This window comes from Arachis stenosperma, chromosome 3 (assembly GCF_014773155.1).
Source record: "Arachis stenosperma cultivar V10309 chromosome 3, arast.V10309.gnm1.PFL2, whole genome shotgun sequence".
Lineage (NCBI taxonomy): Eukaryota > Viridiplantae > Streptophyta > Magnoliopsida > Fabales > Fabaceae > Arachis > Arachis stenosperma.
The window spans coordinates 161872811-161944899 of NC_080379.1; the positions used below are offsets into that span (position 1 = coordinate 161872811).

At 33.2% G+C, this 72089-nt stretch overlaps 6 protein-coding genes across 11 annotated transcripts; 3 read left to right on the plus strand and 3 right to left on the minus strand.

Moving 5' to 3' along the window:
* The first annotated feature begins 2145 nt into the window (after positions 1 to 2145).
* LOC130967132 (uncharacterized) lies at positions 2146 to 4635 on the plus strand. The gene has a single exon (XM_057891954.1). It carries the CDS (start codon positions 2146 to 2148, stop codon positions 4633 to 4635), a length of 2490 nt encoding a protein of 829 aa, XP_057747937.1.
* Positions 4636 to 11448: 6813 nt separating this feature from the next.
* On the plus strand, positions 11449 to 14368 carry LOC130969874 (uncharacterized). Of its 3 annotated transcripts, none has more exons than XM_057895777.1 (7): positions 11449 to 11746; positions 11863 to 11943; positions 12090 to 12266; positions 12539 to 12709; positions 12913 to 13125; positions 13211 to 13299; positions 13479 to 14368. In XM_057895777.1, exons 1-7 carry the CDS (start codon positions 11647 to 11649, stop codon positions 14157 to 14159), a joined length of 1512 nt encoding a protein of 503 aa, XP_057751760.1. In that variant the 5' UTR covers positions 11449 to 11646; the 3' UTR covers positions 14160 to 14368. The 3 variants fall into 3 exon arrangements, with proteins under 3 accessions (XP_057751760.1, XP_057751759.1, XP_057751761.1); XM_057895776.1 differs by having other exon boundaries at positions 11450 to 11746; positions 13473 to 14368; XM_057895778.1 differs by having other exon boundaries at positions 11450 to 11746; positions 12931 to 13125; positions 13473 to 14368.
* A 3912-nt stretch (positions 14369 to 18280) lies between these two features.
* On the minus strand, positions 18281 to 21151 carry LOC130970040 (uncharacterized). 4 transcript variants are annotated; one of them, XM_057895991.1, is made up of 6 exons: positions 21064 to 21151; positions 20789 to 20962; positions 20486 to 20650; positions 19746 to 19943; positions 18956 to 19037; positions 18281 to 18839 (listed from the first exon to the last, which is right to left on the minus strand). In XM_057895991.1, the coding sequence occupies exons 1-6, from the start codon at positions 21119 to 21121 to the stop codon at positions 18362 to 18364; spliced, it is 1155 nt and encodes a 384-aa protein (XP_057751974.1). In that variant the 5' UTR covers positions 21122 to 21151; the 3' UTR covers positions 18281 to 18361. The 4 variants fall into 4 exon arrangements, with proteins under 4 accessions (XP_057751974.1, XP_057751973.1, XP_057751975.1 ...); XM_057895990.1 differs by having other exon boundaries at positions 18281 to 18835; positions 18940 to 19037; XM_057895992.1 differs by having other exon boundaries at positions 18582 to 18839; positions 18940 to 19037.
* A 4587-nt stretch (positions 21152 to 25738) lies between these two features.
* LOC130967133 (uncharacterized) lies at positions 25739 to 28366 on the minus strand. The gene has a single exon (XM_057891955.1). It carries the CDS (start codon positions 28364 to 28366, stop codon positions 25739 to 25741), a length of 2628 nt encoding a protein of 875 aa, XP_057747938.1.
* Positions 28367 to 30663: 2297 nt separating this feature from the next.
* LOC130968706 (AP-1 complex subunit gamma-2-like) lies at positions 30664 to 43104 on the plus strand. The gene is made up of 18 exons (XM_057894116.1): positions 30664 to 30947; positions 32032 to 32334; positions 32455 to 32596; positions 34760 to 34933; positions 35269 to 35448; positions 37227 to 37381; positions 38090 to 38180; positions 38277 to 38440; positions 38817 to 38871; positions 39528 to 39650; positions 39742 to 39837; positions 40103 to 40230; positions 40522 to 40626; positions 40728 to 40981; positions 41333 to 41599; positions 41686 to 41861; positions 42468 to 42572; positions 42683 to 43104. The coding sequence occupies exons 1-18, from the start codon at positions 30904 to 30906 to the stop codon at positions 42776 to 42778; spliced, it is 2658 nt and encodes an 885-aa protein (XP_057750099.1). The 5' UTR covers positions 30664 to 30903; the 3' UTR covers positions 42779 to 43104.
* Positions 43105 to 51346: 8242 nt separating this feature from the next.
* Positions 51347 to 53602, minus strand: LOC130967624 (RING-H2 finger protein ATL47-like). Its single transcript, XM_057892569.1, has 2 exons — positions 53472 to 53602; positions 51347 to 53338 (listed from the first exon to the last, which is right to left on the minus strand). The coding sequence occupies exon 2, from the start codon at positions 53066 to 53068 to the stop codon at positions 52100 to 52102; it is 969 nt and encodes a 322-aa protein (XP_057748552.1). The 5' UTR covers positions 53069 to 53338; positions 53472 to 53602; the 3' UTR covers positions 51347 to 52099.
* Positions 53603 to 72089: the final 18487 nt, after the last annotated feature.

The following is a 72089-nucleotide window of genomic DNA, read 5'->3' on the forward strand; positions in this document are numbered from 1 at the left end:
TTTATGTTAAAAGAAATTATTAAAATTTATTTGATGAATAAATAAGTTGATAATGAAGCCAATAATATATTGACACTTACAATAGATGGATTGAAAATATTTGCTTAACGGTTACCTATTTTTAACCGTTAAAGCGAATATAACCCTTTCATTTCAAACTCAAGAATTTGGAATGAACCAAATCTCACTAAGTAGAATTCGAACCTACAACCAATCAGTTAACAATTGACCGTCAATTTCAACGTGTTGGGCGATATTGTTATTGTCGAACCCAATGCTTACATTGTATTTAGAGGTAAAAGAGTAATTGAACAAACGTTAAATACGATAATACCCAAAAATTCACAAGAAACTAAATACTTATTTTAAAAAGACTTATTTGATTCAATCGTACTAAACTAATTAAGTTAGCGCTTACTCTCTTTATTTATAGTTACTAATTAATAGTGAGACAATATTAAATTTATGATAAATCAAATTTAGTTGATTTGATTTAGTACTAATATAGATTATTGATATTTTTTAATTTTAAGTTAAACTTTAAAATATAAATGTCAATAAAAAATATCTTTTATTTGGATTCAAATAAATTATAAAAAATTAAAATAAATAAAAATAAAAATCTAACTTTTGTGTTTTAGTTCAAATTTTGAAAAGCATACATTTTTATAAACTCATGAATGTAAGATGGAACATTAAACAATTTTTTAAAATTTATTAAAAATCATCATTAGAATTTATTGCTTTGATGCTGTTACTTTTAATTTCGATTTTTCAGAGCATAAAATCATCAAAAATATAAGTTTTATATAATTTTATAAATTAAATGATAATTTAATTGATATAGTATTTTAATTTTTTCAATTGACATATTGTATAAATATAGTTAGTCATTATATATTGTATAATTATCTATTATTTTTAACTTTGAAAAAATTTAAGTTTTAACTCTTATATGCCACTTTGGAAAGCATATTTTATATTAATTTTTTAGCATCAAAAGTCTCAGTAATAATTTATAGATGCTAATGAATCAAATGATAATTTTTAATAAATTTTTAGAAATCGTTTAATGTTCCATTTTACATTCATAAGTTTATAAAAATATAGATTTTATAAATTTAAACTAAAACACAAAAGTTAGATTTCTATTCTTATTAGTTTTAATTTTTTTTTATATTTTATTTGAATTCAAATGAGATGTATTTTTTTATTTATATTTATATTTTAAAGTTATATAGAATTAACTTAAAAGTAAAAAATGTCAATAATTTATATCAGTATTAAATCGAATAAACTAAATTCGATTTACATTAAAAAAAGCGTAAATCAAATTTAATTGATTCGATTTACATAAAAATAAAATCGGGCATGCATGTAAGTTATAAGCTATTTCATTTTAGGACATTTGTATAATATTAATTTCATTTGATTTATTTGTGTGATTTATCCATTAAAATTTATTTAATTTTTTAATTAAAATATAATATTTTAAATGTAATGAATAAAATTAAGACTTGATATAAACATAAAAATTAAAACAATATTTTAAGTAGATTGTTATATTTTTTATGTGAAATTATACGAGAAAATGTTATGATTATTATATTATAGTATGGGCAATTTACGTAAATAAATAAAAAGAGGAGTTTCTTTACGTAAATGTGCAAATCTGTTTGTTGTTACGATTTTGTGCAAAACGGAATTATATGTAAACCGTGGCAACCCACCACGGTTTCTAAACATGCATAAACTGTGGGAGGTCACCACGGATTAGGAGCAAATTTTTGTAGAAGAAAACCGTGGTAGGTCACCACGGTTTATGAAGGAAATTTGACATGCATAAACCGTGGGGAGTCACCACAGTTTATGAGGAAAAGATATAAGCACATAAAACCCGGTGGGTTACCACGGTTTATGTAGAGTAATGGGCAAAAAACGTGGTGGGTTGCCACGGTTTACTATGACGGAAAATCTATATATATGTGGGTGATTCAATCCCCAGAAGAGATCATTCTCACAATGGCTAGTGAGGAAGAGAGCTTTCTTGCTCTGGTGTATTGCTCTGAAAAAATTAAAAAAAGCAAAAGCCAAGGTGTGAAGTTCACCGACAGAGAACCACTAAGTATTTTTATCAGTTCGTCTATGAGTTTGTCGGACTTGAAGAATAGCATCTTGGAGAAGCTTGGCGTGTTGGGTTGCAAGTGGGTGAAGAAACTATTCTACAAGATTCCCATGGCGGTTGTCTCAACCGGTGTTCAGTATGAAACCTTTGCGGTTAAGTCTGATGAAGATATTAGGGTTCTGTTCTACTGTGTAAGGAGCTTTTCGGAGATCAGAATCCATGAGTTGTTCGCGAAGTTGGAGGTTGGTGTCGATAGTTCTGGGGCATCCGCTCCAGTTCCTTGCGTCGCTTCCGCGGGTGGTGCATCTAGTTCGATGCCTGCGGTCAGACCGTATCTTCCGCCGGTTCAATCACCTTCTTTTGCGGCTGACTTAGAACAAATGGAGGTTGTTGGTTCTGTCCCTTTGGACCATGCAGCAGTCATGGAGCCTCCCAACGTTGTGGGCACCGGTGGTGGCCTCGTGCCTTACCTCGAAGACTTTGGTGGACCTGATCAAGTAGAGAATGCAATGCGTGACGATGAGTCTGACCAGGAGCCTGTTGATATCGATGGTGACAGCGACGAAAACACAGGCGGCGATCCACATGCGCAGCATCGGCCTTCAAGTTCTGCTTCTCATCAATACCCTCCACACTTCTCCACACTAAACTTAGAAGCTCTTGGTCAACAGGAAGACAGTGGTAACAGAGTGGGTAGATCTTCTACAGAATTTGAGATTGGGCAATCGTTCCAGAGTAAAGATGAAGCTGTGCTCAGTGTGAAGGACTATAGCATCCGGCGAGGTGTTGAGTACAGAGTCATCGAATCGGATCATTTGAAGTATCATGGAAAGTGCAAGGAATTCGGCAAGGGTTGCACTTGGTTGATTCGTGTAGCGCTTCGTGCACGAAAGGGAACTTGGGAGGTTAGGAGGTACAACGGGCCACACACGTGCCTCGCAACTTCTATTTCAAGTGATCACCGTCAGCTGGATTATAACGTTATATGTGCGAGGATTCTTCCTATGGTTAGGGCGGATGCTGCGGTTACGGTAAAGGTACTTCAACAAGCGACAGAAGCTGATTACGGTTTCAGGCCTAGTTACAGGAAGGTCTGGTTGGCTAAGCAGAAGGCAGTGGCACAAATATATGGAGATTGGGAAGAGTCTTACGCGGAGTTGCCCCGTTGGATGCTAGGGATCCAGGCAACAATGCCGGGAACAATCACGGTGCTGAAGACGTCTCCGGTTCAGATTGGTGGTGCGGTTGATGAGTCGACGGTGTACTTTCACCGACTTTTCTGGACATTTCCACCCTGTATCGAGGCATTCCGGCATTGCAAGCCACTCGTCAGTATTGATGGTACCCACTTGTATGGGAAGTATGGAGGGACGCTCCTGTTGGCGATAGCTCAGGACGGAAACTCGAACATCCTACCGATAGCATTCGCCCTTGTAGAGGGGGAAAATGCAGAGTCGTGGTCATTCTTCTTGTCCAACCTCCGAGAGCATGTGACTCCTCAGGAGGGTATCCTAGTTATCTCAAACAGGCATAATGGGATCAAGGCGGCCCTTGAGGCACCTGAGACTGGATGGCTGCCTCCTCGTGCTTTCCGGGCCTGCTGTATAAGGCATGTGGCAGCGAATTTCGCCCTAACGTTCAAAGGTAAGGACTCAAAGAGGTTACTGGTCAATGCTGCCTACGCCAAGACTGAGGGTGAGTTTTACTACTGGTTCGACATCATGCGGACTGAGAATCCAGCAATGTGTGACTGGGCCAACCGTATGGAGTATGACAAATGGACCCAACATGAGGATGCTGGTCGACGGTTCGGGCACATGACCACAAACATCAGTGAATGTGTGAACTCCGTGCTAAAGGGTACTCGCAACCTCCCGGTCACATCATTGGTTAAGTCAACCTACGGGAGGCTTGCTCAGCTATTTGTGGTCCGGGGACAGACAGCAGAGGCACAACTCGGATCCGGCCATGAATTCTGTCAGGCATTGGTCAAGGCTATTGATCGGAACCTTAGAGACTCCAGGTGCTTTACTGTGACATTATACGACAGGCATCAGTCCGAGTACACCGTGGCTGAGACAACACCAACGGGGACGTTCTCTCTTGGTAGCTATAGAGTTTCCCTTAAAGATCACCGTTGCGACTGTGGGCACTTCCAGGCGCTGCATTATCCATGTTGCCACGCCATTGCCTGTTGCGCCTACTCCCGGCTAAACTGGGCGTCATATGTTCACGAAGTGTATCGTATGACTGAGGTGTTCAACGTTTACAAGCAGGGGTTTCTCCCACCTATTCCTGAAGGCCTGTGGCCTCCATATGATGGCCCAACCATTATTCCTGACCCTAATCTGCGGCGTGCAAAGGAAGGTCGTCCAAAGGCAACCAGGATCCGTGGAAGCATGGATCAGTCTCAAGAGAATCAGCCGAAGCGTTGTGGGTTATGCCGTCAGCCTGGGCATACGCGAAGGAACTGTCACCAGCGATCACAAAGTGGTGGAGGGGATGCGTAGATCTCATGTTGTGTAACCCTCTTCCATGCTGTCTTATTTGTTTCTTGCTCTAAATAGTGTTAGTAATGCGTCGTTGGTTAAGTATGTCACTTTCATCGTGTTTCATCAACAACGAAATCTCAGTATAATAAACTCGTTTTATTTTATCAGTTTCATTAAACCACTTTAGATATCTTTACTAATGTGCATTATAATATAAACCATACATGAACACATGAAATATTCTGAAGCAGGCACTCACTACATAGTCAAAAGATAAATAATATTTAACAATAAGTCTGAAATCCATAAACACTAACAAGCATGCACATTACATAAACTAATTAGCATGCTCAATACATAACGTAACTACCATGATCAATACATAAATAAACAAACAAAGTACTGGACAGGAACATATAACATAACTAATCAGAATCCTCAATGGTGTCACTGTCATCATCATCGAACTGGCCAAGCAAGTGCCCTCCGGTGCCACACAAAGGAGGACGTCTAACCCGCCTAGGTCTCTGATCTGGCGCTGGTGCTGTGAGGTGTGCGGGAGCCGCGCTGAAAGCGGAGGCAGGTGTCCCTCCTAAAGCAAACCATGGGTCGGACGGCGAAACTGCTGGCTCGTTCAGGTCAACTGCCAACTGAGCCTGAACATCGTCACTGCCTGGCTGCTGAGCACCAAACTGGGCATGCTCCTCAGGCATCTGTGGCCTATAATGGGTCTAATCATCATCCCTAAGCATGTCAACTATGTCTCTGTAAAACTCGGACTCAGTAACAGGATCAGCAATGTCCACCCCAACAGCCGCGGTCGTAAACTCGGCAAAACCATATGGGCTCATGTTCCCAAACAGCTGTGAGCTAGAACCCACGTCGAACGTCGGCTGATCCATGGCTGATGCTGATCCAACTACATCCTCAGCGGCGACGTGACCAGTGCCGCCCCCCTGCTCGGATGGTCCTCCATCAGGCCCACCTCGACGGTCAGGCCGCGCAGGTGGCCGTCTGCCTCTACGTCGAGGAACACGGTAGTCCACTGGATCCCCAGCCTCAGCTCCAGGAACGTCCTGCTCCAATCGGTCGGCAAACTCCCTCCACTCGCGATCAGTGGTCCGGGTCCCAATACGGCGACGCCTATCAACTCGTCTGTTATCTGGTCTGTCATAAACATGAACTCTAGGAGGTGCCTGGGACGACCCTCTGTGACGCGCCTCCTCAGTCAACACAATCGGCCTCGGATCCTGAAATGCTACATCTGGGGATAGGAACCTGTGCGCCACACGGCACCACCACTCTAGGTAATCTGATGATGGACCAGGGTCGAGGACACGATCGACCCATATGACCGACTGATGCCGGTTCTCCCAAAACTGGTGCCACTCCCGATAATATGAAGGAAACCACCGGTCCCCACCCCTACCATCCTTCGCATGTAGCCAATCTATGTTCAGAGATACATCTGGGAGAGGCTGAACACCGCCGAACTGGGGTAGAACCCTATCCACCTGATGCCACTCGATCGCAGCAAAATATATCAGGCTAGTGACGGTCGTCCATAGCCGTCGGTGCTCATCAACTAGTATCTCCGGATGAATAACAGCAGCAACATCAGCAGAAGAATAAGGCTCCCACACAAACTGCATAGAAACAGTAAGACGTTCCTGAGGCAGTGCCATGTAAGAAAAACTAGTTCGACCATCAGTAATAAATAAATCACTCACATCGTGGACACGCAAACGATCAAGTGCAAGGCGTGCGGAAACTAATCTCTGTGCCCCTGCATCGTTCCTCGGAACAAACTCCGCCCACCTACAATTTAAATTGAAATGATGTCAAAACAAACCATAACACTAGCAATTTTTACAATTTATGAACGCTTATTTTTAAACCATACCTAGAAGCAAGCGGAAAACCAAACCGGTCAAAACCAGTGGGCCTCAGAGTGGGAAACCTCCAGAAAATCCAGGACTGTAGTAGGTGTAGCGGCCCAGCCAAGTTAACGACATTTCTATTTGTACCACGACAAAGACACCTATACAACTAGGCTAGTGCAGCGGAGCCCCAGCTATATCTGCCCAAGTCATCCAATGATGCCAAATAAGGCAACCAGCGAAGGTGTACCCTGTTTGCATTCTTGTCCGCAAACAGCTGAGACGACAACAGCATCGGGATATAAGCGCGTGCGTATACACGCACGGTCTCATCAGTAGCATCTGCAGGGAGAACACGGAACCTCTCGTGGAACCAGGTGTAGCACACTGTCATCTGCTTCACTTTACTCTGTGGAGGTAACTCCCCGAACAACTCCCGGAACCACACCCATGCTGGTCTACCGTGTTCCATCAGATTCTCAAACTCAGTCAAGCACCCACTAACGGGTGCACCATCAATCGGCAAACCCAGCTGATACGCAACATCCTGTAAAGTAATGGTGCACTCACCAAACGGCATATGGAACGTGTGGGTCTCCGGACGCCACCGCTCAATAAATGCGCTAAGCAGAGACTCATCAACCCAGAACCACTGACTGTTTAGCCTAGCAAGATGATACAAGCCCGCAGTCTCCAGATACGGTATAATCCGGTCATGTAAGGGCATATTCTGCTGCCGCCTAACGGCTGTAATAACCCTACTAGGCTGCAAAACGTTGGTAATAAAATCCCTTAACATACAACCATTACAAACAACAACATACATAATACTGGTGCTAAGAGAACTGTGCACATTAAATTCATGGATTCTGTTATCCTGTATTAAATACTGAAGCTAAGAAAACTGTGCACTCACTACAACAAATTAACAATTTAAATACATGAAAAAAATCTTTGAATAAAATTAAATATTGGTAACAAAATATTCTGCAAAATTACTAATAACCACACTAAGAAGATAAATAAGCATAATAAAATATGCATTACTAACAATACCGATAATCATTAATATTTACGTAAATAATATTAATCAGAATCACAAAACAAATAAACGTAATAAAATTAAAATATTTACTAGCAATATTCCTACTAACATATCAATTGCTATATTAGAATTAAATTTAATTACAATAATAATAACAATAACAGTAACTAACCTCTTCATCGATATATCCGGCCACGTGAGCGATGCCATTTAGTCGGTACAATCGATCCTCATCCTCCATTGGCCCCACCACCCACTTCTCCTTCCCTGCCTCCAAACCTTTTCCCAAATTCTCTCTACAACAATCAATCCACTTTCTTCCTTATGTTGTAAATGAATCCGTCCCTGCCTTCAGCGGATTACATATATATATAGATACACGTAAACCGCGGTGGGTTACCGGGTTTTACGTTCAACATTGTTTCCTCATAAACCGTGGTGACTCCCCACGGTTTATGCACGCCGATTTGCCTTCGTAAACCGTGGTGACCTACCACGGTTTACATGTAAAACCATTTGCTCCTAATCCGTGGTGACCTCCCACGGTTTATGCATGTTTAGAAACCGTGGTGGGTTGCCACGGTTTACATATAAATCCGTTTTGCACAAAATCGTAACAACAAACAGATTTGCACATTTACGTTAAGAACTTCCTCTTTTTATTTATTTAAGTAAATTGCCCTTACAGTATTATACCTATAATATAATAATAAATTAAAGATATTATTAGTTTTGTTTTTGTTTTTTATTTTTTATTTTTAGTATTAGTATGTTTTGTTTTTAAAATTTTGTAAAAAATAAAACAAATATTTAAAACTTTTAAAAATATTATTGAAAATTTGAGATACATATTATAATACAGAAGGAATAATGAGTAATAATTAGGGTCTGTTTGGATAGGTTTATAAGTTTTTTTTTTTTTTTACTTATAAAAATGTATAGTATTAATGTTTGGTACAATTTTTAAAACTAAATTGTACCTCTTTAAAAAATTATTTTAGTATTTATGAAAAAGTTAAAAAAAATTATTTTCTCATAATAAAAAATTTATTATTATTTTTTCTTAAAATAAATACTTTTAGAACATAAAAAATCAAACACAAAATAATTTATTTATAAGTTACTTTTAATATAAGTATTTATTGTTTAAACTATTTTTTAAAAAAAAATTAACTAAACTATTTACCTAAACTAAACAGACTTCTATGTGAAATTTAATCTTTTTAAAATAAAAAAATTAATAAAATAATAAAATAAAAATTAATTATTATTAATTTTGTAACTTCTAACAAATATGTATTTCAATATTTTAGTTTAAAAGTAATTAACTTCTCAATTTATCATTTTATTAATTTTTTCACAATAGAAAATTTTGATACTTCTGTGTGTTCTCCGTTTAACATTATCATGAATAAGTATCTTAATATAACAAGAGTTAAGGCAATGATAATTAATTTTCTAATAATAACTGAATTAAATTTAATTTAAACAATAAATATAACACAAAACACAAAGATAAATAAGTATATCAATTCTATTTAATATATTAATGAATACTAAGTAAATTAATTTTTTAATAAATTTTATTTTTAATTTCTTAACCTAATTATTTTTTGAATTGAAGTACATAATTAAAAGGACAATTTACGAAAATAAAATATTTGGATTCTAAAATTATCCAAATATAACTTTTGTAATTTGAATACAAAAATGTAACTTTCTACAAAATTATATAAACATCAAAATACACATAAACTGCTAGTGGGACTCGCAATTTACGTTGATGCTGAATTTGACCAAAAATCGTGGTAGGAATTCCACATTTTTTTTTGTTAACGAGAAATAAGTATAAACCGTGGAGGGTTCCAGCGGTTTATACTTGCACCAAGTTCCACTACATGAGGCAGTGAAGCATTATGAATAATGCATTGACATGTTTCGCTTTTTGCTACTCAAAATCTGATCTATAAGCACACTAAATGATCTACACGACTGCATTTGTTTACAGAGACAGAACACTAAGACAGGAACACTGAGACACAAAATTGTGTTTGGCAGAGGAGATATGGACAGAGACAATGTGTCCAGAGACACTGAATTATTGTATTTTGTGTCCATCATGACAGGAAAGACACGGAGACACTAACAAGGGACACAACTTATTTTTTATTTTTTCTTTCATTATTTTTGTTAATTTTTCATAATTATATTTTTTATTGTTATATTTTTCATCTCAAATTTTTTGAATGAAAAAAAATGAGAATAAATTGAATTTTCATAATTTGTTCTAGTTTATCACCAAACAGAATACAAGAACACAAAATTTTGTGTCTCTGTCCATTAGTGTCTTGTTCTTAGTGTCTTGTTCTGTCATGTTCTTAAAAACAAATGCAGCCTACAATACTATTAATAAGCTTTTGTTATCGCACAAACTATTATACAAACAATATATGATGTAGGTGATTTTGAATTAGTTTTACATGACTTTGTTGCCTGCTTTAAGGCTTTTCTGACATCGTTGAACGATAGGATGCTTTATCATGAGTAACATCAAACTTTAAAAATTGTGTAGATGGTTGTGGTGATCTTTTAACACTTTTGAGGAAGCTTTATGATCTTTGGAAGGATTCCATGATATCATGAGGTGGCATAGAATTTGATGATCTGTTTGGACCATTAAATTGTAGTTAAAATTTAATAAAAATTATTTAGCAATTATTAAAAAACTTAAAAAAACTCATTTTGTTATTGGACCATTTAATGGTTCAAACGTTCTCGGATCATCAAATTCTATGCCAGCTCATGATATCATGGAGCCCTTCCAAAGATCATAAAGCCTCCTCAAAAGCTTTAAAAGATCACCACAATCATCTATACAATTTGTAAAGTTTGATGTTATTTCTGGTAAAGCATCTTACCGTTCAAAAAAAGCCTTAAAACAGGCAGCAAAGTCCTGTAAAATTAATTCAAAATCACCTACATAATATATTGTTTGCATAATAGTTTGTGTGACAACAGTAGCTTATTAATAGTATTGTATAGATCATTTAGTGTGCTTATGGGTAAGATTTTAAGTAGCAAAAGGAAAAGCATGTCAATGCATTATTCATAATACTTCAATGCCTCATGTAGTGAAACTTGTGCAAGCATAAACTGCTGGATCCCTTCTATGATTTATGCTTATATTCCATTAACAAAAAAACCGTGGAACCCCAACACAGTTTCTGGCAAAATTCAGCATTAATGTAAACCGCGGGATCCATCAATGGTTTATGTATATTTTGAGACTGTAAGACTCTCCTGTGATTTATATAATTTTGTAAAAAATTGTATTTTTGTATTTAAATTATAAAAGTTGTATTTCGGTAATTTTGGAACCCAAATATTTTATTTTTGTAAATTATCCTAATTAAAAGTTGACATTATTTTGAATATTATAATTTTGATTTACTGATAACATAAAATATTTTATACAATTATTTAATTCTATTATTTTTTTATGATTATTCATATCATTAATGTAAAAAATAAATTTTTTAATATAATATTATATAATTAAATATACATATAAAATTATTTTATATTAATAATATATCAAAATTAAATTCTATTTAAAGTTGAAAAGAGTATTGTATTGAACAAAAGATAATAAAAATAATATGCAATGTACTCTATTAAATTAATAATAACTAATACACGAAATTACATCAAACGAAAATAAAAAAAGAAGTATTTATTTATTTATTTATTTTTATTTTTGGGCACAAGAAAAAAAAAAAAAAAACACAGAAAGAAAACAATCCAACGTGGTTAACGATGTTTTCATTTTCAAACACTTTTCAACGCTCTTTCTCTCTTTCCCTTTTCCACACTCAAAAACCCACTGTCTTTGGCTTTGCCTCCTCTTTCTGCTAAGAACCCAAAACCCCCATTATACAAAACCAAACAAGAGATTAAAAAAGATTGCTTTTTTATTCTTATTACCCCCTTCAGTTTCATTTATGCTTTTCAAATTAAAACCATCACCACCACCGATGAGCTAGGGTTGCAGCTTCACCACCATTGCTAAAACAAACATTATTACTCACTTCAGTTTTGATTACAATGGGTAAGAATCTCTTGATTCTTCTTGGTCTCACTCTCTTGCTTCTCTTATTTGGAACCTTCTCAGTCTCAGCTGCACCATCCACTACTTCCCCTGCTAGTAAGTTTAGTTCACCAGTTTTTGGTGCCATGCAATTTTCACTTTTCAGCTCCCATTTTGATCAAAGTTGTGTTCTTTAGCTCACTTTTCCTCATGCCCTTCTTCTCATTCCTCAGAAATTGTTACTGGTTTTCTCTCCAATGCTGTGCCAGCTTTCACCAAGTGGGTGTGGTCCCTCAAGGCAACAACAAAAACGGGTAAGTTTGGATCTGTGTTTAGCAATCGCCCACGTTGTGTTTTTTGGTGTTCTTGTGGTGGTTGATTTGTTAGACTTTGAATATGTTTGTGTGCTTGTGTGCTTTTTCTTATTGAATGTATGTTTTGTTTTGTTTGCTTGCTGCAGCGGTTTCCAGCAGGTCGATGATGAAGTTTGAGAGTGGTTACAATGTGGAGACAGTGTTTGATGGAAGCAAGCTTGGAATTGAGCCTTATTCTGTTGAGTTGTTGCCCAATGGGGAGCTTCTCATTCTGGATTCTTCCAACAGCAACCTTTACAGGATCTCATCTTCACTTTCTTTGTGTAAGTGTTGCCAAATGTTGGTTTGCTTCTGCTGTAAAGTGTTTGTAATTGCAATGGAGATAAGCAATTGAACCAATGTGCATCTGAATATCGCATTTGTAAGATTATGAGCTTAACGAATATGTATCATGAGATTGTACTGCATTTTCAGGTGTAACAGTAACCTGAGGGACTTATCTTTTTTCCATATAATATCCTGTGTGACAGTTAGACTCCTTGGATGTGTATATTTCATTAATTTGAGAATGATCATGTTCATGGCAATTCTGCAGATAGCAGACCGAAGCTGGTTGCGGGCTCTGCGGAAGGTTATACTGGACATGTTGATGGAAAACACAGGGAGGCTAGGATGAACCATCCGAAGGGGATAACGGTTGATGACCGAGGGAATATCTATGTTGCAGATACTACTAACATGGCAATTAGGAAAATTAGTGATTCAGGTAGAATAAGCATTCATCTTCTAAACTCCCTCTTGGGTCAATGTTTTAATGTCTTCATATTGGCTAAATGAGAAATATAAACTTTGGTTGTCTGGATATTCTAGAAATTTGTGAATCTTTTGTGTGTTTGCACCCTTATAAAACTGTTACAAGATATTGGAATCGGAGCCGGGAATTTTTATTGGATTAACATTTCTATTCAGGGGTTACTACAATTGCAGGAGGAAAATGGATTCGTGGAGGGGGCCATGTTGATGGACCAAGTGAAGAAGCTAAGTTTTCTGATGACTTTGACGTGGTTTATGTTGGTAGTAGTTGTTCCTTACTCGTCATAGACAGAGGAAACCGAGCGATCAGGGAAATTCAACTTCACTTTGATGACTGTGCCTATCAATATGGTAGCGGATTCCCACTTGGTAAAGTATATCCTTTAAGTTCTACTGTAGAAAATTCTGTTAGCTGTTAACTACAAATATAGACTGATTGCAGTCATTGTTGCAGGGATTGCAATGCTTGTTGGGGCCGGCTTCTTTGGTTATATGCTGGCACTGTTGCAGCGAAGACTCGGTACAATTGTTGGTTCACAGGATGTGAGCACTTAGTCTTGTCTTCTCCCTTGTGCACTATTCTATATGTGAATGATATGGGAAACTTGATTAGCCATTAATGGATATAGATCTCCGTCGATAGTAACATCAATGGATTAACATGTGGCAGATATTTAAAATTGTTGTTCTTAAAGTTAAACCAATGTTTTTTGTAGGATCAGGTTCAAGTGATGTCTTCCGTTTCACCTAGTCCTTTTCAACAGCCCATGAAATCTGTGAGGCCTCCCTTGATTCCATCCGAATTCGAACCTGAAAAGCAAGAGGAAGGCTTCTTTGGGTCCCTTGGAAAGCTACTTGCCAATGCCTCTGCATCAATGGTGGAGATAATGGGAGGAATATTTCCTGTTTTCAGAAGAAAACCACAAAGCTACAAGTTTCAAAGACAACCTCTGGTCCCACTGCAACATCAAAAGCAAGCTTGGCCGGCGCAGGAAAGTTTCGTGATTCCTGATGGAGATGAGCCTCCTTCTATTGACATGAGAACCCCAACCCCTCGAAAAACATACCCTTTCATGTCTAAAGACGCCGAGAAAATGCAGCAATTAAGGCAAAGTAGAGCATTTTACAATGGATGGGACGGTGATCTTCAGCAGCAGCAACTGCAGCAGCAGCAACAACCACAAAGACATCATCATTGTCATCAGTATCAGTCATCGACCCCTCACACTTACTTCGAGCAAAGCCGCGAGACAACCAATGAGATAGTGTTCGGGGCGGTGCAGGAACAAGATGGTAAGGAGGAGTCTGTGGTAATCAAGCCTGTGAACTATGGTGACTCGCTATATGAACATCACAATATCCGGTCTAGAGTGAATTCCATGGGTTATACCCACAGGTATTGAGTGTATACAGTTTAGGAATTTTAGAAGTAACAAAGCCTCAATCCATCTTTTGATTGGAGAGGGAAAATGAAGAAATCAAGTAGTTAGTATAATGATTTCTTTCAGATGTATCTTAGCAAGGAGAAGCTGGTCATTATGATGTGAATTGTTTTATTCAGTTTTGCCAAATTTAGGTTGCTGTATTATTTTAGATCAATAGATTCTGCATTTTACTTCTTATGATCTTATCACAAAATGATCAATAGTTCTTTGGGAAGAAAAAAAAAAACTATTTTCTTTTCTGTTCTGAACCTTTTTCATTTGAACTTGAGCTTGCTCTTCCTAGATTACCAAATTTCAACAAGTTGTCTAAAATTCTAACCAGACAAAATCAAGAATTCAAGACTAGTTCAGCTTTTGGTTATGTTTCTCATCTCATTTGCAATGGCATGCATGACTGGATTGAAATCTCTTGAGAATGATAAGAGTTTCTTCACATTATGCTTTGAATTTGAATAAAGGGACAGATACTTATTACTTTCATTGGTGATCCACATCCACCAAGAAATTATTAGTAATAATAGAGGATAGAAGATTCTGTTAGGAACCGAAAAGTGGTATTTTTTATTCCAAACTTAGATTTCTAAACACCAACCAAAGGATTAATAAGGTGGGTGAGAAGTATTTTCCAAAATTAATTTATTGCTATTATGATCATGATGTGACGTGTATGGAGCTACCATAACACAAATTAAGTTATGATGACTTACATTATTTATTGAATTTAGGGTTTAGGGTCATACATTGTTAGTCATGATGAACTAATATAGAGAAATGATTTTCTTCCAAACAAGAAATTGAAACTTTATAAGCAGTAATAATGACTTTTTCTAGGTCTACATCTTATGATATCTTCTAGGGTTATCACTTTTCTACACCTAATAATTGAGAATTTGAGATGGATTGAGTTTTCGTTACTATATGGACACCATATCTAGATACCAATTTTTGTTATTTCTAGTTTTCTGCTCTTCATTCATTTTTTTAATTGAAAATCAAAGTTAGAAACTTAAACAAAAATAAAATATTAAAAAAATTAGGTAGTGTCAAATATAAGATTCATATAGCAATAATCTTACTTTATAACCTAAAGTTAAAAGTAATATTTTGCTATTTTCTATTGCTATTACCTTATAACATAATAAAATTATCTTTGGAATTTTTTAAATTTAGAGCAATATTCTTCGACAACCAATATAAAAACATAGTCGAACCCCATGACATGAATCAAAGACATTATTGCGCTAAAGCTAGGTCGTTGTCCAGAAGCAACGCGCTGTATGGCTCGAGTGCGGTGTCAAATGAGTAAGAGCTGCTGCATCGGTGCCCAGATGGAGTGTTAAATGAGCAAGGGTTCCCGCGTTTTCGTGAACGGACGAGGGTAAATAAGCTAGTTTACAAAGTAAAAGGTAAATGTTGGAGCGACAGAAGGTTGAGATTTGGGACATGGAATATAGGCACTCTAACAGGAAAGTCCATGGAGGTGGTGGACACCATGACAAGGAGAAAGATTAACATTATGTGCCTACAAGAAACAAAATGGGTTGGTGCGAATGCTAGGGAGTTGGATACTTCTGGTTTCAAATTTTGGTATACAGGAAAGGTGAAGAATAGGAATGGGGTTGGTATTATTGTGGATAAGCAGTGGAAGAAGGACGTAGTAGATATCAAGAGGGTGGGAGATCGGATTATCTCTATCAAACTTGTGGTAGAGGGAGGTGCTTTTCATTTGATTAGCGCCTATGCACCGCAAATGGGTTCAGACGAACAACACAAGATAAGGTTTTGGGAGGATCTAGAGAGTTTGGTCCAAGACATACCTTTGTCAGATAAGATTTTCTTAGGAGGAGATTTAAATGGCCACGTTGGAAGAGAAGTGATTGGGTATGGAAGTATTCACAGAGGCCATGGTTTCGGGGTGATCAATGCCGATGGTGAAACTATTTTAGACTTTTCCTCAACCTTTGACCTTCTCATCGCAAATACATGTTTTAAAAAGAGAGACGAACATCTTATAACCTATAAGAGTGGCATGACAAGCTCTCAAATTGACTTCTTCTTGTTGAGGAGAGTCGACCATAAATTTTGCATTAATTGTAAAATTATCCCAGGAAGAGTTTGACAACACAACATAAGGTGCTCGTCATGGATTTTCGCGTTGAGTAAAAGTTGAGGAAAAGATATTATACGAAGAACCCAAAGACGAGGTGGTGGTGGATGAAAGGTGAGGAACAAAGAAACTTCTTAAGACGGGTAAGAGAAGAGGAAAGTGGGATGGGAAAGGAAGCGCAGAAGAGATGTGGAGGAAGATATCAGAAGTTATTAGAAGAACAGCAAAAGAAAGCTTTGGTGAATCTAAATGAATAGGACCAAGAGACAAGGAGTCCTGGTGGTGGAATGCGAATATACAAGAAAAGATAAAGATAAAAAGGGAGTGCTTTAAAGAGTGGTCTTTATGCCGCAATGCAGATAATGGGAAAAAATATAAGGCGGCTAAGAAAGAGACAAAAGTGGCTGTAAGTGAAGCAAGAACAAGAGCATATGAGAGTCTCTACCAGTCTTTGAGCACGAAAGAAGGGGAAAAATGTATATATAGAATCGCAAAGAACGGTGAAAGAAGAACGAGAGATTTGGATCAAGTTAAGTGCATAAAGGATAAGGATGGAGAGGTGCTGGCTTAAGAGGAGAAGATTAATGAAAGGTGGAAGAGCTACTTCTACGAGTTATTTAATGAAGGACAGAAGACTCTTCCAAGCCCTGGTCGATTATGCACAAGGGAAGAAGATAAAAACTTTGACTACTATAGAAGGATTTGAGACATGTTAAGAAGGATGATGGAGAGGTATCGTAGTAATAAAAGGGATCTACATATGGTGTTTATTTATTTGGAAAAAGCGTACGATAGAGTGCCAATGGAAGTCTTATAAAAGGTTTTAGAAAAGAGGAGAATAAGGATCAGATATATTCGTGCAATTAAAGACATGTATGATGAAGCCACAACTAGTGTGAAGACTTAAGATGGTGTGACAGAGAAATTTTCTATTGGTATAAGATTACATCAGGGATCATCCCTAAGTCCATATCTTTTCACAGTAGTTTTGGAAGTACTCACAGAGCACATCCAAGAGTCTGTGTCATGGTGCATGCTTTTTGCCGATGATATCGTCCTTATGGGAGAGTTAAGGGAAGACCTAAATAAGAAATTAGACTTATGGAGAGAAGCTCTAGAAGTGTATGGTTTGCACATAAGTCGTAGCAAGACGGAGTATATAGAATGTAAGTTTAGTCTGAGAAGGAAAAACCCTAATATAGAGGTGAAGATGGGAGAAAACATCCTACAAAAAATTAAAGGTTTTAATTATCTTGGGTGCATCATACAGGATAATGGAGAGATTGAACAGGATGTAAATCATGGGATCCAAGCAGGTTGGTTAAAATGGCTGAGTGCATCTAGTTTTATATGCGACAAGAAAGTGCCTTTAAAACTTAAAGGTAAATTCTATCGCACTACTATAAGACCGGCTATGCTTTATGATACGGAGTGTTGGGCGGCCAAAGGAGAGTACGAACATAAGCTAAGTGTGGTAGAGATGAAGATGTTGAGATGAATGAGTAGTCATACGCGATTGGATAAAATAAGGAACGAAAATATAAGGGAAAGAGTTGGAGTAGCACCCATTGTGGAAAAGATGGTTGAATCGCGGCTCAGGTGATTTGGACATGTGAGAAGAAGACCGACAAAACACCCAATCAAGAAGGTGGATGAGATAGAAGATAGACAAGGAGTGAAAGACAGAGGAAGACCTAAGAAGACCATCAATGAGGTGGTCAAACGAGATCTACGTGTAAACGGTTTCTCTATAGACATAATATATGACAAAGTACAATGACGTCGTTTGATTCATGTAGCCGACCCCATCTAGTGGGATAAGGCTTTGTTGTTGTAGAGCAATATTCTTTTTCAAAAATTATATTTTTTAAAACTAAGTTGTAGCCTGGATGTACAAATCAAATTTGACAGTGTAACCATGAATTGCTAATTGGTTGACAATATGACATTTATGTATATAAGGAAAGGGAAGAAAAAAAATGATGTTGATCAAAATATATGCACACTAGTTTACAGAACATTGATAACAAAGTACATACAACAAAGTATTCTCTTACAAACCACCATGTCTACGCTTAAGAACACCACCTTGATGAAGAATGCTACCTGTAGGAACCATGTTAGCCTGTATTATGACATCATCATCTCCATGGTACTCAAGAATCCCAACACTCTTTCCCCTAGTATTATTGAAGGTTCTTTTGCTGGTTGAGCCAATAAGTTCTTCATCAAAGCTTATCAATTCTTTCAACTGATCATGATACTTACTTGACTTTGTTACCTCACCACTGTTGCATGCATCTAAATCCATCAATGACACAGATTCTAGACATGGCCTTCGAGAAGCTAAGATGAATCTAAACAGAAGAAGATAAGAGACAATAAATTTCCCCAGTTGGATCAGGAACGAGCAGATATTGCTAGCAGCTGCGCTTTTGTTGCCGGAGTAGAGTATCTGAACTAGATTCCCCAGAGGTGTTAGGCAATGCTTCCATGTCGTGGCAAAATGGCAAGGGTTCAAACCTTCCTGTCTACACATCTCAGTTTGACAGGGTATAAGTTGACACTTTCACTTGTAAAATCATCAAAATAAGGTTTTTTCTTTTGTTTTTTTTTTGGGGGGTAACTTACATTAGGGATGAGATACCTGCCAACTGCGATCCCAATCACCAAGCCTAGTAAACATGATAGTCCTAATCCTAAAGTCCAAATCATAGCTGCACCTAGCCCTGGACAAAAGAGAGTTTATTCATTATATTTGAATCATAGTTTCTAGTTTCTCTTTTCTAGGTAGATAAAAGGTTATAGTTTAGCATTATGTTATTTGGATTGACATATAATACAAAAGTGATCTACAAATAATTCTAAGGTTTAGAAGGGTCATGAATGTCAAGCAGAAATCTTCATTTTGTTTAACTCAGTTCAAGAAGTAACTAACAGAGTAATGGATTGCATTTTTATATTAGCATGTCAAAGGAAAGTTTAATATGCTAAACATAAGTAACTGGCACTATTGCCTTAAGTTGAACCTACTTGCCTTTGCTATCTTCATGAATCATGACATATTTTGACAAATATCACAAAATGATTAAACAAAACAGTGTCATAGCCTTGATTTCATAATCTATTCTTATATCCTTCTCTTTCAAAAGCTAAAGAAGGATGTTGTAGTAGAAATCATAATCAAGACAAATGTCTGTGCATTAACTTAATCTACCACAACCACACTATACTACTATGATTCAGATTGCAATCAACTACTACACTCTAGTGCAATATTTACACACTTACGGACCAGACTAAAGATTATTTAAATCAGTTTAACCTTTGAATGAAAAGTAATTTTAATGGTATCAATGAAGTCCAAAATGATGTTGAGGATGGAGAGAAACTTTATTACTGGGATGCTAATTCCAACAAGTGGATTAAAATCTCACCAGAGTTAGATCCAAAGGTACAATCCTCCTCCTTCAAATTAATCTGATGGATCAATTGATGCATATGATCTGAGACCAGTAAAGCACACAGGCCAGGAATAAACGCTAGCTCAAAATCATTTGAAAGTGATACATTTTGTGAAAGTCCATTTTTTCTGCTTGACTTTTCTGAGAAATCTCCAACAATTGTAGTCACACCTAGGAAAGACAAAAACAGACAAAAGAAATATCAATTATTTCTTGACGACAAACTACACCCAAAGCTATTACAAGATTCACCATCCTAAGTTCCCTACCACACATTTAAGAACAAATAATAAGTCAAAACAAAAACTAGGGACCACCCCGTCATCCATAATTATTGACCACATGGAAACACCTCCAATTGTTTGACCCATGCTTCTCATGCATGCTGAGAAATATAATAGAATCCATCATTCGTCCATCACTGAATGTGATATAGAACCAACACAGATTACACAGCTCATCCAATTGAGTTGGCACATTCGATGTACACAAAACATAGTTCCTTTAAACCCTCCTATCGCTGTCTCTCCCCATACAACTATGTACTCAAAAACACAAACCATGACATGTGCAATTTCAAGCTATGTATATGTATATTATAAACAAAGTCTGAAACTTTGGAGATGTAAACAAAGCAGAACCAAGCAACACAAACAACAAACAATAAGGTAACCAAACTATCCAAAATCTGAAGTAGCATTCTTCAAACAAACCATTGCTAGAGATTTTCCTAATGGCCTTGTTGTTCTTGTCAGCAACGTACACATTTCCTTTAAGATCAACAGCAAAGCTTTTGGGTTTGTTAAACTCAGCTGAAATCACATCCCCATCTTTATACCCCGCAGACCCATCTCCTGAAAGCCTCCTCACAATACTATCTGCAATTTATTATTAAAAAAAAAACACGAAGAATAGCAGCAAAGAAGCACGTAAAGATCAAAACTTTAGAACACCCCAAGAAAAAGAAAACGAAAACTAAAAAAGGGGAAAGAAAGAGGGGGGGGGAAAAAGGTTACCACTGGAAATGGGGAATTGAAGGGTGTAGAAAACGCTGTTTGTAGAATCAAGGAGGATGAGATCGGAGGAACCGGATCGCTGGAGGATGGAGTGAGGGTTGACGTTGATCTTGTGGCCGTCGAGGACGGTGGTGACCGTGAAACCCTCTTCGAGAATTATGCTTTCTGCGTTAGCTGAAAAAAAGAAAAAGAAAATGCAAAAGGAAAGAAAAGAAAAGGTGAGAAATGAAGGATGATGATGATGATGATGATGAAGAATGTTGTTAGTGTGTTACCGTGAAAAGTGAGGAGGATGAAGAGAAGGAAGAGAAAGAAGGTGGAAGGAGAAGCCATGGCTGCGATCAAAGGGCACAGGATACTGAGCTCACTTCACTCAAAGCTTACTTGCTGCAGAAGCAGACCAACCATAAATAAAGTAATTAATAATTTATTCAAATAAATTAATTTACAGAATGTTATTACCGCTAAGAGACAAGGGACTATTTGTACAATGTGTACAATAGCTTATTGAATTATAAAATGAAACATCTTCCATACTATTTAGAATAACTATCCGAAAATTAGGGATAATAAACATTTTTTCGAAAAATTAAACTGATTTTGAAGTTCACCAAGGATTGAACTCTTAACCTTTCAGATCTAGCACTTTAATACTATGTCATGATACCATTTATCCCAAAAACTTCAGCTGATGAAAAAAGATAATATTGTATAAATATTCCATTAACTCCTCATAATTTCCCTTATTTTAAACATTTAGTTACGAATATGTTAGCACAAAAAGCAAAAATCTAATTATTCTAAACTACAATGTTTGCGTAGATGTTGATAGCAAATGAACATCTCAGCAGTGGATAATAGCCCTCAACTTCTAAATGAGTAGAAAAAAATTATGTCATTTAAATTATAATTTATTAATTTATTTTTATTTAAATTAGTATAAATATAAATTTGTTTTGGTATGTTAGTATTAATTTTAAGTTATTATTTTGTTAACATGTCAGAAATTTAAATTTAAAATTTATTTATTTAGATTAATGAATAAATTTATTTAAATTAATATAAATATAAATTTGTTAGCGTATTTTAGTACATAATTTTTAGGGTAAAAAACTGAAATGAGCCAAGTGGAGCTCAAATTTACCTAAATCAGCCAAATGAAAATTCAATACATGAATCAACCAGGACGTATTATTATATAATTCGAATCAATATGATTCGAAATTGATTTGAACGTAATTCGAATCGATTTGATTCGAATTAGTATGAACGGCCAAAATCAATGAAGTTCGAAACAAGTTGTTTCGAATTACAACTATAGAATTCGAATTAAGTTAATTCAAATTACTAGGAGAAGCGCAAGTTAGGGGAGTTCGAATCAATTGGATTCGAATTAGGTGAAAAGGGGCTTGCATAGTAATTCGAATCAAGTTGATTCGAATTACAAGGGAATCGGCTATAAAAGGAGTTCGTGCCAAGTTCATTCGAATCACTTTCTCATTCTCCAACCCCACTAAATCCCAGAGAAAAAGACCAACGTTCAGTACGAGCTTGACCAGAGCGGCTGTTTCTGTCGATGGGGGACGATCCGGGAAGGCTTTATCGTCTGGATGGAGTAGCTCATATCGCCGGTGTTATCAACGACGAGGTTAGTGGTTTATCACAGCGGTTTATGATAATGGTATTTGTTAATGGTTTTTTAGAATGGTTTATGTTACTGTTAGTGGTTTAGGATAGTGGTTTAGGAAAGTAGTGTAGGGTAGTGGTTTGTGTTGATGGTTTTTGTTAATGGTTTTGTTTTAGCGGTTTATTGTAAATGGTTTTTGGATAGTGGTTTAGCAAATTAGTGTAGGGTAGTGGTATTTGTTGATGGTTTTTGTTAATGACTTTGTTTTAGCGGGTTATTGTTGATGGTTTTTGTTAATGGTATTTGGTAATGGTTTATTGTTGATGGTTTTTGTTAATGGTTTTTGTGAATGGTTTTGTTTTAGCGGTTTATTGTTAATGGTTTTAGTTGATGGTTTTTGTTAATGGTTTTTGTTAATAGTTTTTGTTAATGGTTTATTGTTGATGGTTTCTGCTAATGGTTTTTGTGAATGGTTTTGGTTTAGCGGTTTGTTGTTAATGGTTTTTCTTAACAGTTTATTGTTGATGTTTTTTGTTTATTGTTTTGTGTTAATGGTTTTGTTTTAGCGGTTTATTGTTAACGGTTTTTGTTAATGGTTTTTCTTATGTTAGTGGTTTGTGCATCTGTTCTAATTATGCGTTTTATGTAATGGCCAGCCCCGTCGTTGCATATCCAGTGTTAGGCGGCAACAGGGGATGCGTCTTGATGAGAGGTATGTCCCGTACTTGCAGATGGCGGGACTTTACCATCTTGCGAGACTCAACGACAGATGGTTCCGACTAGACGAGCCCCTAGTCAGCGCATTCGTCGAGAGGTGGCGGCCTGAGACGCACACCTTCCACATGCCGTTCGGAGAGTGCACTATCACGCTTCAGGACGTCGCATACCAGCTGGGGTTGCCAGTCGACGGAGATTATGTTAGTGGTTGCCTTACGGACTTCCACATTTACATTGAGGGTGGGAGACCTCCTTGGCAGTGGTTCCAGGAGTTGCTCGGTGTTTTACCGCCGGAGAACCAGGTGCAGAAGTTCGCAGTCAACTGCACCTGGTTTCAGGAGACATTCGGGGAGTGTCCAGATGGGGCAGATGAGGAGACGGTAAGGCGATTTGCCCGGGCGTACATCATGATGTTACTGGGTACGCAGCTGTTTGCCGACAAGTCCGGCAATCGTATACACATCAGATGGCTACCATATGTTGCTCGGCTTGAGGAGATGGGTCGCTATAGTTGGGCGTCGGCGGCACTAGCATGGCTGTACAGGTGCATGTGCCGAGTCGCGAACAGACATGTGGTTAAGTTAGCTGGCCCGTTACAGTTATTACAGTCGTGGATTTTCTGGCGGTTTCCTACACTTAGACCATCTGGGTATGATGAGATCAGCTGGCCCCTTGCATCGAGGTACCGTTATTGTTTTGTAGTAGATACTCTTGTAGTTATTATTTTGTAACTATGCCCTATATTCTTCTGTTTTCTTCTACGCAGATGGTCTGGTTACAACCCTGGGATTAGCAACAAGGGACCTCGGGTACAGATGGCTCGCATGCAGATCGACTTGCTACAGCCTCGGCAGGTACGTAAACAGCACTTCTGCGCATCTAAACTCATTGTTTCACTTTATATCACTTAACTGAAAGTTCAGATGAATTGGTTTTGTTTTTTGCAGTTCGTATGGATGCCGTATAGCGGATTGGACGTCATCCAGGTTGTTCATCCTGAGGTGTTGGAGCCTCGGCATACGATGTTGTGGCGATGCAGGACGGCCCTGATTTATTTTGCGGTTGTCGAGTGGCATCAGGTAGACAGAGTTTTACCTCAGTTTGGCGGCGTTCAGCCCATACCGTCTCCCGCCCTGAACATCGACTTCCTGATGTCGAAGGACGGGAGAGGAGGTGACCGTTGGTTCCCGGCACAGTACCCCGATTGGCATCTTTACTGGCAGGAGCGTGCTGATTATATTCTACAGTTTGACATCGTGCCCGACCCTGGTCCGTCACATGAGTTCTTGACATGGTGGTATCAGCACGGGAAGAGGTTTTTATCGCCGGAGATGTTATTGGGGGATCCGAGAGGTGTTCCTATTCCAGATGAGGCGACGCAGAGGGGTGCAGGCCGACTTCCAGACATGGACCGGGTAGAGGATGTTCCTGACAGACGTCGCATTGAGAGGAGAGCACGAGTTGGGACACGTCGTAGCCAGCGTGAGTGGAACTGGGTAGATCAGGCTATGGATGCCGGAGACGACCCAGTTAGGGGTGTGGGTAGAGGTCGTGGTCGAGGAGGCAGGAGGAGGGTGGGTGCTGCTAGACATGGTGCGCAGATGCCTGGGGGAGGTGATGTTGCGGGAGTTCCTAGGGCACATCAGGGCGGGCATGATGGTGGGTTCCCTGGAGCAGGTATGGGAGATCCCACGAGTCACATTGATGCTGGGCTTGGTGGTGGAGGTCTTGGAGATTACTTCGTAGGTGTTCCCGGTGATGATCATACCCTTCAGGATAGTACTCCATGGGTGAGTCCTGGCTCGATGTTTGGAGACTTACTTGCTAGTGATGGCATTGTGCACGAGTTTGGTGGACCACATTTCCTTGAGGATATCCGGACCATCATGCAGGAGGATGAGGCTGCTTCCGGACGGGTTCATACGATAGGGACACAGGCACCACTAGACGTTGATCTGAATGAGCCTGCCACGGTAGTTCCTGCACATCCTTTTGCCATGGGTGGGACCCCAGCATCGGCACAGACTATTGGATCACACTCGGTTGCCGGCCCGTCCTCATCCAGACCCGTCCATGTACCGCCTACGACCCCGAGACAGCCAGTACCTGATGACAGCGACGAGTCGATTGAGGATGAGGAGCCACTTATTCGTAGGGGCTACCGGACACGGGTGCCACGCCGTTGCGGCACTGGATCGCACTTGTTTAGATGATTCATGGATATTGGTTCACATCTTGTTGTCTTTTTTATATTTTGTACATCGTTGGTTTGTTATAGTTGTTATCATATGTACTTTCTTATTATGTTATTTGAATTGATGTTATGTAGTGTCATTTACGTCGATGTATTGTACTTTTATGTTATGATTTATAGTTTCATGTTATGTTATTCGTTATCCTTTTACCCTTATATAATGTTGTTTGTTCTAGTTATAAATTTCAATGATGTAAAAGACTTTAAACAGAAATATTTGGTACCATTATCAACTTTCATTACACAAACGAAGCAACGTTGTTCCATACAAGTTGTAATACATTAAAAGTTATAGAGAAATACAGGACAAGTGCTAATACAATAACAAAGAAACACATACATAGCAAATCGCCTACTCATTTCTAGCAGTACCGCTTGGGCCTGCGGCTTGTGGACAACTACGCCTGGTGTGTCCTGGCTGCCTGCAGAGGCCACATCTCTTTGGCCGGTTCGGATCTGCTTCATCCATGTTGGTTCGAATTCTTGTGGATCTAGGACGACCCTCCCTCGCACGCCTCATACTCGGATCCGGTATAACTGTAGGCCCGGCATAAGGTGGCCAGAAACCCTCCGGTATGGGAGGGGCAAATACCATCTGATAGACGCCGAAAACGGAGCTAAGCCGGTATACCTCGTGCACGTAAGGCTGCCATGTAAGCCGTGAATAAGCACAGCATGCAAGTGCATGCGAACAGGGAAAATGAAGTGCTTGGAAGTATCCACAATCACAAGTCTTAGACCCTAATGAGACCCTGTACGTACCAAGAGAGAATGAGCCTGTCGGAGTCGTCTCAGCAACGGTGTACTCCGAGTTGTCCCTGTCGTAAAGAGTAACCGTGAAATGCCGGGCTGTTCTCAGGTTGGCCTCGATACACTTTACTAGGTATTGACTGAATTGTTGTCCAGTACCCATCTGAGCCTCGGCCTCCCTCCCCTTACGGACAAATAGCTCAGCAAGCCTTCCGTATGTGGCCTTCACCAGGGAGCATACTGGGAGGTTTCTAACCCCCTTCAGGATTGAGTTGACACACTCCGAAATATTGGTCGTCATGTGCCCGAATCTCCGACCCTCATCACAGTGCTGTGTCCACAACGAATACTCGATTCGGTTCGCCCAGTCACACATTGCCGGATTCTCAGAGCGCAGAATGTCAAACCAGTAGTCGAACTCCACCTCGGTCTTGGCATATGCGGCGTTAACAAGAAGCCTCCGTGCATCTTTTCCCTTGAACGTCAACGCAAAATTCGCTGCAACGTGTCGAATGCAGAAAGCCCGGTACGCAGCAGGCGGTAGCCATCCCCCATCCGGAGCCTCCAGGGCTGCCTTTATACCGTTGTGCCTATCTGAAATAACTAACAGACCGGGCTGAGGTGTCACGTGCTCACGGAGGTGGGAAAGAAAGAAAGACCATGACTCAGCATTCTCACCCTCAACTAGTGCAAATGCCACGGGTAGGATGTTCGAGTTTCCGTCTTGTGCAATGGCGATTAGCAGTGTTCCCCCATACTTCCCATATAAATGGGTGCCGTCAATACTCACCAAAGGCTTGCAATGACGGAATGCCTGGATACAAGGGGGGAAAGTCCAGAACAGCCTATGAAAATAAACCTGAGAATCGTCAACCTGTCCCCCAACTCGAACAGGGCAAGTCCTGAGGACGGCTACAGTGCCAGGCATCGTCAGCTGCACTCCTAAAACCCACCTAGGGAGCTCATTGTACGACTCCTCCCAGTCCCCATATATCACGGCAACGGCCTTCTGCTTCGCCATCCATACCCTCCGGTACGTAGGCCTGAACCCAAAGTGTGCGGCCGTGGCATTTTGGAGCACCTTGATGTTCACACCTGCATCAGCCCTAACCATCGGCATAACGAAGGTGGATATGACATGGTAGTCCAGACTCCTATGGTCGCTGGAGATGGAGCTGGCAAGACATGTATGCGGTCCGTTGTATCGCTTCACTTCCCAGATACCCTTCCGCTGTCGGAGACTCAACCGAATTAGCCATGTGCACCCATTCCCAAACTCAGAACACTTTCCCACGTACCTGCGATAATCAGACTCAACGACCTTGTACTGGACCCCTCGACGGATACTGTACGTCTTCACACTCAACAGCGCCTCATCTTTATCTTGAAATTGTTGGCCAACCTGGAACTCGTTCATACCGGCAGACCCCTCGGTATCTCTAGCACCAAATCCTGAGGCCTGCAGAACATCATCGTCTTGCCGCATGGCATCAAGGTCCAATGAGGAAAAATGGGGTGGATACTGCTGTGTGCCAGAACTAGATCCACCTATAGCCCTTGTCGGAACAGTAGTCCCAACATCATCGCCGCTTTCATCAGCGATGAAATCCGGCTCCGCGTCATCGTCATCTGGATCATCAAACAAACCATCACCAACACCAGCCGGTGTGGGACAATGTACCTCGGTGGGAATATGTTCCCCGTGCCGAACCTCGTCTCCAACATTGCCGCTCAGATCAACGGCAAACGAAGGGGACGCAACAGGCTGCATCGGTGGCTCATACACAGGAGCAGAGGATGAAGCAACAGCAGGTCTCGAGCTCGAGCCGGCAACCGCGGCTATAGTAGTGGCATTCCGGTTCGAACCACCCGAGCTAGATACCACATCAACCAACTTAGCCAACAACTCCGGTGTCCTTACCTCGGGAAACTGCCTACGAGAAAGAAACATAACCTGCAAGTCCTCGTCACTACCGATTGTGAAACAATCAAACTTCACGGTGTCATGGAGCACCGCTGTAGGAATGCGGTAGAAAAACTTCTTCACCCTTTTAACGCCTGCAAGACCCAGCTTCTCCAGCACAGAGCTAACAAGTGCATCGTAGGTGGTTGTCGGCGTCACGATAATACATAGGGGATCCTTATCAGTGAACTTAACGCCGGACCGAGTTTTTCTCTTAATGGACCCTCTGTAATGTACCAGAACTAGGAAACTCTCCTCACTAGCCATCTCCCCTCTTTGTTGAGAGCAACATGAGTTCACACCTTATATATATAGCCCTGGCTCGCACTATATATATATAATTCGAATCTATATGTTTCGAATTATCTAATGTCACAACCTAACCTAGTAATTCGAATCAACTTGATTCGAATTACTAAACAATCTGCCCTCCTAGTAATTCGAATTAACTTAATTCGAATTCTATAGTTGTAATTCGAAACAACTTGTTTCGAACTTCATTGATTTTGGCCGTTCATACTAATTCGAATCAAATCGATTCGAATTACGTTCAAATCAATTTCGAATCATATTGATTCGAATTATATAATAATACGTCCTGGTTGATTCATGTATTGATTTTTCATTTGGCTGATTTAGGTAAATTTGAGCTCCACTTGGCTCATTTCAGTTTTTTACCCTAATTTTTATATGGTCATTTACTCATTTTGATTTCTATCTTTTTACTTTCAATATTTCTATTTTTATTTTGACGTTTTTTATAAAATTCTAAAATATATCAAAATTAAAAAAAATCTCATCAAGTAATTAATTTTATTTTTTTAAGATATATTTTGTTTTTTTGTTGGTTGAAAGTACGGTAAAAATATATACATTAAACTTATTATATAGAAAAATTTAAACACGAATTCTACATGTATATATATTTTAAAGTTTTCTCATTGTATATATTAGGTTGTTTGAAGTGAAGTGAAAATTTTGATTTTCATAAATAAAAATGTTTGGTAATAAAAAAATTAATTAAAAAAAATATTGTGTAAAAACATACACAGAAAACAAGGATAATATGGATAAATCTGAAAAAAAAAATATTCAAATCAATTCTCAAGAATTTTAAAAGTGAATATTTTAGTCTGAAAAAAATTAATACACAAATCAATTCCTAAGATTTTATTCTGTCAGACAAATTAGTCCCTAACTCATTTTTTGGCAGAGTAATTATCTAGATTAGTCGTAAAAATTTTAAAAACAGACATTTTAGTCCAAAAATAAATTAATACACAGATCAATCCTCAATATTTTTTTCCATTAGACATAACAGTCTTCCGTCTATCTATATATATATATATAGTCACTAAATAATAATAATAATAATAATAATAATAATAATAATAATAATAATAATAATAATAATAATAATATTTAACAAAATTATTAGAGATTATTCTACAAAAATTTAAAATTTTGACCATTTGATATTTTTTTTAATATATTCAAAAAATATCTTATTTTAAAAATCATGTTTGTATTAAAAAAAATATTTTTATTTAAATTTCAAATTATTATTATTATTATTATTATTATTATTATTATTATTATTATTATTTATTATTATCATCGACTATATATATATATATATATATTATAAATATATACATAAAAATTCAATAAATAAATTTATTATTATTTCTGTTCAAAAATATAAAAAACATTAATAATAATATTATGTAATTAATAATAATAATAATAATAATAATAATAATAATAATAATAATAATAATAATACACTATTTTTCGTGTGAATAATAATGTTTTGAAATCTAAATTAAAATATTTTTTTAATATAAACATAATTTTTAAAATAAGACATCTTTTGATTATATTAAATACAAAAATATCAAATAATTTTAATTTTAAATTTTTTATAGAATAATTTCTAATAATTTTATTAATTATTATTATTATTATTATTATTATTATTATTATTATTATTATTATTATTATTATTTAGTGACTATATATAAATATTATAAATACATATATAAAAATCTAATGAATAAAGTTATTATTATTTTTGTTCAAAAAATATAAAAAATTATGGTACAATATTATTATGCAATTAACAACAACAACAACAACAACAACAACAACAACAACAACAACAACAACAACAATAATAATAATAATAATAATAATAATTTTATTTTATTTTTTTGGACAAAAGACTGTTATGTCTAATAGAAAAAAACGTTGGGATTGATTTGTGTATTAATTTTTTTTGGGGATTAAAATGTTCATTTTTAAAATATTTAGGGACTAATCTGAATAATTATTTTACCAAAAAATAAACTAAAAACTGATTACGGAGTAAAATTTTGGAAATTAATTTTTTTAGAGACTAAAATATCATTTTTAAAATTCTTAGAATTGATTTGGGTAATTATAAAAAAAAAAAAAAAACGAAAGACCCAGAGCCAAAACAAACATTCGCTTTGCGAAGTTTATGCGTTTCAACTCGCGAGTTTCAATTAGTAGCATAGTTTCAGAAATCAGAACACAAGAAACAACGAAATTAAATTAAATCAAAGAAAACAAACGCAATAATAAAAATTAAAAAAGAAAAGAAATTAGAGACTCTTTCTTTCACGCGCCAGCGCCAAAGCAAGACGCGACTCAGATCCAAATCTTCTTCGTTCCTCTTTCTCTGTCGCCGGCGACCGATTTGGATCTCCGCTTCCGAATTCGGGTCATCGACCCGGTTATCTTGCATTTCATTCAGTTAGATCCAATTGTGCTTTTTCGCCATGGATCCGATCTTAAATCCGTTCTCTTCAGGCACGCGTCTCAGGTGAGCCATTGCTTACTTAGATCACAAGAACCTCAAAGTTTCGTAATTATTATTATTACTATTTTGTTTGAGGATTTTAGCGCCAATGCCAGCTAGTAAAGGATTAAGCTAGCTGACTAGTGATTACTGTGGCACAATTCTTGTTTTGTGTTTTGTTTCTTCCATTCAGACATTGCTAATTGCTAGATCCTTCAGAATTATTTCTAAAGTTGCTGTAGGAATGGTATGTTAGTTATTATGGTGAGGTTCTTTGTTTTCTTGCGCACTGTAGTTTAATTTTTAAGCTTTGGTACTAATCTGGTTTATGCATGTTGTGTTATAAGCATGCATGTCAAAGTTGAGTGTATTTGGTGCTTGTTAGCCTTATTAACATACTGTCATTGTGCCTTTTAACCTATAACTTTTACCTTCTTAGGTTTTATCACATCATGGAAAAATGTGCTGACAAGTGACAATGCCTCTTCTCAGTATCTTGAGGATAAAGTTTAAATGTTTTCCTTTAGCTACTTACACACATCTAGTTTCAAGATGTTGAGAGATTGGACAGTGTGAGAAACTGAGCATGAGGTTTCAGGATTATTTTAGAACATCACTTACTAGATGCCATTCTTTTCTTATTAAGTACTGTACCAACCACATGGATTCAAACTGGTTGTCAAGGACACACTGTAATATTCTCATGCTGAATTTTATATAATAGAATACAAGTGGTTAAGAATAATTTGAATATGAGGCCTGTTTCAGTTGTCCCAAGAATTTGGTCATTTTTTCTTTTGTTTTGGGAGGGGGAAGAAGATGAGACCTTCATCCTATATGCTATCTTTGTTGAAAAGTGATGATCTATAGGCTGTCCTTTCTCAGTTTTTTGTGCTTTAGTGTTTGACTAGCTCGCTCTCGTGGTATTCTGCTTGTTGGTCTGTGTATGTGTATTTTAAGTACTTCTTATGTGCAAAATCAGTGCAGTTAAAAGATTGCCAATTTTTCTAACAATGATAAATGTTTAATATATAGTTTTAACTTTTAACATTTTAGTTTAGTTATTATCAGTATCCTTAAACTAAATTGTTCATAACTTTGATTTCAGGGACATGATTCGGGCCATACGTGCTTGCAAAACTGCAGCAGAAGAGCGTGCTGCCATTAGAAAAGAATGTGCTGCCATTCGTACTTCAATCAATGAAAACGATCCAGACTATAGGCATCGCAATCTGGCTAAGCTTATGTTCATCCACATGCTTGGCTACCCTACGCATTTTGGTCAAATGGAGTGCCTGAAGTGTATAGCATCTCCCGGATTTCCAGAGAAGAGAATAGGTTACCTTGGCCTTATGCTGCTCCTTGATGAAAGACAAGAAGTGCTAATGTTGGTCACCAATTCTTTGAAACAGTATCCATTTTCAAGACAATGTTTCATTTGTTCTCAGTTTTTACATTTGAGTTCACAAATATGGTAGGTAACAAAATCAATCACTGGTTATAGCAATCAGCAACCTTAACTGAATTACAGAGATCTTAATCACATGAATCAGTATATAGTAGGACTTGCTCTTTGTGCTTTAGGAAACATATGCTCAGCAGAAATGGCTCGTGATCTTGCACCTGAGGTTGAGAGACTGCTGCAATTTCGAGATCCAAATATTCGGAAGAAGGTGACTTTTCCATTATATTTCATACGCTTTTATCAGAATCTTATCACTTGAGGAACATTAAACTCAATAGATATATTGTGATATTTAGAATTCTGTTGTTTCTTTATGCATGCTTATGAGAGGAAAATAGGCCATGGGATGTTTCTTCCCCCCCCCCCCCCCCCCCCCTTTTTTCTTTTTGGGGATTTACAGTGACTTCTCTATGTAGTTACAGTAACTTACTCCTAATTTAAAGTTATTAGTTTTGGAGCTTCTTTACTATTATTCTGCAAGATTATGACTTGTTACTTCTTCCTGTTTCTCAATTTCTTGTAATGGTGCTTACTTCGTCATTCTAAAGATTTTTGTTACATGAATCTGGCACTAATAATAGCGAATTGGCTAGGCTTCTGTTGGAAAAGGGTTATGTAAGAAATTCGTCTGGTTCTTGCACAACAGAAAAAGTTACACTCCTCCATTTGCTAAATGCATTAAACTTGAAATGTTACAAGAAAACACTTGCATCTATTCATTTCCAGTAGGAAACTAATGTGAAGACGTACACTGGCATTGATATAATCATATAAGTGTCTTACAACAAACAAACAACAACAACAAAGCCTTGTCCTACTAGTTGGGGTCGGCTACATGGATCAAACGACGCTATTAAGCTTTATCATGTATCATGTCTATAGAAATACCATTTACATGTAGATTTCGTTTGACCACCTCATGGATGATCTTCTTAGGTCTTCCTTTGTCTTTCACCTATTATCCATCTTCCATCTCATCCACCCTCGCGACTGGACTTTTTCTCACATGTCCAAATCACCTGAGATGCGATTCTACCATCTTTTTCACAATAGGTGGTATTCCAACTCTCTCTCTTATATCTTCGCTCTTTATTCTATCTAATCGCGTATGACTACTCATCCATCTCAACATCTTCATCTCTGCCACACTTAACTTATGTTTGTGCTCCCCTTTTGCCGCCCAACACTCTGTACCATAAAGCATAGCCGGTCTGATAGCAGTGCGATAAAATTTACATTTAAGTTTTAAAGACCTTTTTTTGTCACATATAAAACCAGACACAGTCTGCTATTTTGACCAACCTGATTGGATCATATGATTTACATCTGTTCAATTTCTCAATTATTCTGTATGCTGCACCCAAGATACTTAAAACTTTTAACTTTTCGTAGGATATTCTCTCCAATCTTCACCTCTGTATTAGGGTTTTCCCTTTGGCGGCCGAATTTACATTCCATATATTCCGTCTTACTACGGCTTATGCGCAGACCATACACTTTTAGAGCTTTTCTCCATAAATCAAACTTCTTATTTAGGTCTTCTTTTGACTCTCCCATAAGGACAATATCATCGGCAAAAAGCATGCACTATGGCACAGGCTCTTGGATATGCTCTGTGAGTATTTCCAAGATTAATGTGAAAATGTATGAACTTAAGAATGATCCCTGGTGTAATCTTATACTAATAGAAAATTCTTCTATCACAATACCTTGAGTCTTCACACTAGTTGTAGTCCCCATCATACATGTCTTTAATTGCACGAATATATGTGATCCTGACTCTCTTCCTTTCCAAAACCTTCCATAAGACCTCCCTTGGTACCCTATCGTATACTTTTTCCAAATCAATAAATATCATATATAGATCCCTTTATACACTTTAATAATATTTTTGACTTTGCAAAAGTAATTTTTGGAGCAGAACCTACTGATAGAATGACAAAAATTCAATTAAGTTGCTTTGCAGTGTGTCTGTTTTAGATTTTAAGGAATGTGAATGCACTTTTATCATAAGGATTTTCTTGCTGTAAGTGCATGAGAGCATTTGTGTTTCTCCATTTCCATTCCAAAGCAGACACATACTTGGTTATGTGGGAAGAAGGCAAACTGAGGCGCTAGTGAGAAAAGTGGATAAAATGAAAGATATTTCGATTAAAAGGGGTTGATGAAGACCAGAAAAAAACCATAAGAGAAGTTGTTTAAGAGAAACAAATAAGAAATACCTATCTCTCAGCTGTTGTAATGAAATATTAGTTTTTGATAGTTCCCAAATAATTGTGACCTTGTGATTTGATGGTGAATTGCTCATGAAACAACTGCTTGAGTTATCATTGTTTGTTCTGATAAATTGACTATACTGACCTTTATCTAGGCAGCATTGTGCTCTATACGAATCATAAAGAAAGTTCCAGACTTGGCGGAAAACTTTGTCAAGCCTGCTACTGCCTTGCTTAAGGAGAAGCATCATGGAGTTTTGATCACTGCAGTTCAGCTTTGTGCAGATTTGTGTAAAGTTAGCAGAGAAGCTCTTGAACATATTCGAAAGGTGCTTTCAGTCTTTCTTTACTGCGTAAAACGTCCAGGAACACTTTAACCATTTTACTCCTCTTTTTTTCTTGAACCTGGGAATTTTTTTATTTTTTGGCTGAAATGCTTTCATCTTTTTGGTTTGTATATGAGCTATTATTATGATGTTTGCTGACTTGAGTTCCAAAATTACTCGCAATTTGCCATGCATGACACCACATGTTAATCTTGTTGTGTATGCACTTTATGATGGTATATTTTACTTTAGGGTGTTTGATTGCTAACTCGTCTGCCACTTGAGCTATGCCTTTGGTCAGCTGTTGTAACAAAAAACTGTCTGAACAATTATTGTAGAAATGCACAGAGGGTTTGGTGAGAACTCTTAAGGATCTAGCAAACAGTTCTTATTCACCAGAGTATGATGTTTCTGGCATCACAGACCCGTTTCTTCATATCAGATTGCTCAAGTTGTTGCGATTGCTGGGTGAAGGTGATGCCGATGCTAGTGACTCTATGAATGACATACTTGCCCAGGTCTGTTGTGCATTGTCAATTGTCAGTGTTTAGTATTGTGGACATTTTTTCCCAATGAATATCATTTTACCTTGCATGCCAACACAAACTGCTGATGGTATCTTAATAAGGAATTAAGGATTGAGATATTTAATTTAAAGGAAACTTTTTGTTAATTGAAAAAGAAATTTTGTCAAGAGTATAAAGAGACAGTACAACTTAGGGCAGGAAGGTAAAAGACAAAATTCAAGAATTGCAACAGGGCTGCTTAGTGTCTTTATTTATACATATCTGAAGGTAGGAACTCCTGCAAAACTACTCCACTACTGCTGTCATCACACATTCACACGTCAATAATCAAAGTATAAATTTTATACTATCATATTTTATACTAATATACTATTAGGTTTTGCAATGTAAAATGTACCAAATGTGTTCTTAGGGGAAACTGAGCACCTTAAAAACACAAGTATTCAGCTCCAACCTGGACTATTGTGATTTAGATGTCAAAGCAAAATGATTTTGGGTGCAGGTGTGTATGGGTGATACTAGTAAGATCTATACTTCTGATTATTGTTTCTCAAGTCCAAAGCATAGGTAAATAGGGTTACGAACTTTAGCTACGTATTTAAAGCTCAGTGTTATAGGCATGTGAATTGTTTTAGGTGCGTGGACACATTGGGTAAGATTGGACAAAATAGGATAAGTAATATTATATTGTAAGATAATTAGGGTAGCACTTATCGTGCAAATGATAAGCCTTGGATGGTTGTCTCTGGAGATTGGAGAAGACCTGTATAAGCCATAGTATGGAGATTAGATTAGTTAGAGGGTAGTTGAATAGCTGGAGTTAGAGGGAGGCCAAGGAGACATATAACTGAAACCACTAAGAAAGATGCAGTTCCTAATTTATTTTGTATGTATTGTTAGTCTAAAAAAGCTTTACTGAGATATTCAATCATGTATTGCTGCATACATCAACAAATATGTTTGATTCGATTACCCGCAACTTTTAAAACCTTCAAAATACAAGTGAATGTTAGATGACAATGTTAAACTACTTCACACTGAAAACAACAGTAACTTAAGCACTGTGTGATAGGTGGGGTTGGCTACATGTATCAAATAACATGATGTTTTTCTTAGGTCTACTTCTAGCTTTATGCCTACCTTCCATTCAATCCACTCTCTCAAGACTCTCAAAGCCTATTTAGAACATATCCATACCACCGAGGACAAAATTCTAGTAATCTTCTCAATATTTGATGCTACCCAAATTCTCTCCAATGTAATGTTCCAAATCCTATTTAGTCTGGTGTGACTAGTCATCCATCTAAACATCCTCATGTCTGCAACATTAAGCTTACGTTCCTGATATCTTTTCACTGCCTGACATTCAATCCCATAGATATGCAGTAAAATATACCTTTAAGCTTTAGGCTAATTTTCTTTTTGTAGATAAAGCTCAAAACACTCCTCTATTTTAGCCACATAGCTTGAATCCTATGGTTTAGATCTCTCTCTATCTCTCCATCATTTTGGATAGTACTAGTAGAACCAAGATACTGAAAAGTTTAATCCTCTGAGAAAATTGTTTTACACTAATGGTTCAAAATTATTCCCCAAATTTCAATGATATGACAAATCGACATGATTTTCAATAGGCGACGGTGTTATCCCATTAATGTAGCTGACCCTCGCCCCATATATTGACACAGTTTTATTGTGTCACATTTTCAGTGACCATCTTTTCTTGAAACTTATGCTTGATGTGTTCCTTAACTTGTTATTTCTTTTAGGTGGGTACGAAGACCGAGTCAAATAAAGTTGCTGCGAATGCCATTTTATATGAGTGCGTTCAAACAATAATGAGCATTGAAGGTAATGGTGGCTTGCGCGTGCTTGCCATCGGTATCCTAGGAAAATTCTTGTCAAACCGTGACAACAATATCAGGTATTTTTTCTGGACATTGCTTTTTCTTGATACCTATAGGAAATGTTGTATAAAGGTTATAACCACAAAAGTACTTTGAGAGTTCGCCGAGTAAATTGAAGCAACAAATTTTTTTACTAAGAAAGGTTATCTATAACTGCCAAATCACTAAGAAAGAAGGAATCAGAATGAAGAGAGCAATGAACACCAAAATTTTTCTAAGCTTACTTGTTGCAGGCGCATTGGTCCCTTTTTTCTTGAGGAAAAAACATGTAAGGCAAATTTTTAAATAGGAGATGCATAGGTTGCTATATATACGGATATACACTTCCAGTGGTCTTGCTATTACAGTAAAAAGGACTTATAATTTGGAGCCAAGACAACATTGAATTATTTGGAAACACTGTTTTACTCTGTGTTCCTGGAGCTTTTCTTCTGGATCATCTCTCTTTAAGCCTGTATGGCATGCTTATCATAGACAATCCATGATATGATAATAGGTTGGATGCATGTTAGCTTAGAAAAATTTTAGGAAAACAGTACACCACTTCCTGGTGAATTGTTAGGTTGGAAGAATTTTCCTAGAAATATTTTCCAGATGTTTTAAGCCCCCTCCCCCCTCTCTTTCCCCTCTTTCTTTTTTATTGTATGTGTTTGTAATTTCTGTATTGTGATTGCCATGATACTCACTGTTTTAGTCAATTGAACTCTTCTAACTTATCAATTCAGATATGTGGCATTAAACATGCTGATGAAAGCTGTAACTGCTGATCCTCAGGCAGTGCTTAGGTATCGTGCAACAATTCTGGAATGTGTGAAGGTATTATGTTGCCCTCAACCTTTTTTCTTATTCAGTTACGAGTCTAAGCCTTGTTTTATGACTTTGAGAGGTTGTTGACTTAACTTTTTGGTCCAGGATGCTGATGCTTCAATTCGGAAAAGAGCCCTTGAACTTGTTTATGTTCTGGTGAATGAAAGTAATGTGAAGCCCCTAACGACAGAGCTAGTATCTTATCTGGAAACCTGCGATCAGGATTTCAAGGGGGACCTTACTGCTAAAATTTGCTCAATAGTTTCAAAGTGAGTCATACAGATTATCAATGGCATTCCATTTTTTGCGTACATAGTTTACTTTTAACATTTGCATTCACTTTCATGTGTATTAGGGTTGAAATAAGAAGCTAGGCTTGCATTTTCATATTTGAATTCATGGTCCAATTTGTTTTCTTTTTCTCTCACATTAATTAATAATGTCTTGGTAGATTTTTCTAGCCTTTGTTTACCAATGCATTTGTTTGATTAAACAGATTCCATTTAGTTCATTTCATATTGCCATCATCTCCACTCCCCTTTATTAGTTTAGAACTGGCAACTGGAGGTTTTTCCTTTCAAAACTTTGCCATTATATCTAAATGTGTTTTGTTAATTAATTAGCATTTACCTATTTGTGCCTCAGGTTTTCACCGGAGAAAATCTGGTATATTGATCAGATGATCAAGGTTTTGTTGGAGGTATACTTCTAAGAAACAAGATCTTTGTAATGAAAAAAAAAATTCTGAGATAATGAAATCTGTGCTCATTTTTCAGTGTTTGATCATATCAGTAATGTGTGTGGTGTGTGGTAGTCACTTGTTTCTCATCTCTACATTTGGCATTCTACATCCCAGGAAAAATGACTCCTATGACACCCTGTTAAAATTATCCCACACACGCTGACAACTTTTTATGATTTAAATAAGTTTTTGATTTCAGTAAACCTTGATTTTATGTTGATCTCTACTTTATTTTGGGTCCTATATTGGCTTGTCTCTTCCATTAAATGTTGACATAACAAGTTAAATATTGACATGGCAGATGAGACATGTTACCATTTAACTTATCACAACTAAATAGCTGGAAGCGACGAAACCAAACATTTTAAACATTTTTGGAGTGGGAAGAAAGGAGGACCAAAACCAAACTTATGATTACTTGTTTGGGTTGAAGTAAACTACTGTGTATATGTATGTTTTATTTAGTCTATTTGTCACTTTATATTTGCACTAGGACCCACTCCACTATTTCTTTATATCAGTCACAAACTGTTGATAATCAAATTTGGTTGTTTTGTGAGTCCCTTTTCTACTATAAAGCAAGTCCAAATATTGACTTTATGATTTGTTAGTAGGCTGGAAATTTTGTAAAGGATGAAGTGTGGCGTGCCCTAATTGTTGTTATAAGCAATGCTTCAGAGCTTCATGGATATGCAGTAAGAGCATTATACAAGGCATTTCAAAAGTCAAATGAACAGGTGCTCTATTCTTCTCAGACAAAATATATGCTTATTGTTGATTTTTCATCGCAGCCATAATGTTATAACGTTGACTTCTATTTTTTATCAGGAAGCCTTCACTCGTGTTGCAATATGGTGCATTGGAGAGTATGGTGACTTGTTAATAAATAATGTTGGAATGCTTGACCTTGAAGATCGAATAACAGTAAGTAATATTTTCCTCCTTCGGAAGTTTCTAAATAAGTAAAGTTCTGAGAAAATGATGAGGACATTTAACCACTAACAGTTTCTGTAACTAACTAACTAACTAACTTACTTACATACATACATACATACATACATACATACATACATACATACATACATACATACATACATACATACATAACGAATACTTCACACCATGATCCTTTATTTGCTCTTAGTTTCTAAATATAGTGTTTTATTCTTCATGTATTTCATGCATGCAGGTGACTGAGTCAGATGCTGTGGATCTTGTAGAGATTACTATACAATGCCATGCATTGGATTTTACCACAAAAGCAATGGCTTTGGTTGCCCTATTAAAGCTCTCTTCACGTTTCCCTTCTTGTTCAAAGTATGATTTGTTTTTTCCCGTTTGTAAATATCTGTTACATTTTGTTTTAAAATGGATTTTTTTTCTTTCCTGTCCCTGCTTCAGAGGAATATAATGATTCTAGTATAAGAGCAAGCTCAATAGTTTAAACACTTTCTGCATGTTTACTCCCTCCCCTATGCATGTGATTTGATATTCTTGATAAGTCATATGACTGTTTTTCAGCCATGTATCTTCATTTGTTTTACATATATACTCTTGTATTTGCATATTTGACATGTAAGTTCTATTCTGTTTTTGTTCCTTGTATAGGAGGATCAGGGAAATAATTGTTAAGTACAAAGGGAACTTTGTGCTAGAGTTGCAGCAAAGATCTATAGAATTCAATTCAATTATTGCCAGACATCAAAATATTAGGTGAGGTTAAAGTATTTTTTGTTTAATGACATTGTATCAAGGGCTTGAATTTATAGTACTCTAGTCAAAGAAATCACATTATGGGAAATGTCATCATGTAGGTCTATGCTTGTAGAAAGGATGCCAGTTTTGGATGAGGCAACTTTCATTGGTCGCCAGGCTGGGTCTCTGCCTGATGCAGGTTCCATTTCGGCAGGATCTTCTGTGAGTCTTCCAAACGGGGTAGCCAAACCTGCAGACTCTCTTGTAGATCTGCTTGATCTAAATTCAAATGATGCTCCCGCACCAAGCTCTTCTGGTGGGGATTTTCTTCAGGACCTTCTTGGTGTCGATCTGTCACCGGCAGCACAATCGGGTCAGTGTTCTCTAAGATTTTCCATCTTTGTTCACTCCATAACAAAGATGCATATTTATTTTTCAGAAACATGGTTTATGGCTAGACCATTACAAGATTTCAGAGTTTTTATAGAAAGGATTTAGGGTTCTTCTATCATTTGTGGAAATATTACAAATATTACTCTGCTTATTGGGTTTGGTTATACTGCTGTTAGATGTAATTTATGAGGTGAGCATTGGAATTAAAGATCAGAGATAGTTGCATTGCACAATCCTCTGCAGTGCCTTTTTTTCCTTTTTTATCTTTTAATGAATAAACTTGCAAAATCATTTATGTTCATATCAGTCTGACATTTTCTTGCATTTTTAGGTGCTAACCAAACTTCAAAAAGTGGCACAGATGCTCTTTTGGATCTCTTGTCTGTTGGATCAGTGTCTGGACCTGTTGAATCACCTTCTGCACAAAGCAATTCTTCTGCCATAGACATTTTATCTGCCAGTAAAAGTGAAAAAGCATCCGTTTCACCATTAGATGATCTCTCATCACTCTCACTATCTTCAAGAACAACTTCAATCACTGGAGCTGCTCCAATGATGGATTTGTTGGATGGTTTTGCATCCACCCCACCGAAAAGTGGTAAACTCAGTTAACAGTTAGGAAATTATTTTAATTTACAATTCAGTGCAAATACTAATTCATTTCCCCTATATTGTATTGAACAGAAAACAATGGGACAGTTTATCCATCTATAACTGCATTCGAGAGCAGCTCCTTGCAGTTGACATTCAATTTCTCAAAACAGCCAGGAAACTCACAAACAACAAATATCCAAGCTACCTTCATAAATTTGTCCTCTGATGAATACACAGATTTTATTTTTCAGGCAGCAGTTCCAAAGGTATGGCAGTCAGTGTGCTGTTTAGCTTTCTACATCGCCTGCGAAAATCATCATCATTAAAGTGTTTTTTAGAGTTTGGATATAATTTGTCTACATTTTTCACTATGTCGTGTTTTATTATTTGATTTACTTGAGGTTTCCTGCTTTCTTATCAAAAGCGCAACCTAGTGCAAGAATCCCCACCCATAGAGGTTTTCGGAGGGTAAATCTTCAGAATTTTTACCTTTGCAAAGTTAGGGGTGAGGCTATTTCCAGAATTTGAATCTGGGACCTTCTGGTCACTCAGAAGAAACCTTACTGTTGCTCTGAGACTAGCGCTCTCCATGCTTTCTAGTTAAACGTGGAAAATATCTTCTCCTTCCTTTGTTTGACCTATAACTATAAAAAACTTATCATGATAAAGAAATCACAATTGGGGGATTTATTTCTCTCAGGTGAATAGTTCTAGCAATATAGGTGTCCTCAATTCAATGAACAAATATATTTATACTAGTCTATTTCGTTATGTTGTCTCCACACTTGAGTTTGAATTAGATATTGACATTTTGAAGCTGATGAGTGGTTATACCTGTTTTCTTCTAATAATATTGGTATTTTGATTTTCAGTTTCTGCAGCTGCAATTAGATCCAGCTAGCGGCAGTACTCTCCCTGCCAACGGAAATGGTTCAATCACTCAAAATTTTCGAGTTACCAATAGCCAAAATGGAAAGGTAGATTTTATTTGTCAGTTGTTTTTGTGCATAACCATGTTCCTACTTTGATTTATGCGTTTAAGTGGTTCTTAGAGAAGAATAAATGTCTAGTAACATTTGATTTTCAGAAAACTCTTGTAATGCGCATAAGGATAACATACAAGATAAATGGCAAGGAGAAACTGGAGGAGGGACAAATCAGTAATTTTCCTCGTGATTTATGAGCGCCAAAATGGTAAGTGGCCATTGTGGGTGATACCATAAAAGGCATAAATTAATAATAAGCCCTTTTCGTTTTCCGCACTTAATAGTCAGTCAGGAATGCACTTTTCGTGTTTCACTTTCATGCCTCAAAATGAGAGGGCGGTATGGTTCATACAACTGGGTCCGCTTTCCGGCTCAATGAGGTAGGTTTGTTTTATTTGTTTGGTGGCTTCACAAGCTGCAATTCTTAACTAGCGTAGGTTCTTTATGTAAATTAGTCCAAAATATTCTTGTACGATGATGTCAATCACAGTTTTACCTATAAGGAACACAGAATTGTCTCACATTGAGAACTTGTGTTGCTTGCAATTTCTTACCCCTGAAGCTGAAGGTAGTAGCGTCAGTCTGCCGTTTGGAGTTGTAGTGTTGAATGCAATTTGATAAATCGTAGGGACTTTATACAAATTGTTATATTCGATTGTTTTATGTAACATCTTTTCCTCCCAGTATCATTAATGAAATGTAATCCCAAAATTAACGTATTTCTTATTCTCTATGCTAAAAGTTCAAGGAGATAGCTGAAGGAACATTTACATTTCTGTGCCGCTGCACGAGAAAATTAACCTTTAAAAGGGAAGTGTGTAATTATTTAACTGTTGATAGGAATTAATGGTATTCACTATTCCTACTGTTAATAAATAAACAGCCTTTTCGGGGTATCTGAACATAATCGGACTAATTTCTCCAATTTGTCGACATAATTTGGAAACAAGGAACACAAATCAAAAGGTTATATTTTATTATTTTCCTGTCTTTGCCACTTAATCTGAATTCCAGTCTATTTGCATTGGTAATTAACAACACTTCGTCACATGGTGCTATAAATTCCATTCAAAAGTCTAGACTGCCAGAGTGCCAGTTGTTTTGGGATCGTTAAATTAATTCATTTATGGTTTATAGATCCGATGTTAATGACGAGTCTAGTGTGTAGGAGCATCACATAACAATATTATGAATTTGTGTAAGATCTAACTAAAAAGCACTCTGAAAATATTGATTAAAAGAGTTAAAATAAAAAAGTTTTAACCCTTTTAGTGTATTAAAATTTAAAAGTTTATGTTTATATTTAAATTTTTATTTATTATATTTTGAAAAAATTGCCTTTAGAGTATTTATTAAGATTTTATTTTATGTTTATTTTAAAATTTTCTAATTCAAATCCTTACAACATGATTTTAATTTACATAATATCAAAATATTATATTATTTTATATATGTAAGAGTTAAATTCAAAGAATTTAACGGCAAGAACTTTTAACATTGTCGTTAGGGTTTAAACTCTGAAACATGATAACTGCATATATAATAAATCTATGTTCACCTACATCATCTTTAGACTAGTAGTAGGCATTGTACGTAACATTTTTTATGAAATCGATTTCTTTTTATGACATTATGAAATGGATTTTAACATATCATCGTTTACTAATGACCATAGCGGCAACCGTTACTCAACATTTAATAATAAAAGGCAACTAATATTTATGTTTCATTAGTATATGCCTATATGGTATTTGTATAGACCTTACTTTATAGTTAGTGTGAAATAATAGTGCAATTTGTTTAACTAAAAAGTATGGACTCAGATGATAGGAATAGCATTTAAAAAGAAATACACAAGGAAACTTAATACCGGATTCGGTGGTCTCAGAACGTTTGGATCCTTAAATGGTCTCATAATAAAATATATTTTTTAAGTTTTTTTAATAACTGCTAAATAGTCTTTTTTTAAATTTAATTATAAATTAATTCTATATATTTTATTTAATTATAAAATCTATTTTTTATTTTATAAATAATTATTTTATCATAAATCTATCATGTTTATTAACAATCAAGAACAAAAACAATAACAAATTAGATCTTTCATTGATCCTAATAAATTTTTATGCTATTCCAATCGATTAAAAGATTAAATTTGATCCGTGACGTTCGTGAGGAATCATAAAATCGTGTTTCCTTGAAAACCAATCGATTGGACTATCAAACCAATCGATTGAATTATAACTCAATCGATTGAATTACAGTTTATCACTAAACAATCGATTTAAAATTGTAAGGAAGCATGGTTTTCGCATAAATCAATCGATTGGTCATATTAACCAATCGATTAACGATGAATTAAATGTGGATTTTTTATAATTCAATCGATTGTTTAGAATTTCCAATCGATTGAATGCTTCAAAATAACCTGAGGTCTCACAATTCAATCGATTGCTTTTGTTACTCAATCGATTGAATTCACCAAAACAATATAGATTTGTCAAAATTCAATCGATTGAAGTGTGCTACCCAATCGATTGAAATGTATACTACGCCTATTTTAATTTTGTTATCGTTTTTAGAAATTTATCTTGTTATTCATCTATCTTATCTTTAAAATCCTATCTTCAATTTTTGCGGTTTTATTTTGATTTAGATACTCTAATCTTATCTTTTCCTTAATATTAACATTATAAATTGGTGAATAATCCATTATCAATTATTCAATCCCACCATTGAAATCATGTATCATTTTTTTTATTATAAAAAATTTAATTATTTTTCTTTGGAACATCCATCTACACAATATCCAATTTTTTTTAATTTTTTATCCGTCTATTTAATATCCACTATTTCTTCATGGTTAATCAGCAAAGGTCCAATCAATTTTTTCATTGTAGTATTCAGAAAATAAACCATCGATTGAATAGTGAGACCTCAAATTGTTTTGAAGCATTCAATCGATTGGGTAGTATAAACAATCGATTGAATGGTAAGAAACCCACATTTTAGTCATCGTTCAATCGATTGGGTAATATGACCAATCGATTGATTTTTGCGAAAACCATGCTGCCCAACAATTTTCAATCGATTGTTTTGTGATAACAACGTGTAGTCCAATCGATTGGGTTACCAGAAATTCAATCTATTGGTTTGATAGTCCAATCGATTGGTTTTCAATCAAACACTTATTAGGATTAATGGAAGATCTAATTCGTTATTGTTTTTGTTCTTGATTGTTAATAAACATGATAGATTTATGATAAAATAATTATTTATAAAATAAAAAATAGTTTTTATAATTAAATAAAATATATGAGATTAATTTGTAATTAAATTTAAAAAAAGACTATTTAGCCATTATTAAAAACACTTAAAAAATATGTTTTGTTATGGGACCATTTAATGGTCCAAATATTCTGGGACTACCGAATATTTTCAAATTATTAACAAATTACTAAAAATATGTTTTCTGAGACTACCATTATTGACAAATTACTAGCTGGAGTTTTGAATTGTTCAAACTTTCAAATTAATTTTGATACACAGAGTGACCTCAACACAAAGACAACGCTACTTTTTGAGATTTGGCTGTCATAGATTTTAGACCACCTTGCACATCTAACTTGTAACTTCTTTATACTTCATTACGCGTTGTATTGGACTACTCGACATAATAAAAAATGTTACCATAATTTATTATCTATTATATATTATTAATTTTACAATCAAAATTTATATATTATTTTTTTATTATAATTAAAATTAAATATTTTTTTTCAAAATTAAAGAGCTCTCCTCCTCTTTCTCTCTCTTTCTATCTCTATTATTTTTATCCACTCTATCTTTTTTATATATATTACCAATGACTAATTATATAAATTTGATAATCAAAATGTGTAACATGATATTTTTAGTTATATTATATTACTAAGAAAAAGTATGAGGAGTCAATAGAATATTTGTACAATGTGTACAATGGAGATTTATAGAGTATTAGAGATATAACCATTAGTGTTACTTTTTTCCAGAGTTCGATCCTTAATGAACTCCAAAATCAGTTTAAGCTTTTGGGAAGATGTTTATTATCCCTAGTACTCGGATGGTTATTCTAGATAATATGGAGGATGTTCATTTTGTAACTCAATAGCCCATTGTACACATTATACAAATAGTCCATTGTCTCCCTACCGGGATCCTATTACTAATTTAACAACTAAAATATGTCACATGACACTTTTTCATTAAAATTGAGATGAAATATTTTTCTCCAAAATTAATAAATTCTCTTCCTTCGTCTTCTTATTTATCTCTCTCCCCTTTGCTATTTCTCTATACCATTCACACTCTATATATAATTATAATTTATAATTTTTAGAGAAAATGACAAATAGGTCCCTGACCTTTTGTCCCGCAGGCATTTTTGTCCCTGAGCATTTGAAAATACTTTTAAATCTCCAACCTTCACAAATCTTGGACGGTTGAGTCCCTCCGTCGAATTGCCTCCGCCAGACCCGTCGGAGAAGTCTGATGTGGCTCCCCTGAGGATGACATGGCCCAACTAGTTGACACCTGGACTGCTTAGTGAAAAGGTGCATTCAAAAATTGGACAATTAAGACCCTAGACTACGTCATTTTGCCTTCATCCCTAATCCTTAAATTGATTGCGTTTCTTTCATAGAGGCCAGTGGTGAGGAGCTCAACCTGCATCAACCATGGCTGCCAATGTAGCATCAGCAACCTCAAGAAGAAGCCACAAGGGAGTAAGAGAAAAAAATTCTACTTCAAACTCAGACCCTTGTGTTGTGCACGACGGAGACCTGAAGGACGATGTCGCCCCGAGATGCTTTTGTATGTCTCTGTTTAGTTCAATATTCGAGGATTTATATGATAATGAGCAACATTGGTCAACTTAATTGGACAGGATGTCCCTAACACCTAAAGTGCTCCATCTAGCCAGGCAGCTTCTAGCCAGGCTGCATCTAGCCAGGCTCCAGATGTAAGTTTTATACATTCTTGTGAAATGTTGACTCTTGATGGATGTTATTTATCATAATGCTCATGAATGATGTCTTATGTATCACAACCAGGTTCCAAGTGCTGTGGCAGCAACACCAACCCCTGTAACAGCAGCTCTCGTGGCAGATCAACTGCAGCCAGGTCGTGTAACTAGAAGTACACATTTTCGGCCTCCACTTCAAGTTCCATCAACAGCTCACCAAACAGTTCAACCAAAAACTTCAAAGATCAAGTCCAAACAGAAGATATTCAGGCCACATGTCCCACTTTGTCCCAATTCACTCCCACCTCCAAGTCAGCCTGCAGCTCCACAGCTCCAACCACAAGGTGCTACACATGGCCCACAACCATCTCAAGTCAGGTCAGGACCTAGTACAGCAGCTTCCAAGGAGACATTGGCAGCAGCAAGCACAGCAACAACAAGACTGTTTAAATTCATTCCTAATCCACCATCCATCAATCCAAAGACATGAAGAAATATGACATCTTGGGCATCCCACTATGCCTTGTAATAGCATTTAGGAAACTTGAATGTGACAACAATATTTTTTTCTGAATTGGTTTTTTGGAGAAGCTCTTAGGATTTTATAAACTGTTGCAGACTTGTTAAGCTTACTTTTGTGATCTTAAGCTTCATAATGCTATACACTTGAACATATTTGTTTCTTTTTGGGCAGTTTTTAGAAAATATAACTGTCGCATATTACGTATAACTTTCAATATATGTTATGTATGTCTGTATAAAATTTTTATGCCTACTTTTCTCAATCATTCAATGCTTCTTTAGATACTGATAACATAATTTCAACAACCTATTGATAGGTTAATTTTAATTGCATTTAGATAGATAATAGGATACATAAATTATCTAAACAGCATGTTTCAATACGCAACAAAAATCTGGATCAACACATTTTCCTACTCTACTTTCTAAAATTCATTTCTTAGTCACTACATACATAAAAAGCAGCCACAACAGCACATATAACTATAACAACACAACAAGCTAATGGGTTTTTTTTTTCTTCTCTAGCATAGTAACCTTCTCCTCTAGAATAGCCATTCTATGATGAAATCCATCTTCCTCTTCAACAACTTCCGCCTCTTTCTTAACCAGAGATCTTTTATCAAAGATGCAACCACTGCTTCCAATTCTAGTAAGATGTTCATCGACCCAAAGAAAAAACTTACAATGTTGTTGGTTTTTCTGTCAAAATCTCCAAAATAATGAAGTTATGTAAAACCATTCAAACAGAACAAAATTCCTAGGTTTCTTATCTTACCTTATAGAATGGGCAACCCAAGAAGACTCTGTTTGGGTTGCTAATCGTCCTCGACATATACATTATCGCATAAACTCCACAGAAGTATCTCGGGGCGACATCGTCTTTCAGGTCTCCGTCGTGCACAACACAAGGATCTGAGCTTGAAGCAGAATTTTCTTCTCTTACTCCCCTGCGGCTTCTTCTCGAGGTTGCTGATGCTACATTGGCAGCCATGGTTGATGCAGGTTGAGCTCCTCACCACTGGCCTCCATGAAAGAAACGCAATCAATTTAAGGATTAGGGATGAAAGCAAAACGACGTAGTTTAGGGTTCAGGGACTTAATTGTCCAATTTTTGAATGCACCTTTCCACTAAGCAGTCCAGGTGTCAACTAGTTGGGCCACGTCATCTTCAAGGGAGCCACATCAGACTTCTCCGACGGGTCTGGCAGAGGCAATTCGACGAAGGGACTCAACTGTCCAAGATTTGTGAAGGTCGGGGATTTAAAAGTATTTTCAAATGCTCAGGAACGAAAATGTCCGCGGGGCAAAAGGTCAAGGACCTATTTGTTATTTTCTCTAATTTTTATTATTAATTTGACAAACCAAAATATGTCATGAAATATTCTTTGATTATAATTAAAATAAAATTTTTTCTTCAAAATTAACAAACTTCTTCTCTATTTTTCTTTATCTTTCTCTTTCTTTTTTGTCTCATTCTCTATCTTTTTCTATCTTTCCGTTCTACAAAAAATAAAATTAATAAAATAATATAATTCAAATAAATTTATAAAATTTATATAAAAAATATTATTATTATTAGATATTTTTTATTTTTTTATTTAGTTTTAAATTTTTGTCGCTTATCTTTTTAATTATATTTTCACTTTTTTTTAAATATTTATTATATATAATTTAGAGAAAATACTAATATTATATTTAATAATTAGAATCAAAATTTAATTATTTCAAAAAAAATTGTTTGAATTAATTTTATAACTATCAATATAATTTTTTTATATTAATACCTAATTATATATATAGAGAGAGGGGGGAGAGAGAGAGAATATATTATTTTTAAATAATAAATATGAAAATTAATTATTTTTTGTGTAATAACTTTAATATCTAATCAAATATAAAAATATACACATTAAATTTTTTTAAATTTTAGATAATAAATATTAAAATTAATTATTAATAAAAAATTAAACTCTTTCATATAAACATAATACTTAAAAAATTTATTATTTATTTTTTTATCTACAAAAATCATGATCTTCTTATCCAATGAAAACTTTTGTCTCCTATATATAATTTTTTGTAAAAATAATTTGATTTTATAATTTTTTTTATACTATAATCTATAATATCAAAACAAAACTGATACAATTTTAAAAAATTTATATTCTCATATTGTTATTACGGATAAAAAAAACTAGTTATTACATAATATAATAGTTGGATGGCAGTGTAATTAAATTAAAAGGTCAAGCTAATAACTCACTTGCATTTGTCCAACAAAACACATAACACGATACAAGTATACAACTTAATGTTTAACTGTCGTCCCCACATTAGAGTCGCATCAAACCGTGCAAAACATTAGTCATCAAAGCATTGGATTTGAGTCATTAGCTTATAATATTGCAAAGTTCCAATCACTCTTAATTAGGAAGAAAAACCAAATTTGGAGTCTCTGTCGTCCATAGTTGGTATCATTACTTAATGGGAATACGATTTCACTAAACCAACCACTCATTTAGTAAAGTAAGCTTTTAATAAGTCTACGTATTATATAATAACACATTAATTTTTCTTGGTTTTTGATTCACCCTGTGCTTATATATTATCTTGTGTCGGTGACCAACTTGAAGAGGTGGCGAATTATGGGAAAATAATGTGTCCTTACTCCTTACAAGGCCTATCGTGGGGACCCTTGTTGGCTTTTATATGTTTGCCTTAGTTTCTAAGCCTAAAGGAGTTGACCAATTCTTGGCCTTCTTGTTCTACCAGAGTATATAGGGTTATAGTAATATATAGTATGGGAACTGGGAAGTGATATCGGTAAGTTTTACATTTTATCTTCATTGATTGAGGAAATGGGTTAGAATTTGATTCTCATTAAGGAACTTGATTGAAGATAAAAAATCCATGGATGATATAAAAATTTTTTCACTAGAATTTAAAAAGGAAAAACGAATTTCGTACTATGTAGATTAGAAATACTGTGTTTCCCAGAGTTTCATAAATTATGAGTATAAAATTTTTCATGGATCATTCAATAGTTGTATATATCAATTTTCTTTACCTCTCAATTATATGATACCATGTGTACCATCTTTCAAATAATTTGGGTGAAAGTTAACTATTTTTCCTTGTTTTTCAACTACTACCTTCTTAGATTTAACGCTAAAAAAACAACTAATAAAATTAAACAATCTTTCATCATAATATGAAGGGAGAGGCTATTAGCCAAAACTTGAAAAAGAGAAATGTGTAATAATTAGATTGGTAGAACATAAAGAAAAAACTCCTTGACTCACTTTCCACCCATCTTTTCATATCTTAATAATGATCAAAATGTTAACCAGCACATAGAAAAGGAATGGAAGAACGCTTTGCTTGTTTTCTTTCACTTCTTTTTAACCCAAACAAGTTTAAAATAAAAGCATGCCTCCGCAGAAAACCAAAGCATCCAAAAAGCAACTCCTAGTTTGACACTTAACTTTAGTTTCTTTCTTTCTTACACTTTTGTCACTGAAACAAAAACATCACATGGCACCAAGGGACCACATTCTAAAATACTGTTGAAATCATCTCTTGTCATTGTGTTTTTTGCTAATCACTACATTGATCTGTCTCTTCATTTTCCTCATAAGACCACAACAAGCAAAGCTTTTCTTTTTTTTCTTCATTCAAGCAACCAAGTATAGCTTTTCTGGAAATTCCGGAACAAAACAGATGGCTACTTCTAATCCAGAAATAGGATTTTGTAAAAAAAACAAATAAAAAAATAATATTATTAATAAATAAAAAGTATGCTTTTCCTAACAAAAACTAGAAATTAACTCTGAACTCTCACCCAAAGGACATAGATTCTCAATTGATATTTGTAGCATAATTTACAAGTATTATCAGTAAAAAAGTATAATCAAAGTATGAAAGATCTGAGAGTGAACTCATTGAAAATATGTCTAAATCTGAGCAGTTTCATGTACCTTGATCTCTCTGTTCATCCATGCAAAGTTGCAGTGACATGAGAATTACCCAAATGAGTTTCTGGTGAGGAATTTGATACCTTATCCTTCCTAGACCATAGCCAAATCTTTGAAACAGAAAAGCTCTCACCTTTTCTAGCAATGTTGATCTTTTCCCCCTCAATATCCCCATCAATCGAAGAAGAATTTCCATACTGTGGAGCTAATCTTCCTTTCAATTTTCTCATACTGCCACTGGTGTCAGGGCATAAAGCCACTTGCAAATCTGAATCAGCAACCACATACTGAAAAGACCCCATTGAGAAGCATCTCCTCACATCAAAATTACTTGTGCTACTACTACTCTCTCCTTCACCTCTTCCCATGACCACACCTTCACCATTATTTGAGCTCCTGAATTTCCCAAGCCTAACAGAAAACACCCTTTTCCCACTCATTATGTGACTTTCTCCATGTTTGTTATTGGCAGAACCAGCCTCACCAACACCACTCCCTGAAACCCCATCTTCCCTTATTGGACCCTCAAATTCATAAACTGGGTTGTCAAATGCAAACCCTGGATCATAGAGGCTCCCTCTACAAAGGGGACAAGTTGAATTAGACATGAGCCATGTGTCTATGCAGTCAATGTGAAAAGCATGGTTACAAAGTGGAAGCAATCTCAGCATGTCTTGTTCTGAGAATTGACATAAGCAAACTGCGCAATCAAATGGTTCCTTCAAACCTATGATCTCTCTGTAGTAGAAAACTGGGAGAGCGTCTATGAAGGCCTGATCCAAGCCTGAATCATGGAGATGGAAGAGTTGCTGTAACTGTCTCTGGTATGCATCAGGTTCAGACATGTCAGGGAACCTATTTGATTGTATAATTGATGAAGAAGAGGACCTTTGCCTCATGAGGAATCTAACAACCAATTGAATGATACCAGAGATCAAGAACACAATAGCTAAGATCACTATGATGAAAATCACTGCAGGGTTCATTCTAATTGTTTCTTGTAAGGGGAAGAAGAAGAACAAGAAGAGGAAGAAGGTAAAGGTAGGATTTTGGGGATCTCGATAGCATCACTACTATGACAGATTTGGAAGTTAACCCAGTACATTCTAGAATACGTGGCTTGTGACTCTCAGTATTTGGATATTGCAACTATGTGTACAGCTTGATATGAAGTTGGAATCTTGCTTATTTGGGTGTTCAACCCAACTCAGACATTTTGACAAACAATGAACATGCACATAAAATCCTTGCACTTGCTGGAAGAAACAAAAAAATAAAAATTAAAGTTCCAAACTTTGGTGGAAAAACAAAAGGGTTATGATGTCTGGGGAAGTCACATTGAAGGGAAGCATATGCTGAAGAAATTGGTTAAGGTTGTAGTTGACCTACCTTAATTGCAGGAAATGATCATCATTTCTCAGCTACCTGAGGACTCGACACTCACTTACTCGGGACTCTAAGACACTTGCCTCTGACTCTCTCCCTGTCTCGGAGAATAATCAAATCAATAGCAAAAGAAGAGAAAAGAGAGCTACTTCTATGATCCATCTTGTCCCTACTCTAGGGCTTAGGGTCCTAGCCTCCTAGGCCTTTATTTTACATCATTTTTTTTTGTTAATTGTGTAAGACACTATTTGAGTCATAACAGTATGGGCCCAATATTGTAGTTAGTCAACATCACATGTTAAGCTTCAACCCAAAACACAAAATCTGTTATTGGATTTGTTTTGACTAAGAAGCCCAAATTCTAAACTGGAAAAGCCTATGTATCACACTTTTAGGGCCGAGAAAAATGAAACACCCATATACTATAGTAGTCATATATACAAAACCAAAGCGTTACTTTAGTAGTCATATATCAGAATTCCAAACCTTTTAAACCTTGAATAGCAGTGGTGAATTGGCTCGGATTAAATATGATCAAAATCCAATCTGATCACACTAAAATTATTGGATTAGATTTAATATTTATAATTTTTTATTTGAATTTAATCTGTATATTTGTAGGTCGGATCAAATATGGGATATACATGCAAAATATAAAAATATTTTAAAAAATTTATTATTAAAAAATATCAATAAAAGTTTTTTATTCTTTTAATATGTTTATTTTTAAAATATTATTAAACATATTTTTTTAAAATAATAAAATAAAATAATACAACATATATGATAATTATTAGTTGAAATAAAATATAAAAAAATATTTATTTATTTATTTATTCTTACGGATCCACGAATATGTGGATACTTTCCTAAAATTTACAATCCGATTTCATTAGTGTGCGAATCAGATTCAATCTGATCCGACAGCCTTACAGATCGGATCAATATCCGTAATTTTGAGTCGGATTCAGATAAATACTACGGATATGCAAATCAAATTCGATCCATAAACACCCATATTGAATAATAACAGGCAAAGCATTACTTAGTAGTCACAAAAAAAAAACCGTTACTTTAATAGTCATCATGTATGTTTTACAACAAATATATTCGAATTTGAAACAGATTTGACTATAGGCCAACTGATCAAGTAGTGGATGAAATCTTTAAATATTATATATGACTATATGTAATATAATGTGGATGAGTTTGTAATTATTAAGATTGGGGTCATCCAATCTATTTGACCTAAAAAGGAAAAAAAAAAACCTTGCATAATGAATATATTAACTAAAAGAAAGGAAAAAGTTTAATTTTTTTTGTATTGTGAATAATTTAATGATAATATCTTCACATAAAAATTATATTATAAATCATTAGATAAAGTAACATGTTTAACTGAATTATTTAACAATTTACAAGGTAATCTTTATTAAAATAAAGAATCATCATTAAAATATTCACTCATTTATATTTCTAAACACATGTATTATTTTTACATACTCAATCTGTCATTGATTAAAATGTGATCTCTACGCATTTTAACTATCATTATTGATTAGGTGTAAAATCAGTTTTTTTTTTTTTTTTGCTGTTTAAGAAACATTAATTGTATTAGTAAAAATATTTAATTCAATAATTTATAGCTTAAAAGCATACAACCTTGAGCATTATTTGACTAGAAACATAGACAATAATATTGTGAATAACAATTAATTAATAAACTCAAAAGAAGATCATGGAAAAAAGAGTAGAAAGAAAGTTGACTTGGAGCGGTCTCAAAATGGATTAAAGATTTCAAACGAAGATGTCTCCCACCCAAAGATGTTAAAACTAATTTCATAGTATTAAAAGAGAAAAAAAAAATTATTAATGAATGGTAGGCCATGGAGTCCACGTTCAATTGTCTGACATTGCAGTTGCATGTGGTCTTGTAATATTATTAGAACATGGCAATTCTGGCTCTAACATCTTCCTCTCTTCTCTTGCCACTGAGTTTATGACTTTATGTCACAAATTTATTAGAGACTCGCTCTTTCAGTATAGTTGCAGATACATATGTAATTTTTATTTAATGTTGATTCGACCACTCCTACACTTTTAAGAGGTTGCTATGGTTTTTTTTTTTTTTTACTTTTTCTATATTTGCATGAATTTTATTTTGTTTTATTAAGTGAATAATTATACTTATCTTTTTAATTTATTATACATTTGCTAATTTCTAATTGTGATGCTTGAGCGAGATTATTGCCAGTGTCATTTTATAAATTTCACAATATTAATTATTATATAAAACACATACTAAATTTAAAATAAAATTAAAATTAAAATTAAATATACTTTACAAATTAATAAAAAGATATTTTATAGGAAAAAAATCCTAAACGGCCCTGGCAATTATTTCGAAATATAACGAGGTTCTTAACAAAAAAAATAACTAATCCTGCTCTTGACCTTTATTTTTATGGGACTAATTAATCCATGTATTATCAAAAGTTAATGTTGTTTTTTTTTTGCACAGGGACTAATCAGTCCCAAACAAAAAATCAAAAGCCGGATTGAGTGTTTTTTTTTTTCAAAAACCTCGTTATCTTTTCGAAGTAATTGTCAGAGATTTGGTGGGATATTCACTCTATCTTATATTATATCATATTATATACATAAGTCTAAGCCTATGGTGTGCTGTTTCGAATTTACTACCATTAAGGAACAAGTCCCCTTATTGTATATATATTCTTTAAACGGTGAAACATGACTACAACAACGTTATAAAATCATTAATCAGTGCAAGTTCATCAATTTTAGTATTGAAGCCTATTCACTAATTATTGTGAACCTGAAAAGGTTGCACTATTGATTGTTCTTACTGACCAGTAAGTAGCTCTTGACACTTAATTATTAATTAATATGCCGTAGATAAATAAAACATAAAAATCTATATATCCAAGTTAAAGAGAGAGAGTAAATTAGAATATTCTGATTTTGTTGTACTCTATGTGCAATTTGGTCTTTCAATTTATGAGTAGAGGAAATTGGTTATGTGGCTGTGGAAATTAAATATGTATGTCACATTAATTAATGTTTACAAGTATATACACATGCATCCGTTGTTCATCATATCTTCATAGATCGGCAATGGTCATGTACTTCGTACTAAACATCATAAAAGTCAAAACACTGAATGACTTGTTGATTGTAACACGCAAAGGAAATTAAAGTACTAACTACTAATTACAATAATTACTAGTAATCATCATCATGACTCGCTCATTGGCATGTTGCTTTTTTGGGAGACTTTTGTTTTTTAGGTAATATAGGTAACTTGGTTCAAGTCACAATAATACCCAAATCATCCTCATAAATTTTTCGCCAATTAATTCTTAACAAATTTTAATTATTAAATTAGATCTTTAATATTTATTTCATATGTCAAATTATCCATTTATATAAAGAGATTGATTTTAAAATTTTAAAAATTTTTAAGAACTGATATATTTTTATTAAATAAACAATAAAAATTAATTTATCTAAAATCTTATCAAATTTTGATGTGAGAATTAATATGTTTAATAAAATAAAATATTAAAAATTGATGTGATGATTAAAATATCCGATTAAAATTATAAAATATTTTGAGAATTAATTTGGTATATTACTCCATATTAATTAATTAATTATCATTAGGATATGCTCACGAATTTAGTTGATTTTGAAGGAGGGAGAGATTTTGCAGAGCTAAATATTATTTATGAGTTTAAATATTCGAAAAACGATAATTAGTTTAACCTGAGGACTTTTCAAGATCTCCAAATTGAGGATTTTTCTATAAGATTTTAATTTAAATTACATTTTTATTTTTAATAAATTATTCTATTACCATTCATCTTTTTATCTTTAATATCTTAATAAAGAATAAAATTATGAAAATATATATTAAATTCTCCAAATCCCTTTCCTTCCTTATTCAAAACTCATAAACAAAAGGAAAATTTAAATGTCTGAAGCTCGTTCACTTCTTCTTCCTTTACTTCCAAAATCACCAATTTAGTTCCTTTCTCTTGCAACTGGTCAACACATCGATAGAATATTTTTATTTTATTAGAAATATTATCTCTTACTGTTAGTTTAAATTTTTGAAATAAATAATTTTATAATATAATATCAAAAAATTAGTATAAGACAAACAAAAATAAAAATGAAGACTTATGCAAAAATCAAACAGATTTTTTTAAAAAAAATTTAAACAATATTAAAGATATAATCATTTATATTTTCTTTTTCTATAAACTTAATTTTCGAGATGATTTCATGACATATTCAAATAGTATTAAACTATTAAAGCAGAAAAACAAAATTGCTTAGCTTATTGTCGTTCTTGACTGAATTAGACATTTTTCTTTCTGGGTAATTAACGAACTGCAAAATCTATTGGAATAACAAAAAGCAAAATTGACTAGCCTCGGGTGACCACACTAAATAGTAATGATGATAATTAACCAATGATAATATAAGTATTCCTTTTTAAACCTAATAATAATAAACTTCTAAAATTCAAATTTAAATAGTTAAGAGAAAATCAAACAGGAATGATAGTATATATGCCTATTATTCATATACGTGTACTATTAATGCTGTTGTAATAATTGAATCTTATCAATTTAAGTAGTAAGTTCACTCGTCCATTTAAATAAGTAGCAAAAATTTAAAAGATTAAAAGAATAATTTAATTTTAAATTTAATTAGTAGTATTAAATTAGAGTATGGTGTATTTTTATTTGATTGGTAGTTGTTCATGTTATTCAAGATAATTATTGTTTACTTAACACTCTTCAAATTTAAGTTCTATTTTATACATGCAATAATTTATTAGTCAGAAGTAAAATTTAGATCCATAACAAATTAGTTATTAACCTGTCGGATCGAGAATAACTTACGACAACCAACAAAATTAAAGCACAATACTACAAAATTGAACTAAATGCATGGGTGATAAAAAAAAGTCAAGGAAAATATATGTTTTTAATGGTAAAAATTGCTTAATATAATTATTTATATATAATATTAAAATTATACGCTCTACATATTATTTTCTCTTTCCGTGCCATGAATAACACAAAGCTAGGCTTAAAAACCTCTCCAATATGAAAAAAAAAAAAGTAGTCCCTATTAATTCGAAGCTAAAAGAGATGAGAGTAGAAGAGAGCTTACTTAAACTTAAATGAATTTGAGATGAGTTTACAAAGCCACTATGTAATAATAATGATATAATAGCATATATTATGTAACAATTAGTCACATAATTAAGAAGATGGAAGCAGTGATGATCAAGCGTTGAATATCTTAGAAAGAGCCTGCAATACATTAACTTGAAACCTCAAGTGCGTGATATGCTCCGCCGTCTTAAGGAAAAGGCGGTCGGCCTTCAGCCCCGCTCCGCCCGGAATCAGGCGTTGTAATTTCTTCATCTTCCTCCCCACTGCCTCCTGCTGCCTCTTTCTTCTCCTTCTCCACTTCACCTTTGCCAAATCTTTGTAATTACTACTCATATCTATCAACTAGTAGTAACATACAACAAGGTACTAATAATATTCACACAAATTAAAAATAAAAGAAGGTAGAAGAAGAAGAAGAAGAGGAAGAAGAAAATTGTGGATGATGGAGAATGAGAATGTTAATGGAGTGAGCAAGGAAAGAGGGCTATAAATGAATGAAGAAAAAAAAAAAAGAGAAAAAGAAATGGGATGGCAACTTGATAGCTATACAAACGGGCCATGTGAGCCGAGAAATCTATCAAGCCGAGCCGAAAACACCCACTTTGCTTTTCTTTTATTTATGTAATATACACAATTGAATAAACATGTAAACTTTTTTTGCAAATTGATTTTTTTTTTTAAAATCAGAAGATTGATAAAATGAAAGTATAAAAGTTTAATTACTCTTATATCAATTTTTTGTTTTAATTTGTTTCTCAAAATAAAAAAACTAAGAAGAAAATGTGCAGTGAAATTTAAAATGGGTTTGCACGCTTGGTTGGTGTTTGTCGTTTAACGGAGAAGTGGGCCAAGCCCGTGTTTGGCCCGGAGCGGCCCACGCACGTGTCTGACAGCTCTGCATGCACGCTCATTTATGGACGGCTTCTGTTGGGTACGCGTGTCCTAGTAATCCTCGAATCCCGACAGTTGCTCGCTCCATCTAACCGGGATTTTGATTCGCTGCTTCGCCATCCGTCGTGCTCCCTTATCAAAGTCATCTCATCGTACGGTTCACAATTCTTTTTCGCTGGACGCGCGATCTTCGGCTTGCCACGTGCGGATTCACATGACTTGGTTTTCTGTGGGGTGATGTAATAACCAATAATCTCATGAGGTGCAAGTGCAACGGGAATTAATATTTTCCCTTTATCAATTTCAAATTTAAGACTCCCTCCATTTTAACATAACTGTGGATTTTACTTTCTAAGTTCATAAAAAAAATGGGTTTAGTTAAGGGCATATTAAAGTTATTGATAAAAAAATTTATTATAAAAATTGTGCAAAGGTTGATTTTTAATATAATTATTGTGCATCTATGAAGATAAAATATTTAAAACCTTTTAAAAATAATAATCTTAACACATATTAGCTAAATCTTAAAAAATTAATGTATCTATATAAGTTTTTTTTTTTTGTCTAAATACATTAATTTTTTAATGTATTAAAAAAATAAAAACGGCTCTTATTAATGAAAGAGTAGTACAAGAATATATTAATACATTTAATTGTATACTTGCTAGCTTTTTTATTTAAAAAAATTATTAATTTCTATTTTGTGTAAAGAGTATATTATTTATATTTTTTGTGTATTTTTAGCCAATTTCACAAGTAGGTCTATTTTGCATGTTGTGTCTTCGAAATAGGCAATAAACAGATTTGTTGTCACTCCCTCTAGAAATGAACAAATCATCAGCTGTATTGCAAATTTTTTAGTTTTTACTCTTCAATTAAACAACTTATTGGCATTTATTGTTTTTAAATTTTATTATTTTCCATTAATTGTAAATTATAAATGTCAATAAAAAATTTTTTATTTAAATTCAATAAATAAAAAATAACCAAAATCAGAACTAATAAGAACCGTCAAATACTTTTCATATGTTGCTTTATATTTTGAAAAATTCAAATTTTAACTTTTATATCAGTCTAAAGGATTATATTATATATATTGCTAATGAGTTATAGTTCAAATGACATAATTTTTCTATACTCAATTAAAAAGTCGCGGATTTAAATCTCTTAATTTTAATATAGAAAAAAGATTATATATTATATTTAATTTTTCAACCTCAAAATTTTTTATACTTTTCCTTGATGAAATCTTCAAGCCGTTGTCCACTGCAAGAAGTTGGGAAAGGTTTTGACGAGTTTTGATTAATGGGGATAGATTATCATATCCTGAACGGTTGGCTTCAAATAGTCCATAATGATTAATTAAATTAAATTAAATTCCATAATGTGTTGGCTGTCAAAATTGGATAAAGTTCGCGATAGATTAGCCTATTTTAAGTTCTTCAAAAGTTGGCAACTAATATAGCTTTTATTTTTTATTTTTTTATGAAAATTAAAGGATTGATAACTAATAGTTATTATTCTTATAAAATGTCACTTATATATTAAAATAAATAAATTCGCGTGGTTTTTCATTGGGCTTTATGAATGAGTTGAATCGTGCATTACACAATTTGTTTTCCTTTTCTCATTTTTGCTAAGTATATATATGTATATAAGAAATATTTTTGGATAAGGTAGAACCTATATTATAATATCACGAAATGGTAGCGGCATAATTTTTGCCAACGAATGCATTGCTTGCTTGTTTACTAGAAAGTTATGCCCAATTGGTATTCTTATTATTTTGCCTTTGTTTTAAGCATATCTCGATGGAGGATATATTTTATGAATAATGATACATATCTAAATTTTTTTATTAATTAAATTTAATTAAATTAGTCTAATATAATAAATATTAATTATAAATAATATTATTTTAAATTTTATTATTTAATATGATTAAACTTAATTCATAAAAAATTTAAATATGTAATATTATTCAAATTTTATATTTTATTATTCTGATGTCTCAATATTTTTGCTTATTCAATTATTTTAAATTTATTATTTTAATTTGGAAAGACCGCATTATTTTGGTTTAGTTGCCTCTACTAATAGAGTTAAATTTCACTTTAGTATTTAAGATTTGTGAGTTCCATCGATTTAATTTTTGACTTTTTAATTGCTATGATTTAATTTTTTATATTCAAAAAATATATCAATCTAGTCTCTCATGTATTTTTTGTCATCGAAATTCAACGTCTTTAGTGACATAATTTAAAATTCTTCATCTATACAGTCTCTCGTATATTTTCTGTCATCAAAATTCAACGCTTTTAATGACATAACTCAAAACTCTTTGTCATTAATCTCTAAAGATAAATACAGAATCCTCAAACCTTTTTTTAATATTTATGGTGCCGATGCACAATTTGTGAAAATTAAAAGGAGACTACAAACACTTTTTTTCTTTGGCAACCATAAATATTTTGTATTCATGGAAGAGTTAATTTTTTTGTTTAAAATTTAATAAAAAAGGAAAAGACAAGGTGATAAAAAAGAAAAGTAATGTTTTAATTTTGTTGAAATTTTTAAACGCTTTTAATGACAAAATATATACGACAACATTTTAATATATCCAATGTAATAAGTATTGAATTACGTCATTAATAATATTAAATTTTAATAACGAAAAATTATATTAGTACTCTTTTTTAAATTTAATAGACTAAATTAAAGTAATTAAAAAAAATCAAAAACTAAATTGATACAACTTGTAAATCTCAAAAGCTAAAATACAACTTAATTCAAAGAGTACGTCTATTTAATTAATAATTAATTAATTAATGCATGGGACCAAGCTTGACCTGGCTTCAAAGTTATGGGTGAGTTTAAGTAGATTATTGTGATAAAACAATTAGTATGATTAATTAGGCCATGAGCTTCCATTTATTATTCGCTTTAAAGTTTTTGATAACCAACAAATTAGGTACCAAACTCTGTAGTAGAACGTTTACGACTTAGGAGTTGGGATTAAATTAAAGGCCACAAGAAGATATCTCACGTTAAAATTTCAAACTTTTAATAAATTTAAAGTTTTAAATTCATAGGAGTGACTTAATTATAATTCAAGTTAGTCAACATTTACGCCAAAATTGGACCGCGGAAATTTGTTACATGATTTTAAAGAAGAAAATAATAAAATTTTAAGAATTTATCTATTTTATATTCTAAGAATATATATTAAAATTATAAATTAAATTTTTTTATTAAAAAATAAAAAATTTAAAATTTTAGTGTATTTATTTTGTATTTATTAAATATACAAATTTAAAACCTTTTACTAATAATAAATTTATCACATGTCTTTAGAGTAACATGTGTACCTTTGTAACATATTAGCTAAATCCAAATTTTAAATATTAAAAAGTAAGTCAAAATTAATTATTAAATAATTTATTAAAAATTTAGTCAAAATTAATTCAGCCAACTAATTTAAAAATTAGTTAATAATTGAAAAAAAAACATAAAAAAACAAACATCTAACACAATAAACAATAAAAATCCAAAGCAAAAATAAAAAACTTGCATTGTTTAAAAATGAAATGAAATAAAACTAATTTATGATATAAAATTTAAGATTTAGTCTTTTAAATTTAAAACTTTGGATTTAAGGTTTAAAATATAAGATTTAAAATTTAAAATTTAATATTTAAAATTTATGATTTAGAATTTAGAATTTAATATTTAGTAATTGGGTGACAGTCAATAGTGAGTAGCTGGTGGTGATAGATAAAATTATAATGTTAAAAAAAAGATTAGAAATGATATGAAAAAGAAAAATAAAAAATAATTTAAAAAATATGAATGAATAAATTTATTTATTTGGTGACCGATTGAATTGATAATTTTTCTTAGTATTGTTGTTTTAATATTTTTCTTAAGTTATTAATAAGTATTTAAAATTACAATGCTTCTATTCTTCTATATACCTATTTTTTAAAAAAAGAATTAAGATTTTTTTTTATTTTGAATACACTTTTAGTGCATTATATACAATGAAAATATCAAAATATATAATTACTATTTTTAATATTCTTAACAAATGCTCTAATATTTATATGTTTTTTGTTTATTTGTTTTCATGGTGTCTCTCCCTCTTATTCTCCCTTTAATTTTCCTCCCACTTCTATTTTTTCTACCTCCTCCTCCTGTTTTTGGGCACTATCCTTGTCCTTCACTCCTTCTTCTCTCTCCAAATCTTTAATTATTTCTTCTAATTGTCTTCTTTCTCTTCCTATTTATGGCCTCTCTCCACTACTCTTCTCCCCTCCCTTTTATCTCTCTTTTTTCACCGCTTTTATTCCTTTGTTTACTTACTGATCTTGATTTCATTTCTTAAATTTTATATTTAATAATTCTCTTAGTGTATTTTTCTCTTTTTGAAATATTTTTGCTTTTTTTGAATGATTTTGATAGGTGATGTTGATCTCAAATTAAAAAAAGTAAAAACTTAAGAGATTAATATTTACTTATATTTCTATTTGTTATTAAAATGATTAGTAATAAAAATTTGTACTTATTCTCAGCATATAATTTAACATAGAGAATATTTTTTTAAGACTTAGATCTAATATTTCCATTTCTATATGTAAATCTCGATTGATTTTTTTCCTCAAATGAAATTTTCTTCGGTAAACAAAAAAAAAAAAGAAAAGGAGAATACACTTATATATAGAGTACAAAATTTGATTGATTAAACACATATATATAGAGCAATCAAATAATAGCAACTATAAAATACACTTTAATTACTATTATAATAGAATTGAATATATATTCTCATGTATCTCTATTGTTAAAATTATTATTATTATTTTTTTGGTATTGAGACGGAATATGGAATTCAAGAAAAAAGATTGAATAAATTATTTTTAAGCAAAAACCTGAATTTCAGTCTAAAAAGAGAATTTAGGTTTTTGTTTTGATCAACTTTAGAATTAACGAGCACTACTCCAATGCATAAATATCCTGTATTAACGCAAGATTTAGAAAAAGTTCACATTTAAAGAATGTTGGTATATATGGCCTAACATAATTAATAATTACATCAATCGTTATTTTTATAATTTGAAGTATGCGTAATCTTAAGATTTTATAGAAATAATTTAACCGTAATTTTAAGATTTATTTTCTCTTATCAACTTAAGAATTAGAGATTTTTTTAATAATAAAATAAAAAAATTTATATTTTTTCAAGTATGATTTTTGAACTTTAATTTTTAAAATACAATTTTTTTTGTATTTAAGTAAGTTTGTTGGACTCCTAGCAAATTCTATAAAAATGGGTAAATTTACTTAACTCGTGAGGAACTCCATTTAAATTTTTTGAAAAACGCACTTTTAATTTATATCATTGTCTAAAAAATAATATATAAATCTACAAAAATACATAGATAACAAACATGACTTCTTCAAGAATTTTTTAATTATAAATTAAAAAAATTATATTTAACAATGGCAATCATTGTTATCGTTTCTAAAAATATATAGGTATATTAGAATAACACATATTTAACAAGAAGTTTTTTAATTATAAATTAGAATACTTATGAATAAATAAGAGGAGTAAAAAATCGACACCTACTATATCTTTTTTGAAGGATGATTATATTGTAGCATTCGTTTTCCATGAAATAATAATCATTATCTTAATTAATATGTAGTATAAACCCTAGTAGTGTGGTGGTGCATGTGCATGTGCAAGGTAGGAAGGGCCATGCCCTAGGAAGCTAGATATAGTGCACATAAATGCCTCAACACGTGTGTGCACAATGCAAGCAATTAAGCAATTAATTAAGCAGACTTCATCCCTTCTCTCTCTCCATATATATATGCTGCCCACCGCTATCCATAGCAATAGCATGAACACATGCATTCTACATTAAGCAATAATCCTATATTTCTACATTCGATCAATCCTGTACTAGTACTTCGTAACATTTTTTGCTTCTTTCAGTAATAATAATTATAATGTCTTTTACTCATTCTCTCTTTTAATCATTTTAATATTATTATAAATTATTTGCATAAGTTATTAACTAAATTATTTAAAGACTACTACTCTATATGTTTTATAGTTTTTTATATTAGTATTTTTATTAAGTCGACCAATATAAAATAACTACTAACATACATTTGATCAGTAAAAAATTCTAACTAATAAAATGGTGGAAACTCAAATACAGTCGATTTCACGTGAAATTGATAGTTGAAAGTTGTGAGATATAAAAATTTAGTCAAATCAGTCAAATCATCTAACGACTCTCAACTATCAACTTTACGTGAAGTCGATTGCACTTGAATTTTTTACCTAATAAAATATCGAATAAAATAAAAAAAGTATAAGTAACTAATAATATTTTTGAACAATGTGTGAATAATGTGAATTAATAAAATTAAAAGAGTAAATTTAATGAATAGTATTAAATTAAAGTATAATATACTTATATTTAATTGTAATTATTCATGTTGTTCAAGATAAATGAAGCACGAAATAGAACCGTGAAAACGCCCATTTTTAACAGATGATACTATGTTATGAGTCTCGCATGACTAATATAAAAAAAAAAGTTTCATATCAGAGTCCAATATAAAAAAAATATATATAAAACTTTAAAGTTTAAACTCTCTTATCATATGAGCTAACATTTGTGTTAATAGTTCTCTCAAAGTATTATACCTTATTATTACAGTATCATCTATAATAATACGATCGAAAAAATAGTAAAATTTAGAGAGATAAAATACTTAAATAGCATTAAAAATTGAAAAAACAAAAAGAAGAAGTTAGCTTTAGCTTTGTATATAAGTTGGTGAGGCTGGGCTCCTTAGCTAGCTAGCAAGCTATATAATTAACGGTCCCAAGAGATTGAAGGGTGAGAAAGTTCGGATCCAGGGTTCACGAAAGCCATGCCATGTGATGCTTGATTGTGACGTTTAATTCTACTGTCGACACATCAACATGTCTATTATATATAATTATTTAATTTATTAATAAAAATTAATATTTAATTTAAAAAATACATAAATAAGTAATTTTTAAATATTTAATATTTATCCTAAAAAATAATTAAGTTTGACAATTTCAACACAAGAACGTATATATACAGCGATAATAAAAATAATCATTAATATATTTAATGACAATTAAATATTAGCCGTCTTATATTTTATTGTTAAAAATTTTTTGCGATAATTATATAAATACCGATAAAAAAAATTTAATGAGCACAAAAGATATATACTAATAATAATAAATATATTATTATGATAAAAATATAAATTAAATAATATATAGTTTGGCATTAAAAATGAGTGTTGTTTGTTGCGATGTGGTAATTGGCATGGGGTTGAGTTAATGCAAGGTGCAGGTAGCAGAGTGTAGCAACAGAAGAGTATATGGTAATGCAATGCAAGGACTATGGAAACTCACGTGCCTTGTTGCAGAGACTTAACTTACCTATATCTATCTCTTCGACACACTCCATGTACTTATTATTGTGCACATTTGCCATTATTACTATTGCATGCATTAATCATTCATGTACGTATGTGTAACATGGCAAATGTTTTTAAAACCTATATCTCTTGTCTTGTGTATGTACTCTATTATCTTTAATTTAAGGGTAAAGTATTAAATTGGTCTCTTAAATTTGGGCGTAATTCTGTTTTGGTTCTTAAAATTTAAAGTGTTCTATTTGAATTCAAAAAAGTTTTATTTAGTATTAATTTAGTCCCACAATGAGATCAAAATTAAATAATTAACAAAATGTCCTACATAATAACAATTCAAGAACAAAATCGATAATCTGAAAAATAAGTACAAGCTCTAGAGGTACAAAATCAACCATTGATACATTAATACATTTATTTATCATTTTCTTTAGTTTTATGAAAAATATTTTATTTTTAAATAACGGTAGTGATTTTCATTTTAATATTATTACTAGCTAACTCAAACATATTTGACAGATAATAAAAAAGTAATTAAAATAATCTAAAATTAATTTATTTTACTTTTTTTAATTATTACTAAAATAATTAAATAACGTTAAATATAATAAATATATAATTGTAAATATTAAATTAAATAATATAATTGATTTTCTAAAATTACTGTACTAGTAGCTAGTATATGGAGTCAATAAAGTAGGAGTTTGCTTTAATTATTAGACTATCACCACATAAATTAGCTGCACCGGCATAAATGGTGCAACTGGAAGCGCGTGACAGCTGCATTCATTACTTTATTATTTTTAGTTCAGTTACTTATTAATATTTAAAAACATAAAATAAAATATATTTTTAAATTAAAAGAATTATATTAAAAATTTTAATTAATAATTAAATAATAACAAAAAATAATAAATTATAATTTTTTAATATTTTTTATTTACTTATTTAATGACGTCGTATTGCTATGGCAATTCATGCCCCCATATTTTTCGGTAATCCTAATAAGATAATATCTAAAATTATATAATTATTCTAATAATAATTAATAAATATTAAATAAGATGATTTTAAATTATTTAAATAAATTTTTAAGTAATTTTCAAATATTATTGTATATTTTTATATCATAAAACAACAGACATGCCCTTGTTCCATATAAAATTGTTTGGAACTAAGAAGCTAGGATTTTGGCCACACTTCTAGGATCTTTATTATATATGTGAGGAATAAGATACGAAGATGTCTGTTGTGATTCCCTTTACCTCCTTTAGGCCAATCGTTTTGGTTTCAAGGATGTATTTGTAAAGATTTTTAAAAGCTTAAGTGAAAAAAATTGGAAAAAAGATATTAGGATTAGAATAATTAATTTTTTAAAATTATATTTATATCATTAATACAATGTGAAAATCAGGCCTTGAATACAAAAAGAGGTGGTTACGATATGTAATTATTTTTTAAAAGACAAAAAAAAGATAATAATATTTTATGTCTCTATTCTTATTTTCATAATCAAATCATTTTCTATATTTATATTTTAAAGGTTATATCCAAATAATTAATTTGAACTGGTAGATTTGTTAACTTACTTATGTTAACTTAAATAAATATTGGATTCAAAGCATACAATAACTCATTCGGATTTGAATTGGTTATTGATTGATAGGTCCAAAAAATTTTGTGAAAAAGAGAAAATATAGAAAAATAATATTTTTTTTAACAATGTAAATAATAGATTAAAAAAGGTTAGTTTTAATTTTAAAAATTAAATTTTAATTAATTAGATATAATTTTTGTTTTGGATGATTAATGAAACTGAAATACAATCCGTTGTTCATGTTGTTTGCATTTCTTATTATTGACCTAGTGAAATCGTGTAAAAAATTATCAATTATATCTAAATTTAACTACGTGCCAGTCCAAATTATGTAACAAAAATATGGAGCAAGAAATGACTTGATGCCTAGAATTAAACAAAGCTTAATCAAGGTTCGTATGGTGAAATGAATAAATGTCTGAAAACAGTGCATGTATAGACTTTTGTTTTAGTTACTAGCAAGCTTGATATAAAGAAGCAACGGGCTAATAGATAAGCGTAATAATAAAAATAAAAAGAAAGGAAGAGGATTGGAGTGAGTGAGGTCATGAAACCGTTTGAATAGGTTTTTTTATTATTATTTATCATATGTTATTTTTTTATTTTTAAAAGTTTATCAAGAATTGAATTTTTATTGTTGCACATAAAATTTTGATAACATATCCTAAAATTATTTATTTTAAAAGTTTAAACTAATAAAAAAACAATATTAATGATTATATTTTGATGAAAACTCAAGTGCACTCGATTTCATGTGAAGTTGATACTGAGAGTCGTTAGATGAAAATTTAGTCAAATTAATCAAATTATCTAACTGCTCTTAAACATAACTTCACGTAAAGTCGACTGCACCTGTTTCACCTTATATTTTTGATGAGTAATAATAAAAAGGAAAATAAAAAGGAAGAAGGTTGGAGTGCGTGGATGGATATGGAAGCGTGTTCAACGGAAGGAATATGGCCACTCTCATGCATGGCTGATGGCTCCGTGTGGTCCATTTAGACACACAGTAGTACATTACTCATTCACTCACTCTCTCTTTCTTTCTTTTCTTTTTTTCCTTTTTTTTTTTCTTCGGAGGCTCTTCAAATGTCTTACCGGACTTCTAGGTCTTGTCTCCCGTCGGCCCCTCACATTCTTCCTTAGCTGAAATGCTTTATACTATGCGAAGATGTTGTGGTGTTTCGTTGTACGGAAACAGAACATGATATTCCGTGAGATTTTGCTCGTTCAGATGTCAAAAAAAAAATATTTGAACGGTATTTGAAAATGTTTAAATAAAAATTTAGTTAAATTAATCAAATTATTTAATAACTTTTAACTATTAATTTTATGTAAAATTAACTGCAGCTGACGAAAAAAAAAAATTATAACAAAATCCATTCATCTCGCTAAAAATAATTTTTTATAATTAACACATTTTTTCACTGTTTTAACGTATATATATTTTTTTTCTGTCTTCTTCTGCATCTTTGACCGTATTAAGTTTTAATTTATTATTTTTTGTTATGTCGTATATCTTTTTATTAACCATTCTATTTTTAGAGTTTTTATTTTTATTTACTTTAGAGGATTGAACATGCGAACTTTTTTTTTTAATATTGTATTATTAGAAGTGAAATCTTTTATTATGAACCAATTTGTGTGTTAAACATAATTATGGCTATTTACAAAACGTCAGTATTTTAATAATTAAAATAATATTTTTTATTACAAAATCTCAATAACATTTTATGTTATTACCACAACTGTGTAAAATATTAAAATGATCAAATATTTTTATATTTTTCATTAAAATTATTCATATATAAAAATTTTAGCCTTGAACATGCATGTGGTCATGGGCACCACATCTTTTCAACGGTGAGATAATACTAATTTGAAGAAGAAAATAAAAAACTCTATATGATACTAAATGTCATCGAAAACTTTAGAGTATCTCTAATCTTAACAGTTGCAATTATTTAATCAACAAGTAGTTAAAAAAAATACGTTTGAATTTAGATATGTCATTTATTAAATATATATATTATTTTGTTTTTTTTTAAGAAATATTTGCGTATTTATGTGTTATATATATTTTATTTTTATAATAAATAGCAATATGGTTTATATTATAATATATATTAAGATTTATTTTGTATTTATTTTTATTTATAAAATATTTTACGAGAGTTATATTTAAGTCAATTTTATGATTTATATTTTGGTAAAATAAAAAAAAATTTGGTCAAAAATAAATTTATCAAGCTACTAGAAGGAGCACCAATAAAGATTATGATCTCTATGTTAAATGGAACTTGAGAATAAGAGTTTTGTATATTCAACCCAATAGCTCCTATGAAAGAATGATGATGGTAATTTTGAGTTAGTTCTTATGGAAGGCTAGAAGCATATTCATCTTTGATAATATATCAATTAGTGTGAAAGAGATAATGACGTCTACTTTAAAACTGCAAAAAGAGTTTCACAAATTCTCACTTCCTAATTGATAAGCACTTTATCTTTTATTTCTCTTATTAGATTATTATACGATGTTATTTCTATAGTAGAGCGTTGGAAGTTTTCTATTTTTTTTATTTATCTCATATATAGACACTTATATATTTCTTTCATTTTATGAATAAAATTATCAGACTTTAAAAAAAAATTATGATTTACATCAGAGTCACAATTTTTTCATTTAGTTTTAGTAGTATTCATTTTTAAGTATAATCGAAATAAATATAAATTTATTTTTTTTAAAATTAATATTAATTATTAAAATTATGATTTTATAGTAGTATTTATTTTTTAGTGTAAAAAAATAAATACAAATTTATTCATTTTTTACAATTTACATTAATTATTAAAACTACGATGTAATGTATGTACTTGGATAAAAAATGAAATAACTTAATAATTATAAAATTTAATTTAAACCACTAAAGATAAGTAAAATAAAAATAAAAAATAAATATAAAATTTTACTTTTGTTATGTGACATTGAGAGAATATATAATGTAATAAACCTTAATATTCTTATATATAAGAGCATGATATTCAACATTACTATTCTCTAGAGTCTTTCTATTTTTTTTAGCCTTCATGTTTATCTTTATGTTTTATTTTAATTTTTTTAAACCAATTTTATATTATTTAACTTTAATTTTTGACTTTCATGATATATAAAAATATGTGATTTTTTATATATATTAGATAATTTAAAAAATGCTCATTATAAAAAAAATTAAATTTATCCTTTAATTATATTTATAAGAGTATAGAAGATGATTTACATGTGAGTTATACGATATTTTTTAATTTATTTTTAAAATAATATTTACTTTTTAGTGTAACTACAATAAATATAAATTAATTCATTTCTTAATTTGTTTTACTTATTAAAATTACTTTGTATTTACTATTATTCGTCAATCAAAC

Coding starts and splice junctions, on each gene's coding strand:
- LOC130967132 (XM_057891954.1), top strand. CDS start 2,146: ATGAGTTTGTCGGACTTGAAGAATAGCATCTTGGAGAAGCTTGGCGTG.
- LOC130969874 (XM_057895776.1), top strand. CDS start 11,647: ATGGGTAAGAATCTCTTGATTCTTCTTGGTCTCACTCTCTTGCTTCTC. Junction 13,126..13,210: donor TGGTAGCGGATTCCCACTTG/GTAAAGTATATC, acceptor TCATTGTTGCAG/GGATTGCAATGCTTGTTGGG. Junction 13,300..13,472: donor CAATTGTTGGTTCACAGGAT/GTGAGCACTTAG, acceptor TGTTTTTTGTAG/GATCAGGTTCAAGTGATGTC.
- LOC130970040 (XM_057895990.1), bottom strand. CDS start 21,121: ATGGCTTCTCCTTCCACCTTCTTTCTCTTCCTTCTCTTCATCCTCCTC. Junction 20,651..20,788: donor TCAATTCCCCATTTCCAGTG/GTAACCTTTTTC, acceptor AATAAATTGCAG/ATAGTATTGTGAGGAGGCTT. Junction 19,944..20,485: donor TAGGAAAATCTCTAGCAATG/GTTTGTTTGAAG, acceptor TGTCTTTCCTAG/GTGTGACTACAATTGTTGGA.
- LOC130967133 (XM_057891955.1), bottom strand. CDS start 28,366: ATGGCTAGTGAGGAGAGTTTCCTAGTTCTGGTACATTACAGAGGGTCC.
- LOC130968706 (XM_057894116.1), top strand. CDS start 30,904: ATGGATCCGATCTTAAATCCGTTCTCTTCAGGCACGCGTCTCAG. Junction 30,948..32,031: donor TCTTCAGGCACGCGTCTCAG/GTGAGCCATTGC, acceptor CTTTGATTTCAG/GGACATGATTCGGGCCATAC. Junction 39,651..39,741: donor TTCAAAAGTCAAATGAACAG/GTGCTCTATTCT, acceptor ATTTTTTATCAG/GAAGCCTTCACTCGTGTTGC.
- LOC130967624 (XM_057892569.1), bottom strand. CDS start 53,068: ATGAACCCTGCAGTGATTTTCATCATAGTGATCTTAGCTATTGTGTTC.